General features: G+C 36.5%; 3 protein-coding genes across 3 annotated transcripts in view; 2 read left to right on the plus strand and 1 right to left on the minus strand.

The window, feature by feature from the left end:
- Positions 1–25,826: 25,826 nt before the first annotated feature.
- LOC143586116 (phosphatidylinositol 3,4,5-trisphosphate 3-phosphatase and protein-tyrosine-phosphatase PTEN2A-like) lies at positions 25,827–30,197 on the plus strand. The gene is made up of 12 exons (XM_077067730.1): positions 25,827–26,348; positions 27,091–27,192; positions 27,284–27,340; positions 27,411–27,476; positions 27,586–27,762; positions 27,832–27,918; positions 28,008–28,072; positions 28,195–28,271; positions 28,375–28,421; positions 29,296–29,426; positions 29,499–29,568; positions 29,741–30,197. Exons 1-12 carry the CDS (start codon positions 25,827–25,829, stop codon positions 30,188–30,190), a joined length of 1,851 nt encoding a protein of 616 aa, XP_076923845.1. The 3' UTR covers positions 30,191–30,197.
- A 557-nt stretch (positions 30,198–30,754) lies between these two features.
- LOC143586117 (elicitor-responsive protein 1-like) lies at positions 30,755–31,742 on the plus strand. The gene is made up of 4 exons (XM_077067731.1): positions 30,755–30,857; positions 30,944–31,175; positions 31,284–31,355; positions 31,463–31,742. Exons 1-4 carry the CDS (start codon positions 30,755–30,757, stop codon positions 31,740–31,742), a joined length of 687 nt encoding a protein of 228 aa, XP_076923846.1.
- A 40,045-nt stretch (positions 31,743–71,787) lies between these two features.
- LOC143586119 (uncharacterized) overlaps positions 71,788–72,089 on the minus strand; it is a 525-nt gene continuing 223 nt past the window's right edge. The window contains exon 1 of the mRNA XM_077067732.1: positions 71,788–72,089. This exon is cut by the window's right edge and continues 223 nt beyond it. Coding sequence (XP_076923847.1) covers positions 71,788–72,089 — 302 coding nt within the window.

A 72,089-nucleotide genomic window follows, 5' to 3' on the forward strand; every position in this document is an offset into this window, starting at 1 on the left:
ACATAAAGAAGGAATGCCCTCCACGTTTCAGTATGACATATCTACAATCCACATCTCTTCCACATATGTTTAATCTTTGAAGTTTGGAGTTCAAGATATACTTCATTCTTTTCCTTTATTTATTATTTTTTTTTTTCTTCACTGTAAAAGATTTGTATTAGAGAACTTACAATTATCATATTATTTGTATGGAAAAATGTATTCGTCGTCTAATATTGTTTGAATAAAATTTAAGGCGTTCAATTAATTATCTATTTATTGTTTTTATTTATTATTTTATCGTGTTTTGCGGGTATCTCAATATCAAATGCCATAACTGTAATAATATTTAAAACTATCAATTGGCCTAATTTGCATTGACATGATGATATTCAAATCTGAAAAATAATCTCTTATTCTTAAAATTAAATAATGATTTTCATACAAATATTCTTACCAGTACACATTAAATTTATCGGCAATCCTCTCTTAACAGATTCTAAAATTTCACGGAATAATTTTCAGAATTAACTACCTTTTCTGTTTCATCAAAATTAAGCCGTTGGTAGAATGAAACTGGTAATCATCAATTAGAAGCACTAATCAGGAATTAAATCAACGGAAAAATGAATAATCAAGTAAACAAAACCAAATAATCAGTTGAATTGAAATGAGGATCTCATATAGCAGTTGAAACAAAGAACTGAAATCAAACCACTTCAAGCAAACATGTAACGTAGATCTTCAAACATTAGCAATTAGCAAATCTAGATCCTCAATGCCCCCAATACATGATTCAATTTCCAAAAATTAAACCCTAACTCAAAATTCAGACAACAAAATGAACAGCTTTCAAACAGGATGAAATATGTGCTGTAATGGAGAAAAACTTGGGGATTATGTGCATTTGCAGACGAACGGAGAATCGAGGATTCGATTATGAATGAAGTTGAAATCAAATTGAAGATGAAATAATAGTTTAATTATTGGGATAACTACCTCACCTATAATGATTGATTGCCTCGCCTCAGTTGAAAGGTTGACGGTTTCAGTTAGCCCTCTGGTAAATCATGGATGGTGTGACGATGTCTTGAACGATTGTCAATGTAACATTCGTTAAATTTTCAAACCCGTAAATTCAGCCCGTTTAAATTTTCAGATCTTATTTTAATTTCTTAACTCGATCGTGAACCTTATTTTACGTATTTTATACTTTAATCAAAGTCAAGGGTTTAAAATTGTCAATTTTTAAAGTTTATGCGAAAACTTGTTCTTTGCGTAATCGCACGATCATATTTAATAAAGTTCTCATTCATCATCCATATTATTATTACTGAGTCATAAATTATTCATTTCAAGTTATTAACATTGTTTTCATATGTGCAAATTCTTGAATATATATTCATTTCATTATTTACATGTGTAATCGTTAACTTGGCACGTTGAACCGGGCATGTATAGATAAATATTTTAACATGTAACATAAATAATTATGGTCATCTTAAATTAATTTGTAACATAAGTATTTTACTTGGCATCTTTTATTAATAGAAAAAACATATTTCTAGCATATTCCAAACACAACTTCCTCCCTAAAACTTACCTATTTAGCCCCCCCCCCCCCCCCCCCTCCTTATAATCACAACTATAAATACCCTGTATTTTTATCTTATTTCCTTTGCTCATTCATCTATTCTTCTCTCCCAACGTTCCTCCAAGTAAGGTTTTAATTTATGTTCTTCATATTACCTTTGTTTGTTTTTTGTTTCCTCTTATTTATTTTTTTTTGTTTATCATGGTTTTAAAACCATCATATAATCATTTTAAGGATCCCACATAATCTGTACACCATGGTGTGTGTTTTGGAGGAGATAAAGAACTAAAGGTTAGAAGATAATCTTCAATTGTCACACCTTAACAAAGTTCTTACGTTCCTTGTAACTTTATGTTTTAAATTGATTTTTCTTGATAAAATAACCACAAGGGTTTGATGATACATCTTCTTTATATGATGCATTCATTACCCCATTAATGGTTTATAATTTATTTTTATCAAAAAATCATTTCAAAATATCAAGGACATTACTAATTGTAATGATTCATAATTGACAGAATTTTTAGCCAACAAAGGTTGAGCTATAACTTTGTCATAATAAATTGAAATGGTGCAAGACCAAAGCCTATGACTAACTTAATTGAGTTTTGGTTCTAATGACATTTTATTTGTATTTTAATTCATTTGTATAACTCTATAGTAGTCAAATTAAAATCAGTGCGCAGGTCTGTACCCGTGGCAGTTTTAGCCTATCTCGGGTCTGAATCTGACCAAACTTTCTAAATGAAAGTTGTTCCTAACACATTGATTTAGTTTACTAGAGATCTTTATAATTTTTGAGAATTGTTTCATATTTTGTTAATAATTTATCTATTCTGTGACCGCAAGCTGCCCAATTCTGTTTTCATCTTTTTTTTTTCCTTTTTCTTGTACAAGTTATCATATCATCATACTATTATAATTCTTAGTTAATTATTCGTCAAACATAAACTAAAACTAGGCTTATTACTTTTGTTTAGTGCTTATACGTTAGGACATTCACACGCTTAATCAAAATCTTAATATTTCAACCCACCAAATTCAATGTGAGTTTGTATACCCTTTTTATCTTTCTTATATTTTGGGGGTAACATGTATACCATATGTACTATTCGAGTTTTATTACCACATCTGTTTAAAATACAATTCAATTTATGTTCATGTGTGATTATTGCATATTCTATTACTATCCTCTATGTGCTTAAGTGTTTATTTTATGGTTTAGTGGTTTGGTCTCATCCTCATCTATTCTCATTTTGTATGATCAACATTTGCCTAAGTACGTTGATTTTGTATCAATGGGAACAGGACCACATCTATTTAATTGCTTACATATTTATAAGATTTGTAATGCTTATCGTTTCATATGAATTATGAATTTATCTATATATATATATATACTAGTCAGAAACCCACACAATGCAACGGCGACACTTATTTACAACACGATACTCGTTTTTTTTAGTTTGTCAATCCCCTCGCAATATATTGTTGAATACTTAATAATATTTGCTTTGAGCTAAAGGAACATTAAATAAGCTAAAGGAACATTTTATTTCACGATACTCAGCTTGTCTTCCTATTTCCATCTAAATGAGCAAAAGGAGCATTAAATAATGTTGATGTCTGCCACATTTCCTTTTTATGAAGTTGGCCCATTTACACGATCCGTTTCTCACATTTGCTTTGCTAGTCCTTGCATCGCGTTCCCGGTTTCTGTTGAAATAAAATAACTTTTTCCATTCGCTCGGCGGGTATCTGAAACATAAACATTTTTCAAAATCAAATTGCAAATCTTTGATAACTTATGTCTTCCATGAAATAACTAATGTAAAATTATTTAATAAGCATACATAGAGGTGGACAACAAAACCGGTTCCTGGAACCGGTTCGGTGGAACCGAACCGGAACCGAACCGGTTCCTACCCGTTTTTCGTAGGAACCGGTTCGGTTCCGTTTCAACCCGACGATCCGGGACCGGTTTGACATTTTTGGAGGTGGACCGGGTAGGAACCGGAACCGAACCGGAACCGGTTCGACCGGAACCGGTTCGGAACCGGTTCTAGCCGTTGGAGTAGTTCTAGCCGTTGGGAAACGGTTTTATGGCCGTTTTTTGACCGTTGGGGTCAAAAATGGCCGTTTTTTGGCTCCCCAAACACCCCACTACTAGTATAAATAGGTATTTGGTGTAATGGGTTCATCACAACACTCAAAACGCAAACCCGAACGCAAAAAAATACAAAAAAACGCTATTACAACGTTCTGAGTTCTCTAATATCTTGTTTTCTCTTCTTCTATATTCATATTTGTTGTTATGGCTGCCTCACAATCATCGGTTGGTCAAGGTTCCACCGCCGGACCAAGTTTCGTTCGTATTGTACCTCATAATCGTAATCAAGAGATTTGGTGCAATTGGGATTTGGTTGAATTGAGTGACCATTCATTGAAGGCTCGGTGCAAGTTTTGTGGGATTTATTTAAACCCACTTTCGAATTCAAATTTGAAGAAACACATCGAAAGACCGTATTGCAGGGCGTTGAAACAGAACGTCGAGTCGCAACAAACGCAAATGGATAGTGAAGGCGGAATATTTACATACCAAATTGATCGAGTTCAAGATCGTATGGCGAAGTTTGTGATTCAAGAAGCTTTGCCGTTTAGCCACTTCGACAACCCTCGCTTAACCGCCATGATTCGAGATACGCTTCAACCACAATACACTCACGTAAGTCGTCATACTCTTAAACGTTATTGTTTAAAATTGTGGAAGAAGGCCAAAGAGGTACTAATTGCATATTTTGAAAATATAAATACGGGAATAAACTTAACTAGTGATGTTTGGTCGGCTCCACATGGTCTACCCGAATCTTATCTTTGTGTCACCGCTCATTGGGTAGACCCGTCATCGTGGGAAATGATGAAACGCACCATTGCTTTCGAACTCTTTGAGTATCCACATACGGGAGATAATTTGTTTGAAATTTTAGATTATGTTATAAAAACTTATAAACTAGAAAATAAAATATTTTCAATTGCATTTGATAACGCGTCGAATAATACATCGGCGGTTGATAAATTAAAATTAAAATATACGCCGATTTGCAATGGTGTATTTTTTCACTCAAGGTGTGTTGCACATATCATTAATTTAATCGTGCAAGACGGACTTGCTTCGGATGAGGTTACATCGGTTATAAACGATTTTAGAGTAATGCTACATGAAGTTTTTAAGAAAAGTAAAAAAAGACAAATGGATTATAGAAAATTTTGTAAAGATACGGGAAGAAAAGCTTTGGGAGCTCATTGGGATGTACCTCATCGATGGAATTCCACTTGCATAATGTTTCAAAGTGCTTTGAAACAAAGAGAAACTTTACAAATGTTTCATTCTAGTCTTGCCGAGAATGATTTGGCAATCCCCTTTTCAAATGAGAAATGGGAAATTATCAATGACTTATCGACTTTTCTTGAAGTTTTTAAAACATCAACTACGAAACTATCGGGAACGTATTATCCGACAAGTCCCTTGGTTCTTTCGGAGTTATTTTTAATCGTTAACAATCTTAAAGAATTTGAAAATAAAAGTCCAATGTTTTCAAACATCATATTACCAATGAAGTTTAAATTAAAAAAATACTTTCTTGAATTGCCACCGATTTTTACTTGCGCCGCCGCTTTAAACCCAATGTTAAATGTTACGGGGGTTGAATGTGTGATAGACGAAATTTTTTCAGCCTTAGATATGCATGAAGTTGACCCAAACTTTTCAACAGAGGCAAAAAATGATTTTAACTTGAATTTTAAATTTATGTATGACTTTTATATAAATAAATATGGGTCAAACATACACATGCCTACGCCGGGGGGGTCTTCATCAAGTTCAAGTGCTACTAGAGTACGAGACCCCATGATTAGCCTTATGAACACCGTTCGCAACGTAACGGCTAAAAAACAAAGGGGTAACACCCCTTCAAGCGAACTAGGAAGGTATAGTGCATATGATTTCTCTACCGGTTTATCCGAAGAGGAATATGGCACTTTTGATGTTTTGGCTTGGTGGAAGGTAAAGGAAACCGAGTTTCCGATTCTTGCCACCATGGCCCGTGATTTACTAACCGCCCAAGCTTCTACGGTAGCTTCGGAATCTAATATCGGTGAGAAGAACAAGACTGAATTCGGAGTCGATGGAGATGTGCATTTGCTTGAAGGATCACTTGAACTCAATCGATCGTGTTCAACACGTAACCACTCTGGAAGACGAAACACCACTTGATGTTCGAGTGCACGACGAACAAGAAGGCGTTTCTACAAGTAATTCTGATGAATAAGTCGCCACTCAATAATTACGACGAACAAGAAGGCTTTTCTAGAAATAATATGTCACAACTTTATATTTATAAGTTTAATGTTTTGTTAGTTTGTTTTTGAATATTTTAAAACATGTAACCTTTTTTTTTTAACTTCTTAAAGTAAATAAAATGAATTTTATGTTAATTGTTTTTTTTATTTAACATGTTATACAAATACGAATCATATAACACCGCTCTTGATTATAATTCAGCATTTGACTTGCGTAAGCCAAAAGACTATAATACATAGCAAACTCAACAAATGTAACACGATACAGATTTAAGTTCACCATTACACGATACACGATACAGACTAATCAATTCAAACACGATGACACTCATAGCATTAAGTTCAATATGTTGTTTACCATTGCTCTGTGGGTGAACAACAAAAGTAGCATGAGCCTCTTCAGAAATCAAAAGAACACAAATCATCACCTACACAAGCAGCGGAAACGAAAAACGAAAAAAAAAATAATATTTTACACTGTAACCGGTTGGAACCGGTTACAGTGTAAGAACCGGTTTAGGAACCGGTCAGAACCGGTTCCACCGGTTCCGGGTCCGAGGGTTGGGGAACCGGTTCGGTTCCCTAACCGGTTCGACCATGGAACCGGTTTAAACAGTGATGTTGACTAATGGAACCGGTTCTGAACCGGTTCCGGTTCCTTTGACCAACCCGATTTGATCACCAAAAAGCATACATAATAATCGATATAAGAATATTCAAATCTTTCAGAAATTTAGTCAAATACGTTGACTCAATAATAGCTGCTAAATGCTGGTTTGACCTTCCAAAAGTCAAACAGTCCCAACACCTAAGAGACCTGAAATGAAGTTAACCAACAATACACCAATTTTCCAAAATGCGTCTGATGTGAAACCGAATCTGTTTATACCAAGATTACCATAATATGCAGATTCACTTTTCAAGTATTCACAAAATATCCTTCTATTTTGACCGCTTCAATACTATTATAGGTTCTAAGTTTTTTATTTTTTTTGTATATAGCTACGGGATTTTTTTACCATTTTACCAGATAAAGTTAGATTATTAATACTAACAGTTTGGCTTGCAGTTTGATTTAAAATCCGTCAAAAACTCAAAATCGGATCATGAACACCCATTGTATCTTAATATGTTTGGGGTTTTGCACTTGACGTTTGTTAGAATGTTTATGCTAACTTTTTAAAAAATGACAGTTTGACCATTTTAGCTAATTGCAAAAAACTATGCTAAAAAAATGAGTATACGAATGGTGCTTGACCCCAAATGTTACAAAAGTAAACCTGAGACCATCTATAATTGCTAAAACGGCAAAACTGTGTATACGCCTTTCATAGTCAACCTACACAAGATTTCAAAAGTTGGCAGGTCAAATGGGTCGAATGACAGGTCAGATCAAGTAATTCGTAATCATATGCTTAACTCAGAAATTACTTCATCACCTACATTAAATCGGGTCAAATTGCCACATTTCCAAGATGAAGCACAAACGCCATAAATCTAAACGTTACATACTTCAAAAGATCCAGACTTGCCTTCGATTTTTTCAGTATCCAACATCTAAAAAACAAGTTAGACTAATATCCAGGGGTAATATGGGAATGCATAACTTTTTATTCGTTTATCCGCTGCTACAGCTTCTTGAATCGTTTACAGACCAACCAACTCAGCTCGCTTAACAAGCTGAAATGTTGATCTAAAGCTCGCACATAAAAAAGTTCAAGTCCACTTGATTATTTTTTATAAAAACTATTTATTTTATTACACATTGATGTATATCAAGAATAATATTTTTATCATACATAATTAAAAAACTTCCATTTTATTATTTATACGTATTAATATTTGAGTTACCTTATAATTTATATATATTAAAATTGTGATTCAAAAAGTATTAATATTTTGCTTTTAGTTAAATCCATCATTAACTGCATCATAAAATAGGTCAGCCTGAACCGATTTTTCCTACATACCCGCTCTGACCCGTTACCCAGTTGGCCAACTCGACCCGAACCTATTTTGTACAGAACCCGTTTTGACACGAGCCAAATTGAATATATTTTTAATAAGCCTGTTCTGACCTGAAAGTTGAAACCGCTCTGACCCATTACCAAACCTGACCGAAGCTGCTTTAAAGCACCTTGTGACCTTAATCCATAACAGATTTTTAGGAAAAAATAACTGGTTTGCAGTTAACAGTATAATATTTAATAACACAGTAAATTAAGCATCTTAAACTATTAAATTGTAACAGTAATGACTTTTAAAAGGCACCTTGAATGGCTCATTTTGTCTATGTAATCCTTTTAGACTACTTTTATTCCCAACCCAACCCAACCCAACCCAACTTCTTAATAAAAAATTAATTTCTCTCTCTTCCACCTACACAACCTAACCAACCCAGCTTTTCATTTTTATTCACAATCCAACCCAAATCAATTATTTTAATACATATATCTTATTAGCTTTTAATTTATTCTATAAAATTTAGTAAAATTAATAAAAATATTTATTTTTTAAACAATATTATTTAAGTATAAAAATCATTAAAAAAGATAATATCAAAATTCTATTAAAAAAACCTTGAATTTTTACAACTATTAAAAAAACAAAATTTTATATATAATAATATTAAAAAATACATATTTTTAAAAGTGCTCCGTTTCTAATAAAAATGATATCGAAATATTCATAAAAATAAACTAAACAAGACTATGTTTTTAGATTTTTGAAATAAGTCAAATAATATAAATTATTAAATAAAACTCAAATTATATAAAAAACAAATTGTTGGAAAGAAAAAAACAAAAGAATATTTAATTAAAATATGGGTTGTGACCTAGGTTGGGGTTGCAACCCGGGTTGTAATGTGAACATGATTTAATCTTTTTATTTATTTCTCAAATATTGTCATGACCTCCTAAGAGGTCACCAATAAAAGTAGTCTTAAGCCTCCTATTGCATCCTGATATCATAATACATGAAAAACATAAGTTGTATAAGAATCTCTTTGAACAAAATCTGGTAGCATGAAAACACAGATTTTAAAGCAAGACGACAAAAGAACATAAAAACACACATTATAACAATTGCTGGATATATTCTGCCAAGAAAATTTAGCATTGAGTTGTATTTTAAATATATAAAATCACAAATAGTCCTATTTACCAAAATGCTTGAGCATGAGGCTAACGGCAGGGCAAATATAATGTGATATACGAAGTATTATTCCATACTAAACATTTCACCATTTGTTATAAACATGAGCAATAAATCAATTAGCACAAACAACAATTTCAACAGCACAAAATCACAAATGCTAACTCAATTCCAATTTAATAACATACGCATAAACGACAACTTCAAAATCAAACAGATAGTCAAAATAGTTAGTGTTCGGTTTAAATGTTCGGTTAAAGTTAAATGAACGACCAAGATCACGTTTCATTTCTTAACGAACAACAACTGTCTTCTAAGTGTTCGGTTAAATTAAAACGAACAAACATGAACTCATTCGTTTTCTTAACAAACGAACACGTTTATTTGCTTAACGGACGAATACAAAAACGTTTATTTTCTTAGCATGCGTACATGAACACGCTTGTACTTTTAACAAACGAACACGAGCACATTTATTTTCTTAATAAACAAACACGAACACCTTTATTTTCTTAACGAACAAACACGAACAAGAAATTTCATTCGTTAAGTGTTTGTTCGATTAACAGTTAACAAACAATCTAGTAAGAAAACAATTTGTAATTTTTATATATTTGGTACCTCCTAAAAAAGAGATTGATTTTGAACTTTCTGCCACACTAAAGGGATCATTTTGTTAATTTACTCTTTAACAAATCTTATGAAAGTTAAATCACCTGAACGAAGGCTTTACAGGAGCCCATAAGAAGTTTTCCTTAAGGTTCCAAAGGACGTATTAACCAATGCTTATATCCTCAATGAGAGTCCTTTATATTGAAAAATAAGTAAAAAATATGTCCGCATAGTGGTCAAACATTGATCAACATTAGTCAAACACCCCTTAAACTGTCAATAACTTAATAATGGTGTACACTTACTTTAGCACATGCTTTCTGGAGAACTAAACGATCGATTCGACCCGCATCGCTGGCACTCAAAACCTTAACAAAAAGTGGAACAGTTGTGGCATTTAAACGCAACAAAAGCAATGCAGGTTGAATGAACATTATCCCCCAAAATCCTCAAGCAAGAAACCCAAAAAATTAACGACATTCAGAACCTTAGTCAAAGTAAATACTCGCAAGTAAATTTGAGAGTAAATATAATTAAGAAAGCAGTTTCAAACCTTCTTGTTGATATATGTACATCAAAGCCTCCATGCATACATCACTCTCTTATTCTCTGACCGAATCCCAAAACATAAAAAGAACAAAATGTCATAAATCCTAGAACAAAACTCAAGATCATGCATAATGCATTATGTTCAGAAACAGAAATAAGCTGACAAAAACTATTTCATTAGCTTTTACCTAACACGGTACCATTCGGTGGAATCACAAACACATCTACAACACGAGCAATGTACTCATCAGTTTGCCAAGCATCAATCCTATAACTTCCATATAAACTCTAGCTAGCCCTACATATCACAACTGAAACATCATCAACCCTAATGCAACACTCAAACTTATCAGCACGCTTGTGACCAAGAATTTCAGCAACTCTATTTGAAGTAACCTGTTGACAAGATGACTAATGATCATATATAGTGTTGGTGAAAAATGATAAAGTTACCTCCATTGGAATTCATATTGCTTTGAGTGCCACTGCCAGTTTGTCATACAACCAATGGAAAGTGATCATTTAACTTCCCTTCTGCTACTTCTTGTGCAGCTTCCATTATTGCTAAGAAGATGATGATATTATGTGCAAATAAATGCTTTGAAAATGCAAAAACCTTAGCAACACACTTTTTGAGGATTCCAAAAGAACGAATGATAGGTTCTGGTATTTTTTCATGGTTGCCTCCAATTTCAATATTCTGTAAAGATCTTTGTGTTTGAGCACCCCATGACCCGAAAGTTGAGAGAACCAATAACTGAAATAAAACATATGCAAGTGATTTATTTAAAAGAATTTCATCACCCCCAAACACAAATTAGTTTAACATGTTATAGATAAACATATTGCCGAAGAGAAAAGCTTGATCTAAAGGGTAGCAACTCCTAAAACACCCATCAACACATGATTTAGAGTAAAGGTCCAACTAACAGTATAAGGAAGATAAAAAAAAAAAACACTACCTTATCAGATGGGACTTAAATCTGTCGAAGCGTGTCTCTCTCCTCTCTAACAGTGGTAGAAAGGTGTCTCCATCGCGTCGTAAATCAAAGCTAATCTGCAAAAGAGACTGTTACACCAAATATCTAACTTTAACGGTCAAAACATCCAAGAATCATGAATCTATTAAAAATCAGAGGTTAAAAACGACATATACCTGCTATGGCTGTCTTCGATCCGACCTCCGAGCAGCTTCAATCGGGTCCCTTTGAACACTAATTATACCTTCAAAACACAGGTATAGTTCAGTTTCATTCTATTATCATCATTTCGAACATAATCAAACCAGTAAGCATACCTCTTGAGTCTTGATCGGAACCCTAGGTAGACAGTTCTTCACTCTTTCTCGAATATAGCCCAAACCACATGTACCATTTGAATTTTGGATGTTCCGCGTGTTTTCAGCCTAGGGGTTTCAGCTGTTAAAAGAATGATGCTAATTCATATTGTACCTCAGTTTTTTAGTGAATTACCATATTGTCCTTTCTATGTGTATTTTAATATACTATAGATATCTATCTATAATATATATAAACGAAAACCTAAAAATCCTATGTGTTGCGATATGGTCGCTCCCCTCTTTTATGAAAGCCACCAAATTTCTTGATTTTTAAATGGTGGCATCTCATTGATTTAACCCAAATTCATGGGTATGGGTCTTACCAAAACCAGATAGCTCTTAAACGGGTTATAACATCTCATTAAATTAAAATTTAATCTTACCAATTATTTGATATGAAAATCCCACAAAATAGGAATATACTAAAATTTAATATCCAATTTAAAAAAAATATATTATTTATAATTAATAAGCAATTTTATAGTAAAAACATAAGCGGGTCATGGGTCACCAAATCCATATAGCTTTTAACAGGTTATAACATATCATTTATTTATGAAACCCTTTCATCATCAACCCTAAGTATATTATTAACTTTCTTACAACAAAAAAAATTAAAATCCAAAAAATAAATATTAAAAAACAAAAAATATAAAACAATCATTCTCTCAAGCCATCAGATTACTTTATTTGTAAATGAAGGCTTCTCACGCATTTGACTCGAACTCACAGGTAAAGGTCTCACCAAACCCAGATAACTCTTAAACGGGTTATAACATATCATTATATTAAAAAATAATCTCATCAAATATTTGATATGAAAATCCTATAAAATAAGAATATACTAAAAATTAATATCCTATTTTATTTAAAAAAAATATATTATTTATAATTAAGAAACAAGTTTATAATAAAGAAAATAAACAGATAATGGGTATCACCAAACCCAGATAGCTTTTAAACCGGATTATAACATATCATTTATTTGTGAAACCATTTCATCATTAAAACTCAAGTATATTAATTATTAACTTTCTTACAATAAATAAAATTAAAATCCAAATATACATATATAAATATTAATAACGAATAATGTAAAACAACCCCCGTAATACGGGGGATAAAATCTAGTATATATATATATATGTAAACCTAAACTTGTGTATTCTCACCAACATTCGTGTTGACAAACTTTATATTTATATATGTACAAGTTCAAGTATTGGTGTTATCAAGATCGAAGATAGTTAGCTTGGCCTTAGGATATTTAGTTAAAAATACAAATGCATGTTGTATTTGATTTGGTTATTGTAGTTGTGTACTTGTTTTAATGTTAATGAATTAAAAAATTATTGCCGCTTTAATTAGTGTATTTTGAGCTACTGTCCTATCAATACTTTACGCTACGGCGTGTTCTACCGATTTGATCGGGGTGTGATAATCAAAGGTTGGCAACAGAAGAGTGGAAAGGTTGTCTTCAATGTGCCGGATTGTGAGTCTATACTCGGATAATTGTCGAGAAACTTGTTGGAGTGTTAATGTGCATTTAATTTAACGGTGTCTGAATGAGATATAAGAGAAGATAAAATGGCGCTTATATGTTTTATAATGTAGGGTCAAGTTAAAATAAGTATGAATTTTGTAGGAATATAAGTAATCTAGTTCATTAATTTTAAATTTGGTTGAGATTAGTTTGGGATAAATTAAGTATAAAATAAGGGGAATGACATAAAAAGAATTACACATAATTGTTGACTTCAAAACGCATGTCAATTCCTCAATCATTTTAAAAAGTCTATTACTTTTTTATACGGCATATTTTTTAAATAAAAAATTCACCATATAAAGAGCGTTCTTTTATCTTTAATATGAGTACCATGTTGCTATATAAAAATATAAAAAAAAATTATGGGTTTTTTATATATTGTGTTATATGTCATGGTCATTGTGTTTTTTTTTTCCGTTGTGTTACACACTAAATTGTGTTCTCTCAAATTATGTTTTTAACATATATTTATTCTATTGTGTTTTAACATTATATTTCTTAAAAAATATACATACTTTGTATAGAAATCAATTATTATTCACATTAAAAAAAACACAATCAATTATGCATATTCGAAAAACACAATCAACTTTCTCTTTTGTTCACAAATTGTAGTCTCCTATTGTTGTGACAAGCAAACACCTCATAACAAAATTGTGATGTTTCCCATTTAACCGTAAAACACAATCTAATTCTTCAAATGCTACCATTTACATCGTAAAACACAATCAATGTCTTCCCCTTCGTCCACGTAACAAACACATCGGAACCAATCTATAAAGTCGTTCTTACCAACTTTTTACCATAGTCGCGGATCTGGAAGTTCCAGCCTTCGCCGACGGTTGCAGATTAGGTTTTGGAGGTTGCAAATCGGTTGTTTTGAGGTCAAGGAAGTGGCCTACGACAATGAAGAATGTGAATAGAACCATATCGAGAAAATTAGTGCTGAGGAACGAGAGACTTATTTGAAAGTATTCTGTGGAAGATTAGAACTTGTAACTCCGGCGAGGGCGGGAGCGATGGCATTATATGGTGACGGACGAGAGCCGACACCCGCGGTGGATAACTGTCACACCCCAACCTAAGGCGGAAATGTCGGGGCGTGATCCGATTGCTCACAGCTCGAAGATACTATCATAAGTATAAATAACAATATCTAATTAATTATTTTATTTCAATTATGCACGCACAGTACTCAAATACAACAACCAATTTAAATAAGCAAATACAACATGTTAAATTCATGTATGTCTTCATTATAACCCTAAAGTCTTTCTAAGTGTCCATACTTCAACTTCAAGCAACCTGCATATGCATAGAACAGAGTTTGTCAACAACACATGTTGAGTGAGTTTATCACCAGTTTTGTAACAAAATAAGGTTAATATAATAAATAAGCAAAACGTAATAAATGCGGTAATGAAATCAAACCATAAGCAAATAGATTGTCGATTAAACCATTGCCAAGCGAATCAAGCGCCGGTAAATCAACCATAAACAATAATGAGAATAAGACCGTTGCCAAGCGAATCGGGCGGTGGTCAATAGAATGAGAACCCTCTCCAAGAGGATATGTCAAACGATTGCATACAAAGACAAATAAGCACATAACAAGTAGATTTGATTAATCACACACAATTACACGTTTGCTATTTTGATATATATGTATAAGTATGTATATATATAGTATGATATACGCATATGTCCCCAAAACGTTTTAGAAAACTGAGTAAAATAGGGGAATGATAAAACTCACCTGATCGATTAAGTCAAACAGGAATGATCACGACAAGAAAGCGATAATCACGATCTTCAAGAATTACCGACAAGAATCCTAATTAAATGATATGATGAGTGAATTATGAATGATACAATATGTATAACGAATTTAAGATTTCGATACGATTTGAGTTATATTTATGTTTGGTATGTTATGTATTGAACGATTGCTCTCTACGAATTATTATTGTTATTATTTAATCAAGGGACAACGATGAAATAGAACTCGGTGTCAAGAACAAATACGAACAGTGGGGTTACGGCCAAACACAAAGCAATTAAGGTTAAGGGTTTTGGTCGTAGGGTTATAAAGGAGGTGCAGACATGATTAATTGCATTATGATCAAGCTTAGGTTATATAATAGATTTTAGGTTTAGTCGGTTTATTAATTCTATCAATACGAATCAAGTTGGATATTGTTTCTTAATTAAACTAGTTGTTTAGGTCGCTAATGGTTAGAGGAATCACAACCATGATTCAATTCCGAAGGTTTATTATCTTTTCTCAACAAAAAATATGAATACCCCGAAGGTTTATTATCTTTTCTTAATAGATGTGTTTTGGTTTGGAGTTTTTGGTGATTGAAATATTATGTGTTATATTTTTTTGTTAGTTTTGAGACTTTTGAATATTATTATAATCATATGATGTTTGAATTTTTTATGTTATTTATTTAGTAGCATGGTGATTATTTGTGAATAATTTTTTTATTATTTAACATTTAAACTCGAAAATTGGACAATCTGACCCCAAATAACATGAACCTAACTAACTCGAATTTATATGGTTCGGCTATTAGGTCATCGAACAAACTAGCTGAAAAACCCAAAAAAAATTAACTCAAATAACACCCTTGTAACGTAGACATCAGAGTTGGCAATTACGTGGCATATCTTAAAACTGTTTAGCATATTAAGTTTTAAGCCAATTGCTTGGAATTAATATAGATCTTTAAATAAGGAGTTAATTGCAAATATGGTCCCTGTGGTGAAACCCCAAACTCAGGTTGCAACCCCATTGTGTTATTTTTGCAGATATGGGCCTTATGGTGGCACTTTTATTTCACTTTTGGTCCAACGTTGAGTCACAACGTTAGTGCTTCTGTGAAAAGATACTAATACCCTTTCAATTTGCAACCTTGTGGTTTTAAATAAATGCAATTTGGACCCTCGTTTTGTTTAACGATTTTCCTCAACAAAATAATAACAAAACCGTCCACCATGGGTTTCGAACCCAGGTCTAGCCGCACCAAGAACACTCGCAACCAACAGGACTAAAATGACTATTGTTCAAAGTTTGATTCAATCTTCTTCTTAACCAAACATCACTACTATCTTCTTCTTAATTCAGGGCACCACCACCAACCTAATTCTAACCACCACCACCAACCAAATTCCATAGTAAAGTGTGTATGGCTAAAGGTCCAAGAGACCGGCGCGTGCAGCTCTTGGCTCACACGGCTATACAATTCTACAATGTCTAAGATCGGCTCGGCCATGACTGGACGAGCAAAGCCGTTGACTGGCTTATCAAGAAAGCTAAAGCTTCCATTAATGAACTTGCTGAGCTTCTTGTTTGGACTCCCACGCCAATTGTGAATATTGATAAAAATCCAGGGCAGGATGGTGATGAAATAATAATAATAATCAAATGGGTTCTTCTCAGAATTCGAGATTCTTACCGGAATCTTAAGATTACGTCAAGTTTTTTTTTCTGGCAATGTCGGTGTAACATCTCCAAAATTTCGGTCCAAATTTGACAAGTTAATAAAGATGAAGGACCAAAAAAATCTCAAGACAAGTAATGAGAAAAATGAGATAAGAAAAGAAAATAAGGCATTTCATGTTAAGGAAATAAAGAAAATCCATCCCACATGGAAAGAAGGAAGAAAGTGGAAGCATTTCACATGGGTATAAATAGGAAAGAGAGCTTTCCTCCCACATTGGAAAATTATAAAACTTGGAATATCTTTATAAGGAAGAGAATTTTCATAGTAATATTCTTATGTGGCTAAACACTCTCAGCAGTCCTAGCGAAGGGTGCGAAACACCCGATGCGCACGAGCACATGCATAGGTTCGGGCAAGCGCACGGGCACGGGCGATGGGCGATGGGCGTAATGTAGCATTTTGATGGCACACTTTGCACTTCGAAAGCTCGAATCTCCGCTTAAGAGCCGCCTTTAGTATTTAACGAAAAGTTATAGGACTAAAAGTAAAAATATGGAAACTTGATCCTTCGTGCTACGCGAAGGAATCAGGATATGGTCCTTTGAGCTATGCAAATGAGTTGGAATAAAATTAGGGTTTGAACAACTTCACGCTACGCGGAGAATAGTCAAGGATTACTTCGCGCTACACGAAGTAACTCTTATGCATGTGTGACACGTGTGGACATGTGGCAACAAGATGGATGATTCATCACTATTAAGTAGGTTCGCGCGACGCGAATGGCTTAATTACTTTTCCTTCGCGCTACGTGAAGTAGCACAAAATCAACTATAAATATGTGGGTTCACGAAACTTCCCATATCACACCGAAACACATTACTTTCACACGTTTAGCCTTGGGAAGCGTCCCGAGGATCGTAGTACGCGTCAAGCTCCAAATTTCTGACGGTTTAAGCTCTAGAACGCAATAGAAAGTAGAAGTGTTGCTCGATCAATCTCAGGCAACTAACTCCGAATACCCATGTGAGGTAGGGGTTCCGGTTAAGTTATTGTTTTATTATTATTATAATGGCTTAGACCATAGTCGGGGGTATAGCCCGAACCTTGATCATAGTTAAGCATAATATGATTTTTCATAAGTAAAGATTTTAGTCAAAGTGTTGTTTCTTTATGATTAAGAAACGTAAGCTTTTACACAAAAGGAATATAAATACTATTTCTTATGATTAAGAAATATAATAGTTATATGCAAAGGTTATAGTTGAATTAGTGTTTCTTATTGAAGAACAAACCCAGTATAGATGTTTCTTCCTTAATAAGAAACACAGTATATGATTGATGAATAGACAAAGAGACTAAAAGGTCCAAATGTTTTATAGAAATAAATAATTTGTCAAGGTTAAAGCTATACAAAACAGACTATAGGTCTGTAGCTAGATCATTGATTTAGATATTTATACAAAGGTTATTCTCGTACTATATGTTCGAGGTAACGATCAATCATAAATCAGTGAGACACACTGATCATAACAAAGGTGAATACGTCTTACCTTTTTAATAGTGTGAATACGTTCGACCTTTTTATAGTATGAATATGTTTAAAGTTTCTTATGACGTGAATACGTCTAATAGCATGAATATATTCTATCTTTTTAAAGATACTTACTCTTTTAGATTATGGAGGGTTATCTGTAACACCCCAGCTTAAAGCGGAAACGTCCGAGTGTGACGTTTAGATTGTTCAAAACACATGTGACACTATTAAGTGACAATATTATCATTAATTCATTTACAAGTTAAATACACAAGTTTGCAATAAGGAATACAAGGAAAATATAAATACAATAAACACTTTGTCCATTTGTTTAAGTAACCTAAGTCTAGTGTCTTCTTCGTGTGTCATCTTCTACTAAGAGTACCTTTAGCATATGTATAAAATAATGTCAACTATATGAATAGTTGGTGAGTTCACACATTTTGATATAATACATTAAAACCATACAATTCATGAACAAGTGATAAACACGCAAGTAAGGTTTCTTTACACTCGAATCAATGGTCCTGAGTGTAAAGAATAAAAGAAAGTCCTTTCCAGTTGGGGCTACCAATGTACTCGGGTAATGAGGCCCATTTCCACTCGAAACAATGGTCCTGAGTGCAAAAGGGAGCGTATGATCATACTTAATGAGGCTACCACATGCAAGGAAATTTGAGCAAATAATCAAGTAGCACACAAGTCCATATAGTGAATTATAGTTTGTAAACGAAATCGTAAATACTTTGAAGTTGTAAGGTACATATGCTACCCTCAAAAGTAATAAAAGCGTTAAAAAGGGAGTGTGAGAAACTCGCCTTGAAATTGAAGGTAAACTTGCAATAAAATGAAAGCGCGTTAAAGAAAACGAACCTCACGAACTATAATTAAAAGAAAACAAAATCTAACTATCGGGACTGATAAAGTTAAAGAATAATTTAATTAAAGGGATTTGCATTATTTTAATGTATCTTTTATTAATTTGTTATAATATTATTTTAATCCTTAACGGTAACTTTAATGATTTATTATTATTTTAATATTAATTAATTAGGAGTTTATTACTAAAATGAGAACTATATTATGTACCGGGACGTTGGTTTTAACGGTTGAATGTCATCTCGCAACCATTATGAATACATATCTTTAAAGGTAACGGGACAAAGTTAACAAAACGAAGTTTTAAAATAGTATTAACGGGTTTCACGAAACTTATAGAAAATGTACAAGTTGGGTTTTTAGATGAAAAAGATAAAAATGTAATTTATAATTGATTTGTTAATTTAAAATAATTTTATCTAATTTATAATTATTTTAATAATTGATTTGGTTTATATAATAAAGAAAACGTGGTGCGCGCATATAATGTATATATGTGTGAACCCTCGGGTGGGCAAAAGTAAAATTGCACTAATTTTGACGTTATTTTACTAATTTTGTGAAAATAACGTTAAAAGTGATGGAAGGTTAATCAGGCATCATGTGGTGGCGTTGATAGCCGAAAGACAAGGGTACATGCACCAATCAGCCGGCGTCCTGATGATTGAGTGCTATGTGCCTTATGTAATATGTCCAAGGCTTGATGCAAAACTACTATCGAGCCGGGGGTCTCACCGGAAGCAGCCTCTCTATCCCCATGGGGTAGAGGTAAGGCTGTCTACATCTTACCCTCCTCAGACCCTACCATAGCTTTGCTATTGGTGGGATATACTGAGTACGATGATGATGATGATGTTTACAAACAATAACAAAAAAATAATTGCTGCCATGACCTGGGTTCGAATATATATATATATATTCTAACACAATATTCATCATCTTCCTCTGTGAACCCTAATTTTCAATCAGCTTAATTGGATCCATGTTTGTTTGAATTAGGTCAGGGGTTTTGCTTAACGGTTAAAAATGTTCAAAATTCATATTTTTATTACCTGAAAGGATGCCGGAATGATGGCGAACGTCGAGATGGCCGGAACGAATATTTGATGGCTTAATTCGTGATTACAGAGTGGATCTCAGATCAAATGGTTGTTTGTAGCAAGTTTAGTTGGATATTAGCCTGGTTTTTATAGTGTCAAATTGAACGTTTGATGTTAATTACCAATTATTGGATTTTGAATACAAGCCGTGGTTTCCGGGATTAAATTGAGCATAATTAGTTGTTTAAACACATTATTATCAATGAATACCCGTTTGTCGTTATGGTCTACGAAAGTTATAAACATTTAATTGAGTTAAATCGAGAGTTTACATGGGTTTAAGGGGTGGCCGGAGTTTGGTCTCGTTCGCCGAAAAACCAATCGCAAAAGCGAGAAGGGGGGAAGGGGATGGGTGGGTTAAAATATTATATTAATATACTAACTTTAGAACCTGTGTGATGCATGGGAAGCTAAAAAAATACAATTAAACTATAGAAATTCAATGATTAAATTAAAAAAATCTATATTTTATCAGATTAAATAGTTTAATAAGTTCAAATTATATTTTATAATGGAATATTCATACGAATACGTGATTAATTCTCACGCAATTTCTTCATATCATGAAAAATATGAACATAGTGATTTTATAAGTTGTATATATTTTTTTAATGGAATAGCGAATTCTAACAAAAGATGATATAAAAAGAGAACATCATATATAAATTAGCATGACTAAAACGCACTTTTGTATTACAAATTTGAAAGAGATGGATGAGAACTCCATGGATCCATGAAGATTGAATGAATACGTGATAATAAAATTGTTATTCATTCATAACCTCTTCTTGTTTTTATCTTTTTATATAAAAATCGTTCATTAATTTTTACCACATTCATCTTTTATACCGAAAAGTATGTATAAATTAATTTAATAAAAAAATGTATATATGATTTCATTAAAAATATAAATATTTTTATTATACTGACATAAATATCCGCATATTTTTAATCTGTATAATTTAGGTAATTAGTTATTTGATTAAATGATTAATATGTTTTATTACACTGAAATAAATAAGTTTTCATTAAAAATAGGAAAATAGTTTGAGCGGGAAATTTTGGCTAAGAATAAATTTCCCAGTGACATGTCTCAATTATTTTACTTTATTAGAATAGATAGATTTAAATTAATTTTTCAGTTTGGCCCTTGAACTTTTCAAGTTCCTTCAAAATAGAAATTAATATATATTTACAAATTAGACCTTGGACTTTGAATGTTCTAATAATGCTATAGAAGTTTAATTACTTGGATATTTATTATATATTATACCCGTAAGTTCGCAATCATTTAAAAAGAAACTTTAAATTTCGGAGTTTGGTTAGTGAATCAAATGAATATAAAAACGAACGAACGTTTATCGTAAATCATCGTGACATTAAATTAACGATGAACGTTAAATATGAATAAAATGACGAACCGGGTCAATTTAACGAATGTTCATACAAATCCAATTACGAATACATGCAACGAAACTTGATGATACATACATACACACACACATATATATATATATGTATATATATATATAAACAAAATCCGAAAAGTCGAAATGGGTCAGGTTTTCGGGTTTGAAAAGTAACGAATGTTACATTATCCATATGTAAAGAGCTAGAAAAGTGTTTACATGAGGGTTGGTTCAAATTCTCTAAAACGTTTTAATACAAGGTAGTACTAAACACTCAGGCAAAATACACATGTGTCTGGATTCTTACATATATGATCTGTAGTGGGCACATTACAGACTTACTGACCATGAGGTAAGTAACTGTCTTTAGGGTGAGTGACCGTCCAACTAAGTGGTCTATGCGTATGTTTAGTTCCAATGAGCTGGGATTGAGACCCACTAAGTCGTTGAACACTATTGGTGTTGTGTCATAACGAATGTGATTGTGTTATAACGAATTATGAAAACTTTTTGTCAAGTCAGCGTAATTCACCAGCATATAGCTAACATATTTTTTCCCACATTTCAGGGAAACAGTAAAAGATAGATCAGACAATCAAGACAGATTAGAAGATTAGAGATATAGTCATTAGACGTTATCTGATGACTCAGATATTTTATTCAGAATATTATAAAGAATTATATTTTCAAAAGACAGGTATTTGAATAACTAAAATGGGTATTCAAAACACGAGTTTTCAATATAATAATATCTTATTCAAAGACTTCCACTAAAATAACGTAACTTTGATGTATTTATAAAATAGGTACCAACTAAAGGGTGTCACGCCTAGGCCCTAAGTCTGGGTGTGACAGTCGGCGGTAAATAATAATATTAATAATTCCAACACCACCGCCGGAGTTGCAGCAGGTGCAGAGTGAGCAAATCTGGAAGCCGTTGAGTTTTCGACGGCCGCTGTTGAAAACCTAGTTGATAAATTCGGGTTTCTTCGGGTCGAGTAATGGAACCATGGTGTCTCCGCTTGAAAAATGAAAACCCAGAAATTTTTAGTGAAATTGAAGAGATCCAGATGAAAGGAAAGTGAATTGAGAGAGTTCTTTAGGGGATTGAATTAGGGTTTGGAGGACGATGAAGAAGAAGAAAGTGGAGTGAAGAATGTAGTCTGCCTATATGGATTCTCAATCAATCTTAGCAGCCATCTATTATTATTATTATTATTATTATAGGTTTAAGCGTGAAAAGACAATTTTACCCTTCGTTTTAATGGTCAACCAAACAGTCAAACAAATGGAATCCAAAAGTGGAATAAAAGTGCCATCATAGGGCTCAAATCTGAAAAAATGGCACCACGAGGTTGCAACCTGTGTTTGAGGTTCCACCACAAGGACTATATTTGCAATTAACTCTTAAATGAGCTTACGAACTCGTCTCCTTAAATCTGATTATATGATCTTCGGGTAAAAATATTTCATTCAAAAGAAAATACAAACCCTTTATTTGGATATTAAGTTGGTATTTGATGCCAAAAGATACATATTTACACTTTTAACCCTCATAACAATAGTTTGTGGCAATTTAGTCCCAAGTTGACAACACATTTAAAATAGTCGTATGCCACGAGGTCACTTTCGAGGATTTCTTATTCGAATATGGAAATCTAAAATACAAAGTATATTACACTAAAATGTATATTGTATAATCAACTAAATTGTTTGATATGATACAAAGGAGGTTAATGGTTAAAAACTTAAAATTAAACATATGTGCCATGATAATTGTAATATTTGAACCTTGAATAGAAGAGAAGAGATGAGATGTACACTGCGTCTTAATCTTTGGTTCATGACTAGATGGGTTTCTAATTTTGACATATTAAATGACTACAAAGGTTGAGAAAACTTTTGATTTGTTTAAGATCACATATCCTAATTACAAACATGATTTGCATGATGATCTTCCCCACTAGTGATTGGCATCATGTAAGGAATATTGAAAACACATATTAACTATTTAACAATTAATTTCATATTATTATTTTACTACTTAATAATATGATTGCATGAAGCCTGTTGTATAAGTTGAAACTGAGTTTACACACGCAATTGCAATATTTGCACTAGTCACTAGTGTGTGACTCTTTCAGATCATATCTTAATGACAATATATTGCCATATTTTCCATCATGGGTATATCTATTGAACAAAATCATCTCGTGTTCATATAGAAGTCTAGAAAAATTGGTGATAGTATTTTCAAGTCATTACAAACTCCACATCTCTTCATCTCTTGACATCAATATTATCATACCATTCTTCCGACTCAATCGTCTATACAAATTATCTTTGTTTAAGGCCTCATATCATCATATGTTGTCATCAACAACATTGCAATTGTTTATTGCTAAATAATACACAAAAGATTTTTCTTAATATAAGATTTGGCACACACTTTCAATAGAAAACCTTAAGTATGTACAAGAGACTACAAACAACAATGCTCGACTCTAGCCTAACACTATACCTCTAAACTCTCCGGTAAGCTTTATACGATTATAAAATACAACATGAAAAAAATGTGATATCCTCGTTGAAGTTAAACTTCAAAAGGTCACAGACAAAATGTTAAAATTTAATAGTTGACTAATTATAATTGTTTGTCAAAGGTCTTATAACAATAAAACTATATTAATATCTTATCACAATACAAACACTAGTTACCATCACATAGCTGTTTTTAACTAATTAAATCAAATGCTTTCTGTTTGTTGGAAACAACTTTTATGGCACATTCTTAGATTATTTGTTTTAACTATACGTCATTCTTATAGTGCTATGTTATAGCTACATAGACAATAAAACTTTAACTAAAGCACACTTTTATAAGTGTATGATGGCTTTAATTAAAAATTTAATAAACAAATAAAAATAAAAATGTGTTATTTGTTGATTAGGGATGGACCCATCTTCAATACTCCTTGTAGCGTTAAAGCTTGCGTCTGTGTATGTTGTTTGATGACCTCTTAATGATCATTAAAATGCTACCTCTTAATATTTCATAATATCTTAATGGTTAAGAAGCAGACTTAAGTCTTAATGGTTAAGAGTTAACCATTAAGAAATGATATCTTAACCATTCAGACTTATTTCTCTGTTCAATTTGCTTTCCTTTCGAATCTTTCTAAAATTCTCATATTTTAATTCTTATTTTCTCTTTCATTCTCTCCTTTAAAGAAACTCATACTACAACATTAAGGGTATCACTTAACCATTAAATCAAGTATAAACCATTACAAGATAGCATGACGTGGCACGAGTTTGATGCTCACTGCACATATTGTAATAGTAAGGGGTCAGGGGTGTATAAAAATGGAAAATAAGGAGTAACATAAATTCTATCGGCTCACTGTTTTACTCATCCATTTCAATCACATATAAGAAGACGACGACTGTTACCGCCGCCGTTAACTGCTCATCTGGTAAGATAAGATATGAGCTAATCGCTTAAACTATCACTCCTTATATAACTAACTCACTCTTGTACAAATTAATTGATTTGTAGATTTTGCAAATTTAGTGTTTCTTTGGATTAACCAATTGGATGTATAATTTACTCATTTTTCGAATTCATTTGTGCTATTTAATGTATTCAATTAATTGTGCAACTTTAGGGTTTAATCTGATTAATCCATTATTACATATCCATGTTTGGATAGATGAGGCTTAATCTAGTGATTTCTAGAATTGAAGATTACTGTAGTGTGTGTTACCAGAGGTTTCCAGAACTAATGATCCTTTATACCGTCTTACTGATTTGTTATCCGTTTAGGGCTTGTTAATTATATACCTTAGACTCATGCTTAATAGGACAATTGATATGTTAAACTGATTCCTCTTACATGCACTGGCTGTTTTTATAATTTGCTCTTTGTTCAAATTCATTTGTGCTATGTGATGATTATGCAGCCAATCGTGCAGTTTTAGGGTTTTATATGTGTTTAATCTCCAAATACATCCATATGTGATTATGTTCCATCGTTTTCATATGAAGTAATGATCACTACTGATCAATCCGTTGTTGCATATTAATACTTATATATAAATCAAGCTCTGATATATAGATTATAGACATGGCTTTAGTTGAATTGACGGTATATAAAGGAAGTGACTGTGTGATCAAAGCTGTGTATCGACTTAACTAGTCTATATAGCAAGCAACAAAGTTTATTTACCCTAAACTCATGTTTAATAGGACAAATGATAACTGTGCTATCTTATTGTTTATTATAGATATGTGTTAAAGAGATCCAATCCAATACACAAAATGGATCCAGAATCTGCTAAGACAGCATCGCCACCTGTAAAAGACTTGGGCCCACAAACAGATTCAGCAGATAGTGTACCTGAAAAAGACTCAGGCCTACAAACAGTTTCTGCGGATAGTATACCTGAAAAAGACGCAGGCCCACAAACAGTTTCAGCGGCTAGTGTGCGTGATTCTGCACAAGATTCACAACCCAAGTCATCTGCATTTGGCTTAACGACATGGGCCAAGAGTCTGAAACTTCCACAACCAATAGGAGGCACACAAGATGAATCTTCATCTGAAAATACAAGTGGTGCCAGGTCACCTTTTGCTCGGTTGACTAGTGGACTAGGGTTGCGGTTGTCTCCAAAGGCTAACCAGCAAGATGATATTAATAGTCCTGATGGAGCTCCATCAACACCAACAGCTGGCATTATCGGAACACTCACTAAAGGTTTTGTAGACACGTCTAAAAACGCGGTCAAAGCTGTGCAGGTGAAGGCTCGTCATGTTGTATCACAAAATAAACGAAGATATCAGGTATGCTTTTTTGTTTATCTTTCACTGTATTGCCTTTAGAAATCTTGAATCTAGGTCTGTAAACGAGCTGAATTTTCAGTAAACCGCTCAGTGCCTCACTGGGAAATTCGTTTATGTTTGTTTTCTAGTAAACGAATGAACATGAACACATGTTTCATTCGTTTATTTAAATTCATTTATGTTCGTCTGTTTGCACTCATTCATGTCTACGTTTGTTTAAGTTTGTTAATATAATACTCAGCCCATAAAATTATAGTCTAGTTTAATAACTTTTAGGCCCATTAAATTTTAGTCTAGTTTAATAACTTTTAGGCCCTAACACACTTTTGTTCACATTTACTGTTAATTGGTTTTAACGGCCGTTCATCTATGTTCAATTATGTCAGTTTGTTCACCTTCATGAACCGTTCGCTTATACTGTGAACAAACAAACATAAACGAAGTAACGAACACAAGCACACCCATTTTCTTAATAAAAGAACACAAACAAGAAAACCCCATTCCTTTAGTTGTTCGTGTTTGATCGTTTTCTCTATATCTTTTCTAGTTCCATATCAGGCTGAGTAGTCAAACTAAGGAAAAAGAAAGAAATGCACATTGATTGGTAGCATGTGCCTGATTAATAATATTATTTTGCATGTATGAATTTTCTTCTAAATGCTTCTTTTTTATGATTATTTTGTATTTAATTTGATTTGAATTTTATGATACATCATTTATTCTTACTTTATGCTGGTTTCAGGAAGGAGGATTTGATTTGGATATGACATATATAACTGAGAATATAATTGCAATGGGATTCCCTGCTGGTGATATGAGCTCTGGTTTTTTCGGATATATTGAGGTCAAAAATAGTAATTTTATCATTCACTTAACAGAATTCTTCTACCGTATTTGATGAAAACAATTTAGTTGATAAATTTAAAAACTTGTAGGGATTTTATCGTAATCACATGGAGGAAGTTATCAGGTTCTTTGAAACATATCAAAAAGTATGCACACTTTCTTGTAAATCTTTGTTATTACGTATATTCGATTTCATTTTATATTTGTAAATATCAGGATAAGTACAAGGTGTACAATCTTTGCTCTGAGAGGCTGTATGATGCATCACTGTTTGAAGGGAAGGTTTGTAAACAACTCTAACCTTCTTTCATGACTTCATGTAACTTATATCTATTTATTAATTAGCTAGATTGATCTTTCATGTCACTAAATACCTTTTAACTATATGCAGGTTGCTAGTTTCTCATTTGATGATCATAATTGTCCTCCAATTCAGCTCATAATATCATTTTGCCAAAGTGCATACGCATGGTTGAAAGAGGACATTGAGAATGTTGTGGTTGTGCATTGTAAGGCAGGAATGGCTAGAACAGGATTAATGATTTCGAGTCTTCTTTTATATCTGAAGGTGGCATCAGGTGTTCATTTTACTTGAATATAATTCAAATGTATATTAATATCCTATTTCTGCTTGCAGTTTTTCCCGACAGCTGAGGAGTCTATATCATACTATAACCAAAAAAGATGTGTTGATGGAAAAGGACTTGTTCTCCCAAGTCAAATAGTAAGTTGACCTTTACTTGCATGATATATTCGTTTTTAAGTTGTTGACATATATATGATATGCTCGTCTGGTTTTTTCCGTTATAATAGAGGTATGTCAAATATTTTGAACGTGTTCTTACGTATTTTAACGGAGAAGATCAGCCAGGGCGCAGGTACATGTTATCCTTCATTTGTAAATCTCTCTCGATGCCATATGCTTACTTTTGAAGCTTGTAAATGCTAATCATAACTCATATGTATCTTCTTTTTGAGCGGTTCGAATTTTTTGTTGCAGGTGTATGCTTAGAGGATTGCGCTTTCATAGGTGTCCATATTGGATCAGGCCCTCTATTACCATCTCAGATCATAATGGTAAACACTCAAAACATGTAAAATTTTAAATATATATATTATTTTTCTGTTTTTAAACTTCTTCCTTATGTCTTCTTTTTATATGATCTCTATTAATCTGCAGGTGTTCTCTTTTCAACCAAGAAGCATCCTAGAACCAAGGATCTATCGGTACGTCTCTTTTACCAAGTTTCATGACACATCAGCAACTAGCCAGTTACTAATGAGCCAAGGGGTGCCATTTTTGTTGGGTTGGCGGGTTGAAATTCTTCAACCATAATCCGACCCATATACTTTTCCTTGTCGTGTCAAACCCACTTAAAATCGTGTTGTGTTCGGGTCGGGTCGTGTTTCAGGTCGACTTATTTTATGAATACTTGTGCATATGAGCAATATGCCAATATCTAGTGAGTTGGTAACAAGTTAAGCAATTAATTACTGACTCAAAATGAAGCATTTTATGTACTTGGTGTCCTATTAATTGTTTTTGTTTCTTATCTTTCATTCCCTACTAACAAATTTAAGTTTATATATTTAGCTTGAGCTTTAAAGAAGCGAATGGAAAGAATTGGAGAATACGTAGTTAGTACAAATAATTAATATAATAAAAACTGTTGGAAGTGAATAATTGATGAATAAGTTTAAAAGGAAAAGTTAATTTTACTTTAGAAGTTAATAATTGTTAAAGAGGAAAAATTAAAATCAAAATATTAATACAGTAACTTTTAGCACTTCTCATCTTTAAAATCTAAAGAGTAAATTACAGATTGCGTACTTGGTTAGCATGCTTAATAAATGGGTTGAATCTAGCCGACCTAAAACCTGTTTTTTCATGTCATGTCAGTAATCGCCGCCAATGACTAATTAGTTTTGGGTAAAAATCATCTTTTCTGGACAATCAAGATAATGTTTTAGAAGTAATAAATGCACAGGAGGTTGAAATTTATAGTCTTGTTGACTAGTATACCCTTAAATTAAGCGCCCTAACAATGACAATATGTTAAATGATAATCGGAGTTTATCAAGATTATGTTCTACTGTGCAGCCTGAAGACTTTTGGTTCTCTGCACCACGAAAGGGTATAATGGTCTTTGCGCTGCCTGGTGAGCCTGGTTTGACCGAGTTATCTGGTGATTTCAAAATCCATTTTCACGACCGTCAAGGCGACTTTTACTGGTACACATCAAATCAATATGCTAATCCTTACATGACATTTTCTTTATAGTTCTCATTTTTATATATTTATAGCTGGCTGAACACAACAATGATTGAGAACCGAAAGATTCTAACGACCAATGATCTTGATGGGTTTGACAAGGTAACTTTGCAAATTTTATAATGTGTTTTTTTGGTTAATTTTAATTTTTTATGAAATGCCCATGAAAATTACAAATTTATTATTTATTACAAATTTTTTTGGTTAATTTTAATTTATAGCTTTGCTATTGGCGGGATCCGCTGGGTATGATTGATTGATTGATTATTTGCAGAGGAAATTACCATCCCCCGGGTTTCAGGTGGAGGTGGTGGTGGTGGACTATGACAGTGTTGTTCAACCCAAACCCGAAACCGAAAGTACAACCAAATCAGCAGAAGGTACAAGTGCAGATCCTCCGCCACCTGGCGCATCTAAACCCCCCGCCACAAAACCTAAAGACTCCAAAAACAGTGAAAAAGATGAGGTGTTTTCGGACACCGAATCTGAAGCAAAAACTGACACTGCATCCGAAACCAGTTTGACCTCCGGGAAAATTGGGAATTTAACTGGCGACACGAAGAATCTCTCTCTAGGAAGTTCGGGCCCGGCCCAAATAAGTTCTGCTAGTGGGCCGAAGAATGAGTCGGCAAGCCCGGTTGGAGAGGTGAGTGATTTTAAGGTGATGGCAGCCGATGCATCTGTGTTTACATTTGGAGATGATGAAGACTACGAAAGTGATTGAGCGAGTTGCAATATATCGTCGGTTGTACATAAAACGGAACTCAAAGAACTTAAGTTAATAATTTTATAAAAACCTATTTAATTCATTCAGTGATTTCGTTCATGAATGTTACAAGGGTGGTGAGCTTGTGTTTTATCGTAAGATGTATGGAAATTGTTGATGACAGAACAGAAGATTCATGTTCTTTGGCTCCAAGTTTCTTTTGTTTTATTTATTTCTATTTTTACCAGGAAATGATCAGGAAGGTTGGTGATAAAGTGGGTAAAATTGCTTTATTGGTCAAAACCAGGAATTTGTAATTGTAAATTTTAATTTAATCACCATGGTGTAAGATCTCGGATACTAGTGGTTTTTAATATATATGACCATAATATAAATATAAATAATATATTTTATATAAAAATGCAGATGGTTAACAACTTTGATACTAGTTTGACTTTTCAACTTCGATAAGCGGCGACACGGCTAAGTTTTTTTTGCCATGAAGTTTCTAAACACGCTAAGTTTGGATGCTATAAAACTATGAAAAACAATTGTGTTCTTTCAGTTAATATTTGCAATCCAATGTATCATCATCAACCTTCCGTTTCTCCAGCAACAGCAACTAATTATCATCACCATCTTCCTTCAATGGCGACGAATCATGGCAGTGTTCTTGAAGTCACCGGTACTTGCATTGTGTTTTCAATTAATTCATGATATCTGCATATACTCAAATAAATTTTGATTTTGTTTTCATGGATATTTAATTAGTGATAGGCTGCCATAAACTCAAAGACACAGAGTGGATTTCAAGACAAGATCCTTACGCTTGTCTTGAATATGGCAATACCAGAAACCGCACTCGTGTTTGTACCGATGGAGGCAAGAATCCTACATTCCAAGAGAAATTCGTGTACAACGTGGTTGAAGGATTACGAGAGTTAAACATTAATGTTTGGAACAGCAATACTATCTCACGTGATGACTTCATTGGCAGTGGAAAGTAAGTATATTCAGTATTTCTCTTTAATCAGAATGATTAATATTATTGTACCAAATATATATTAATACTAATGATGATTTGTAATTCATGTGGTCTTAAATTATGCAGGGTGCATTTAGGTAAGGTGCTTTCTCAAGGATATGATGATAGTTCATGGCCATTGCACACTAAACATGGCAGGTAATTAATTAATTTCATCACTTGTAAATTCATCATTATTTAATTATATATGAGTGTTTTTAAATTTTAATAAGATATATAACTCGTTTTATAAACTATATATACAGGCATGGTGGCGAGGTACGATTGATAATGCACTATTCCGGTGCCAACGCAAACACTAATTATTATCATGTTACGCCCCAAGTGTCTATGTACTCTGCACCGCCGCAGCCAACTTCCTCCATGTTTTATCCACCAGCTGCCGCCACCGGAGCTTATCCTATGCCGTTGTCCATATACCCACCGCAGCTAGCCACTTATCCGCCTCAGCCATACCCTCCTTCTAATTCAGTTTATCCTCCTCAGCCATATGGCTCTCACTATACTGATGGTAAATCCTCTTAAATTCTATCACGTATTAGATGTGACATATTTAGTATATGTAAGGTTTGTTTATACAATGTAAAAACAAGTATGCACTATACCTCCATACTTTACTAATCTAAGATGTTTGTGTCGTTATTTTATTAGGTTCTCCATATAGTCTATATTGAGGCACGTACAATTCCTACTAAAGCTGATCATTAGAAGGCCGGCCAATTTGGTTATGACAAGTTATGGTGTTATGGATTGATACTATTGGCATCTAATTGCCACACTTGTATATAAGAAACAGTTTTATTTGTTGGTTGGGTGATATTCATGTATGTAACTTCCAAATATTTATTTTTTATTGTGATTATATCTAAGGAGTATAAAAGAAATTCATATTATATATATTGCATGTGTTGGGTAAAACGATATATAAGTTTATCGTACATTGAGTGATCATAATTTCAACAAAACTGAAATGCCCATGGTTAAAGTTGAGATAACTCAATTGTTGTGTAAATTGAAAATTAAAATTAAACATGAACATGGGTGTGTGTTTGTGGTAGCTAGTAGGTGAAATCAGCACCTACGATTTTGACCGAGTGATGTCCGCCAAGATATTTCTGTTACATGCCAACGAGGCTAGTTATCGAATTAGCCGTTCTGTTTGTTATATGCTAGTTGTTAGTCCCATGGCTTATACGATGCCAAAAGTAGAAGAAGAACCTAATCCTTCAGCTAACACATACCTTAAAACATGTAGACGAGCATTTTTGGGATGGTTGTGAAATTCACTCGCCGTGACTAAATTGTTAAATTGGAAAACATTGTGTAATAATGCATGCGCCCATGCCGACTTATAGAGCTATGCTACCAGGCGATGAAAAACTACCCGACTTATAAGTTTCAAAACTCAGGAACCCCCTCCGAACAATGTAGGTCTGCCCCAGTCCTCAAGGGGCACCGCTACTTAAAAACTTAAAAGTTTAACTCAATGATTTTAAAACCTGTAAGAATCGGCCAGTTGAACCAATCATATCGGATTTTGTATAGGAAACTGGTAATTTAAGCCCAGTAATTTTGGACGGTTGGCTTGAACATCAAACCACCAGATTTTATTAAAATAACAATTTAAACCAACAACCTAGTTTTAAGCCTAAGAGCATTTGAGGGGCTCAAATTTTATAAAATTAACCGTCTAGGCTACAATTAAAAGTAAATTTAACCTAGTTATTGAAAGTTGGAACAACAATTCCGGTTAACCTGCTATTAGGTGATAACTACCATCCAAGCTTCAATATCTATTCTTGCAAATCCACAAATGGTTTCTATAAATCTTGTGTAACTGACTACTTTTGTATACAGACTTCCTGTACGACTCAATCATTGTTCACGTGTGATATTTGGTTCATCTGCAAGCATGCTTTCGAAGAAGAAGAGAATAACCGTCAGTGTCATCCCGATGGAACGCCGCCATGAAAGCTTCAATAGATGGTTGCTTGTATTGTATAACCAAAATTTAGCATTTTAACCTGATACACTATGTTGTATCATTTTTAGCCAAACCCAGTACAAGTTAAAAACCGGTTTTTAAAATGTTTCATAAGCCATTTTTAAACAAATTATTTGATGAAAGATTAACGTACTCTTGTGTTAGAGCATTTCCCGTCCATTCCTTATCCATATAGTTACACTAAAAAATCACTAAATTTTCTCTCTAGTGTTCAATTAAATAATATTTATTTTATATATAATTTTATCATTATCTTTTTTCACTCCTCTACTCACAACAACTTTCTAGAAAGCATTAAAAAATTTTACGGATTAATAATGTAACCCGAAATTTAACTTTCCTATATAACATTTTCTCTCTTCTATACTCACAAACACTTATAATCATACCATATAATTTATAAAACTCTCTCATATTAGGAAGCGCTAATTTAACTATGTCCACATATCATCTCATCTCATTGGATATTTGGAACATTTTGGTAAAAGAGAAAAATTCCACGGTTATTTTGAGCAACACGGTAATAGAAAGAAGCTAATTTTCAGCACCAGTTTAGTTTTTTTTTTTTTTTTTTTTTTTTTTTTTTTAAGTTAGTGAACTTATAAAACTTATTTACCAAATAGATGCAGTTTAAAAGGTATTTACTTAAATAGGTATTTAAAAAAAAAAAAAACTTTTTCTCACTTTTAATCTCATTGGTTAATCAATATCTTAAATACATCAACACATATTTTTGATTACATATTTTTCATTAATATAAGATTTTTCATGAACATATTTTGGAATGAGACAATTACTGTTTACGTCCCTATGATTTAAAAACGAAGTCATATTGAGTCCTCGGAAAAAAATGAACTGATTGAATCCTTGTGGTTCTAAAAATGACCCAAATGAGTCCCTGCCGTTAAGCTTTCATCCAAAAAAAGTTAAAATTACCAACATGCCATTTCATAAGATTCGTATGAGTCCTTGTGGTTTGTGGTCGTGCTCAATTTTAGTCCATCATTATAAATTTCTCTCAATACTATTTTTAAAAGAAAACTAATCAAACTGAACTACTATTTTTAACAAAACTAATCGAATCGAACGACTTTTTCAACAAAAAAACTAATCGAACCGAACTATTTTTTAACAAAATTAATTGAACCGAACTACTTTTTAACAAAAACTAATCGAACCGAACTACTTTTTTAACAAAAACTAATCGAACCAAACTACTTTTTTAACCACACTAATTGAACCGAACTACTTTTTTAACAAAACTAATCAAACCAAACTATGTTTTTTAACAAAACTAATCGAAGCGAACTACTTTTTTAACTAAACTAATCGAACCGAACTACATTTTTAACAAAACCAATTGAACCAAACTACTTTTTTTAACAAAACTAATCGAACCAAACTATTTTAATTTTTTTAACAAAACTAAAAATGTAGTTTTTTTTAACAAAATTAATTGAACCAAACTACTTTTTGTTCGATTAATTTTTTTTAAAATAGTTTGGTTCGATTAGTTTTGTTAAAAAAGTAATTTTGTTCGATCAATTTTGTTAAAAAAAGTAGTTTGGTCAATTAGTTTTGTAAAAAATTTAGTTCGGTTCGATTAGTTTAGTTAAAAAGGTAGTTCGCTTCGATTAGGTTTTTTTAACTACTTTGGTTCGATTAGTTTTGTTAAAATAAGGAGTTCGGTTCGATTAGTTTTGTTAAAAAAAGTAGTTTGGTTCAATTAGTTTTGTTTAAAAAAGTAGTTCGGTTCAATTAGTATTGTTAAAAAAGTAGTTCGGTTTGATTAGTTTGGTTAAATAAAGTAGTTTGGTTCGATTATTTGTTGTTAAAAAAAGTAATTTGGTTCAATTAGTTTCTGTTAAAAAAAGAGTTCGGTTCGATTAATTTTATTAAAAAAGTAGTTTGGTTCGATTAGTTTTTGTTAAAAAAGTTGTTCGGATCGATTAGTTTTGTTTAAAAAAAAAATAGTTCGCTTCGATTAGTTTTGTTGAAAAAGTCGTTCGATTCAATTAGTTTTGTTAAAAAAGTAGCACAATTTGATTAGCTTTCTTTTAAAAAATAGCATGGAGGGAAACTTATAGTGAGGGACTAAAAGTGAGCACGGCCACAAACCACGATGACTCATACGAATCTTATGAAAGGGCATATCAGTCAACTCAGCCTTGAAATCAATCAACTTGGTGCATATTACTCAGAATAACTTAACTTGGTTTGGAATCGGTCAACTTGGAGCCGCCTACATGTATCCTTTTGGTTTACTAGTGAACTTATTTAACATGGATATAATCACCCAAAAACTGTTTTCTTTATCATTTATCATCAGGGCCGTCTTCGAGAATTGATAAAATTTTTTGACCGAATGCTAAAAAAATTCGGCCTTAAGTAAAAGAGGTTTTTTGTTTGGTTTAAACAATTAAATTTTAAAAGAGCTTACTTGATTATGATTTGGATTGTGTAAAAAACTTTTTGTATAAAAATAGCTTTAAACATGTCTCAAAAACTTTTTGTATAAAATAGCCTTAAACATGTCTCAAGTGTCACTAAACCAAGCTAGTGTTTGTGGAATTGAGTTTAAACATTAAATATACATATTTTTTTCATTAAAAAATATATATAAACTTTTTTTTTTAAAATTCAGGCCTAGCGAGGTGTTGGGCCGGGGTGCGTCGATCACACTGCCTCCTTGAGAGTTGGCCATGTTTACCATGTCTGAGTGACGCACTCCCCACCTAAACCAAGTACTCACAACTCCTCAGTCGACCGAGCTAAAATCCAACCAAATCACCCACGTTTTTTTTTGCATTTCGGGTTCTTCGGGTTTCCAAGTTTTAAAACTAGACTTCAAACTCAACTTCTCTCACGGTTTTTTTCCGGTTTAAATTATTCGGATTTGATAATCTGGTTTCGAATATCTAAGAAAAAAAAAGTTAAAAGCTACAATGTTAAAACTAAAGTAACAAATTTTTCTTCACTCTTGTCGTAAAGAACACAAACACGATAAAAGAACATAACCAAGTAAAATAATTCGAAAAAAGTACAATTTATTAATTTAACAAGGTTCAACAATAAGTAAAAAGACCAGCATAATCGCCTTCATCTTCACGTCCAATCCTTCATTTTTCTTCCATGTCATGCTTTATTAAGACAAACAATAAACATTTGATCAGTCATAACAAATGGAGTTGGGACTGATGGAATGTGCAGAGTTTTTCATTTACGGTACTCATGTGCCAAATAATAATATCAGGCTTTAAAAACAAAAGGTTTATTCAAGTTAACCGAAAAGGTGAAAAACTGAAAACCCATAAATCAAAACCAACAAACAATCCGAAACTCATAATATCATGCTTCTAAAAAACGAAAGGTTTACTTAACATCTTTTTGTTCCCACTCCCCGCTACCATTGATTTCTTTATTTTTTTTTTATTTTTTTAATTTAGTTTCATTTAGCGTTTTCTGTAACCATTTTGGTAGTTTGAATTTTCTAGTCATTTTTATTATTTTTTTGGAAGGTGAGTTTTTTTATGTGTTAGGCATCGCACACTTTAGAGAGCTCCTTACCCTATCTTGACTATACTATGTTGCCTTAACCGGCCTACGTTAACATCAAAGTTTGACTTGGGCTCCCACTGGAAACCATATTGCTAGCTGTCAGTTGACAGTCTTTGTGTCACCACTAGAGTATAACTCTAGCGTAGCACACGGTGGGACTAAAACCGAGTAGGTTCGGGATTCAAACTGACACACAAATGGACCAAGAAGCTAGCTAGAGGTATATAGTATATACTTACCATGAGAATAGGGGTAATGATGATAATTATAAGCTGAATGGGTTGGCTGAGGGAAATTATAAGTAGTTGGCTGATCAGATTCAGGTGGGCACGGTATAGGATAACCTTGGGCGGCCGCAGGCGGTGCAGAGTGGATAGGCACCTGCAGTTCATTCGCACGGGGATACCGCAAGCGCATTATCAATCGTATCTTCCCTGCTTGCCTATATATATATATATATAAAGTGAGTTTTCACAATAGGTATAATATATGTCGGCGCATGAAGTACTAAACCTATAAATTATATTTAAAGGTGAAACCTGCGTTTTATAGTCCGCAATGGCCACGAGCTGTCATCGTATCCTTCAGAAAGAACCTTGGCTAAGTTCACCACAAGATATATATTATATATATCATCAATGGAAGAACAATGACAATTAAACTCATCTGATAATTAAATTAGCTAGCCCACAAAGATCAAACACAAGTACTTACTTTCCATGGCCGATCAAGTTGTCTTTTAAGATAGAATTGCTGTTCCGAACCTTAATGTTTAACTCTCTTACTCCTTCAACCACGCTGAATTTGAATATCTCTTGGAATGTAGGGTTCCTTCCTCCATCTGTCAATACGTATCATGTATATATATTTTACACATCCCACAAATTTATAATACATTACGTCGAAACACGAAATGAAATCTGACCTGATCCATGACGATGTTTTCACGGATTTTGAGATGAACGAACCACGTCTTGATCTTCTTCTTCTGCTGCTTGAGACCTGCAGTGGTTTTTCGGGGGTATGGAGGTGACTGCTAAGAAATCCTAAGATCTCTTGTTTACAGACACAAAAAGTGGTGATGGCTCTTATTGAGTATGACCCCCTAATAAGGAGGTGGAGACCTCCTTATATAGAGAGCCTCATGGTCACCATCATGATACCCTAATGGGCCTAGCCCAGTTAGGGTTACCTCCACAAAACCCCCTCAGCCCAATAACATTGTATTAGTCCATGTAATAAAATAAGCCAAACATAATAGATTTAGGGCGTAGAACCGGGTTTTAGTACCATACCCCTACAAGCCCCCCCAGTCCAGCGTTGCTCCTGGGCGCGCAAGCGTCTAGGTGGAGCGCTGGACTTTATAAGGTGTGAGGCGGTTTTTTCCCTTTTCTTTGGCCTTGTCTTTATTGTCTTTTGAGTTTTGGGAGGTTTTCTTCATGTTGGTGACATGTTGTAATAAAAGCCTGCGCGCGAGGCGACTTACGAGCTATGAGAATAATAAAGCTTGCGCGCGAGGTGACTTACGAGCTATAGGAATAATATAGAGTTTGCGCGCGAGGCGTCTTACGAGCTATAAGAATAATTAAGCCTGCGCGCGAGGCGTCTTACGAGCTATAAGAATAATTAAGCCTGCGCGCGAGGCGTCTTACGAGCTATAAGAATAATGACAGCTTACGCGCGAGGCGTCTTATGAGCTGCATGAATAATAAAAGCTTGCGCGCGAGGCGACTTACGAGCTATAATAATAATGAAGCTTGCGCGTGAGGCGACTTACGAGCTATAATAATAACAGCTTGCGCGCATGGCGGCTTACGAGCTGTAATAATAATAAAGCTGGCGCGCGGGGCGACTTATGAGCTATAATAATAATAAAGCTGGCGCGCGAGGCGACTTATGAGCTATAATAATAATAGCAGCTTGCGCGCGAGGCGTCTTATGAGCTGTGAGAATAATAAAGCTTGCGCGCGTGGCGTCTTACGAGCTATGAGAATAATAACAGCTTGCGCGTGAGGCGTCTTACGAGCTATAAGGATAATAACAGCTTGCGCGCGAGGCGTCTTACGAGCTGTAATAATAATGAAGCTTGCGCGTGGGGCGACTTACGAGCTATAATAATAATGGAGCCTGCGCGAGTTGCGGCTTACGAGCTATAATAATAATAAAGCTGGCGCGCGAGGCGACTTATGAGCTATAATAATAAAAGCTTGCGCGCGAGGCGACTTACGAGCTATAATAATAATGAAGCTTGCGCGTGAGGCGACTTACGAGCTATAATAATAATGAAGCTTGCGCGTGAGGCGACTTACGAGCTATGATAATAACAGCTTGCGCGCGAGGCGTCTTATGAGCTGTAATAATAATAACAGCTTGCGCGCGAGGCGTCTTATGAGCTGTATGAATAATAAAAGCTTGCACGCGGGGCGACTTACGAGCTATAACAATAATGAAGCTGGCGCGCGAGGCGACTTACGAGCTATGAGAATAACAGCTTGCGCGCGAGGCGTCTTATGGGCTATATGAATAATAATAACAGCTTGCGCGCGAGGCGTCTTATGAGCTGTGAGGATAATAACAGCTTGCGCGCGAGGCGTCTTATGAGCTGCATGAATAATAAAAGCCTGCGCGCGAGGCGACTTACGAGCTATAATAATAATGAAGCTTGCGCGTGAGGCGACTTACGAGCTATAATAATAACAGCTTGCGCGCATGGCGGCTTACGAGCTGTAATAATAATAACAGCTTGCGCGCGAGGCGTCTTATGAGCTGTATGAATAATAAAAGCTTGCGTGTGAGGCGGCTTACGAGCTACTTTATGTCCCGCGCCACGCGCAGATGTTGCATGCGCGTGCGCGTAGACTTTGGTTTTGTGTTATGCGCCACGCGCAGATGTTGCATGCGCGTGCGTGTAGGCTTTATGTCCCGCGCCACGCGCAGATGTTGTATGCGCGTGCGCGTAGACTGTGATATGTGTGAGCATGTGATGCGTAGGCATGTGTAATATGCGTGAGCATATGTGATGCGTGAGCATATGTGGTGTATGAGCATGTGGTATGAGGATTCCCAACTTTTAAGTATGGCGCGTGTCCATATGGGATATTATGAGGATTCCCAACCTTGAAGTTTGGCGCGTAGCCATATGGGATATTATGAGAATTCCCAACCTTGAAGTTTGGCGCGTAGCCATAAGGGATATTATGAGGATTCCCAACCTTGAAGTTTGGCGCGTAGCCATATGGGATATTATGAGGATTCCCAACCTTGAAATTTGGCGCGTAGCCATATGGGATATTATGAGGATTCCCAACCTTGAAGTTTGGCGCGTAGCCATAAGGGATATTATGAGGATTCCCAACCTTGACGTTTGGCGCGTAGCCATATGGGATATTATGAGGATTCCCAACCTTGAAGTTTGGCGCGTGTCCATATGGGATATTATGAGGATTCCCAACCTTGACGTTTGGCGCGTGGCCATATGGGGTATTTTGAGGATCCCCAACCTTTAAGTTTGGCGCATAGCCATATGGGATATTATGATGATTCCCAACCTTTAAGTTTGGCGCGTAGCTATATGGGATATTATGAGGATTCCCAACCTTGACGTTTGGCGCGTGGCCATATGGGGTATTATGAGGATCCCCAACCTTTAAGTTTGGCGCGTAGCCATATGGGATATTATGAGGATTCCCAACCTTTAAGTTTGGCGCGAGGCCTGATGCGCGCGTGCACGGCGATGGAGTGGTGACTCGTGAATGTGCGTGCATGGCGGAGGTCTCTTGCGCAAAACCCAGATGGTGGTTTCCGCGGCGGCACATGCACGGCTGCGGAGTGAGAATCCGCGGGCGCGCGTACATGGCGGCGGAAGTCTGGTAATTTCTGGATCTGCAATTTTAGAGTCAGACCTGCAACTTTAGACCTAAAATCCAGGTCTGTAATCTAGATCTAGATCTGTAAATCAGATCTAGGTAGATCTGAAGCTCGGAGCAGATTTAAAACCATCACAGATCCGGAGACCTGATCATTCGAATCAGGCTGTTTCTTTTTACACAGATCTGGAAGCCTCTTTTAGATCTATGGATCTTTTTGAGCTTTAATAGAACAAGCCTTGAAGCCTTTTTCTGTAAACTTCCAGATCTGGGTTTTTCCTGGGAGAGATTTGACAGCCGAGATGAAGATCGAAGGGTAGTTCGTTGCCTTCCCACGGATGGCGCCAATGTCGAAACACGAAATGAAATCTGACCTGATCCATGACGATGTTTCCACGGATTTTGAGATGAACGAACCACGTCTTGATCTTCTTCTTCTGCTGCTTGAGACCTGCAGTGGTTTTTCGGGGGTGTGGAGGTGACTGCTAAGAAATCCTAAGATCTCTTGTTTACAGACACAAAAAGTGGTGGTGGCTCTTATTGAGTATGACCCCCTAATAAGGAGGTGGAGACCTCCTTATATAGAGAGCCTCATGGCCACCATCATGATACCCTAATGGGCCTAGCCCAGTTAGGGTTACCTCCACAAAACCCCCTCAGCCCAATAACATTGTATTAGTCCATGTAATAAAATAAGCCAAACATAATAGATTTAGGGCGTAGAACCGGGTTTTAGTACCATACCCCTACACATTACATGCACCAATACATATACGATGTTAGGGACATGTCAACACTTTGATATCAAAATAATTCACTAGTGGATAAAACTGATCACTACCATTGAAGAGGTATGTACCCGCCTCAACAACGAGCGAGGCGGGTCAACCCACAAGATATAGACAAGAGGCTTGAAATCAAGACATTATGAAGGCACAAAGCCAAAACCTATGCGCATGGCGCATATCACATATGCTCACGCATATCACATATGCTCATGCATCACATGCTCACGCATCACATGCTCAGGCATCACAGATGCTCAGGCATCACATATGCTCACGCATATCACATATGCGCGTGGCGCATCCGCGCGTGGCGCATATCACATGCTCGTGCATATCACATCTGCGCATGAAACATCTGCGCGTGAGAATAAAGAGAAGACCTCGCGCATCCTCAGGATTGGCGCATATCACACATGCACATAATCAACCTCGTCCTTATCCAAATCAGGATTAGGGCAACCTTGATTGTGCACGTCAGACAACCTTCCAGAAGGTATCTTTTTAAGGAATAAGAATATGCTGATGTTGACAGCTGCCAATGAAAGGTGGACAACTCAGCAAAACCCATGTGCTACCACGTGATTATAACCAATGAAAAAGCACCAGGTGTCCCAAGGACACGTGGCGCAAAGCAATTGGAGGAGGCCAACAAGGCCCTAATTGGGTCTGAGCCCAATCATTGGAAACCCTAGCACTATAAATACCACATCAACTCCATAAGGAGGGGACACCCAATTACAGAGTATTCAGCTATATTAAGCAATACACTTCATTTTCCTTACTCTCATATTATTATCTTCTCCTACAAATTCTTATTCTCACACCGGAGGGTTACCCCAAAGAGGACCCCTCTGTCCCTTTCTGAGGGGTAAGTTTACGGTGCTGTTCATTTTGTAGGTGGAAAAACCCAGATCCCAGAGAACCATCCGTGAAATAGCATAATCACACCCGAGGAAAGTAGATCGTCTACCAGTGAGTCGATCCACGTTTCTTCATTGGCGCCATCACCTGTTACAACGGCAACAAGATCTCATCAGATCTCTAAAAAAAAACAAATTTTCACCATGGTTTCTGGCGTTCGTAACGTTGATCAAGTTCTGGAGGATATTGAACGTGAGGATGTTAATGAGGGACAGCAGTTTCTGAGGGTGCCGCGTGATTCTACGCGCACCACCAGTAACCGTCCCTTCATCACAACTCCTCATGGCCAGACTGAAACTCCTCCAGACGATCTCACGTTACAAAATCTTACCGGCGCGAAACAAAAAGGACCAATGGGTCCAGAAGATGAAACCAATGACCCCAAAGAATGGCTCATAAACGAGCAACGACGTCTAATGGACAAGTACAATGAGCTGGTCAAACACAAGAAGTCAGCCGACTTAACACAAAGGCTAGCGTTTGACAAGCAAAACGTTCATGGAACAAAAAGGGCGCGCGCGCCGGAAGATGGTCATTCTGTTCACACTGCAAACTCTGAGTTTAGTGATGAAGAAGTACACAGCATGAGGAAGACGCGAGATACTCATGCAGGAGGCTCACAGCTCCGCGCGCACGTGAACATGGCGCCTGGATCCAGAGCCGATCTGGATCTGCACACACCATACAGCCCACCAGTGAGAGGGTAAGTGGACGTAACCACACCATACAGGCCAGCCATCTTAGTGAAACATTCAAAATTCACTGAGCGCATCGCGAAGGCCCCCATTCAGCACAAAACCAAGATGCCAAGTGGTTTGGGCAAATATGACGGCACAACGGATCCAGACGATTTCTTACAAGGTTTTTACAACACTGGAAACCTAGAAAGCTGGACGATGTCAACATGGTGTCACATGTTTGCTCGCTGCCTCACGGGCGCAGCGCGTGTCTGGTTCGAAAGCTTGCCCACTGGGCAAATCGATGGGTTCGAGGAACTATTGGAAAAGTTCCAAGCTCACTTCGTACAACAGCGCAGACACACGCGCGACCCTGATGACATCATGCACTGCGTGCGCAGGAATGATGAAACGATTGAAGACTACATAACTCGTTTCAATCAGGAGTCTCTGGCAATCGGAGGTATCACTGAGCAACTATTGAGCGTGGCCTTTATACAAGGCGCGCGCAGTGATCAACTCCGCCGAGCTCTCGTAAGCAGAGATGGCATGCCAACCACTTGGGCCAAGCTAATGGAAGCATCGCGAGTCTTCGCGAGAAATGAAAAGCAAATTGCCCAAGATAGAGCGAGAGAAAAAGGGCATCAAGCAGAGGCACCGCGCAGCAACGAAAGAAGGGGCAAACAGAACACTGTATGGTCCAGGTTGCACCCAACCAGTTTTTCTCCGGCAGAAAAACAGGCGCAAACAAGCTCAACTCAGCCCCAAAAGGACATTCGTAATCGCGGGGAAGGTGATAGGAGGGAAGGTGGTAGAGATCCTAGCAGACCTCTGCCAAGAATATGGACTCCCCTCACTAAAACGCCTTCACAAGTGTTAAGCACTGAGAATGTCCAGTTCAAAAGCCCCAAGCCACTACACTACAAGGGACCATCAAACAGTGGCAAGTACTGCGAGTTTCACAAGTCCACAGGACACAACACTGATGCATGCCACCACTTGAAGGATGCAATTGAAAAGGATGTGAAATCAGGCAAGCTGGCTCACCTGGTGAAAAACTCAAGGCCAGAAAATGAACAACCAGAAGGAGCCTCTGCCAGTAAAAAGTTCAAAAGAATCTGTGTAGCCGAGGGAGGAACGCAAGGGCAAAGATCAAGAAAGAGAAGCGCGCAAATCCAAGGAGATTGGCGCGAGCAACAAGTAATCTTCCCAAGAATCAGGGGAGGCCCTTCTATCAGTAGTCCTCTTGTCATCACTACACACATTGCTCATTATGAAGTGTCAAAAGTCCTGGTGGACACTGGCAGCGAATCAGACATCATGTATGAGCAATGTTTCAGAAAACTGGATCCGGCAGACCAAGCAAGGCTTGAAATTGTGAATGCACCAATCTCTGGTGTTTCAAATGAAATCATTCATCCCCTAGGTCAAATACAATTTGAACTAACCATGGGGGATGAGAAACACAAGCGAGCCGAAGTTGTCAACTTCTTGGTCTTGCCCACCACTTCATGCCACAATATGATCATGGGTAGGGGAACGATTGCCCAATTCAACGCCATACCGTCGCCAGCGCACGGCGCGTTGGGATTCCCAACACCAACAGGTGTAACTTTTGTATACCGAGATCATTTGTGTGCAGTGACAAGTACTCCGCGGGAAGGGAGAATGAAACTTCCAATGGCAGACAACGCGCCAGAGGAATGGATTCTCAACCCAAAATTCCCGGAGCAAAAAATCACAATTGGCGCTACGATATCAGACGAAACGAGGTTGAGAATGAAAAGATTGCTCACAGCATATATGTCGGTCTTTGCGTGGCAACACTCTGATATGACTGGGGTTCCGCGAGACCTGGCGCAACATTCTCTCAACACCTTCAAGTCTGTAGAGCCAATTGCTCAAAAAAAGAGAGTCATGGGGGATGAGAAGGCGAAGGCCATGAATGAGCAGGTTGAGGATCTACTGCGCGCAAACATCATCCGGCCGATACGATACCAGACATGGGTAGCCAATCCTGTGATGGTAAAGAAAAGTAACGGGTCGTGGAGGATGTGCATTGACTTCAAGGACCTCAACAAAGCATGCCCAAAAGATTGTTACCCCCTCCCAAACATCGATGCAAAGGTGGACTCCGTGGCGCCATTCAAGCTCAAATGTTTCCTGGATGCCTACAAGGGCTATCACCAGATTCAAATGGCACCACAAGACGAGGACAAGACCGCCTTCAGAACCGACAAGGGTGTTTTTTGTTACACAAAAATGCCCTTTGGTTTGAAAAATGCGGGAGCCACCTACCAAAGACTTATGGATGCCGTTTTCAGCGAGCAAATTGGAAGAAACATAGAAGTCTACGTGGATGATTTGGTGATCAAAAGCAGGGAGGAAAAACAAATGCTCAAAGACATCGAAGAAACCCTTGCGCGCCTAAAGGAAGTTAACATGAAGCTCAATCCGAGCAAATGCACTTTCGGCGTACAAGAGGGAAAATTTCTAGGTGTAGTGGTCACTAAGGATGGTTTCAAGGTGAACCCAGAAAAGGTGGAGGCCATCCTTGACATGCCCTCGCCATCCACCATGAAAGAAGTCCAGAAGCTGAATGGTAGATTGGTTTCAATCAACAGGTTCCTAGCGAACCATGCAAGCAAATCTACCCCATTTGTCAACACATTGAGGAATTGCTTAAAGAAAAGCCAATTCAAATGGACTCCTGAGGCTGAGCGAGCTTTCAGTGAGATAAAAGAATGTTTGATAAATCTGCCCGCGCTCACAGCTCCACTTCCTGGTGAAACTTTGACATTGTACCTATCAGCAGGAGAGCGCGCCATCGGTGCAGTATTGTTGGTGGATCGCAAGGGAATCCAAACGCCAATATACTATGCGAGTCGGGTGCTGACAGATCCTGAGACGCGCTACTCCATCATGGAAAAGTTAGTTTTGTCACTAACACACGCGTCGCGCAAGCTTCATAGATACTTCAATGGTCATCCTATTGAAGTTCTGACTGGTTACAACATCCAGCAAGTCTTGCGGCGTCCCGCGCTCTCAGGAAGGCTGACAAAATGGGCGCTGGAATTAGGAGAACACACGATCGCCTATAAGCCCCGTCCAGCAATAAAGGGACAAGTCATGGCTGATTTCATCGCAGAAATCCCAGAAGAAAAAATTGAAGAGGCTCAGCGCGAGGCAGACCCTCCGCGAGCCAATGATGAAGAAAATGTTTGGAGATTGTTCACTGACGGAGCTTCAAACAACGAAGGGTCCGGCACAGGCCTAAAACTAGTGGATCCAGAGAATCATGAATATACTTACGCCATCAAGTTGGACTTCAAGAGCACCAACAATGAGGCTGAGTATGAAGCCCTGCTGGCTGGCCTGCGCATCGCGCACAAATTCGGAGTTAAAAAACTAGAGGCCCATGTTGATTCATACTTGGTAGCAGCACAGGTCAATGGCCTTTATGATGCCAAGGAGAACACCATGCCTCTGTATCTAGAGCAGGCGAAAAAGCTCATTGAGCAATTTGACTGCTTCAGAATTATTCATATTCCGCGCAGTGAAAACAAATCTGCCGACGCGCTGAGTAAGATGGCATCAACCAGCTTCGATCACTTTGGCAAAGATGTCAGGGTGGAAGTAATGAGCAACCCGTCGGTGGGAGCGAAGTCTGTCCTTGTAACCCATACAACCCCTTCATCATGGATAACTCCAATAATGGAATTCTTGATGGAGGGAAAGGTACCAGACGATCGCGCACAGGCGAGGAAGATAAGACACAAGTCACAGAACTATGAACTGCTTGATGGTACATTATATCGACGCTCTTATCTTGGACCGCTCATGAAATGCCTAGATGCTGAGGAAGCAAGCTATGTGATCAGAGAGATACACGAAGGAATCTGTGGAATACATGCTGGCCCGCGCATGGTGGTTGCCAAGGCAATGAGCGCAGGCTACTATTGGCCAGGCATGTACTTGGACGCATTAAAAGAGATCCAAAAATGCAAAGCATGTCAGAGCTATGCGCCAAACACGATGCGGCCAAAGAACAACTTGATTCCGGTGACCTCTGCATGGCCTTTCCACAAATGGGCAATCGATATTGTGGGTCCCCTACCGCAAGCGCAAGGGCGAGTAAAATTTTTGGTAGTGGCAGTAGACTATTTCACAAAATGGGTCGAAGCCAAGCCACTAGCAAAAATCACAGCCGAGGCGATGAAGCAGTTTATTTGGAGCCACATCATATGCCGTTTTGGCTTGCCCATGGAAATTGTGAGCGACAATGGCAAACAATTCACTGACAAAAAGATATCCAGCTGGCTCAAGGAATTGCGCATCAACCAAATCTTCACTTCAGTATACCACCCTCAGGGGAATGGCCAGGTTGAGCGCACGAACCAAAGCTTGCTAAATGGGCTGAAGAAAAGGTTGGAGGGAGAATCCCATTCTTGGGTCGAAGAGCTACCTAATGTCCTGTGGGCGCACAGGACATTAAGCAAAACCAGCAATGGCGAATCCCCGTTCAGCCTAACCTATGGAACGGAGGCAATGATTCCAGCAGAAATTGGATGCCCATCCCATAGAGTGCTCATGATGAACAAGATTGATAACGAGCGCGAAAGGAGGTTAGATCTCAACTTGCTAGAAGGGCGCAGAGAGGCGGCTATCATCAATGAAGCCAAATACAAGAAAAAACTGGAAAAATATTACAACCAGCGCGTGAAAGAATGCCACTTCAAGAAAAATGATTTTGTCCTTCGAAACAATGAAGCTAGCCGCGCGATACCCCCGGGAAAAATGTCCCCCAATTGGGAGGGACCTTATCAAGTCTCTGAAGAATTGGGAAAAGGCGCATATGCTTTAAAAGATTTGAATGGAAAGAAGATCCCGCGCGCATGGAACGCGGCACAGCTTCGAAAATGTTTCATGTAAAAATTGTCAAGTTTGTAAACAAGGCTTTTTAAGCCATTATGAATAATGATACGCGCTATCTTCTCTTAATGTGGATTCTATTACCTTTTGCATACATGTTTCACACTTCCCTTTATTAATTTTGAGCAATATGACAACATTGTATTGACATCAAAACGAAATAAAACGAAGTAAAACATACATGCGCGAGCTTCAAGCTCAAACGCGTTAACGAGTCTTAACTCTAAAACGTCAGGGCCTTAGCCCAATAATATGAGCCTTAGCTCAGGGCCTTAGCCCAATAATGTGAGCCTTAGCTCAAATCACTCACAACATCCATCCTACATGCTGCGCAGCCTGACCATAAAAATACCTAAGCACAACTAAGGCAAAGCAAATGCCAAAACATAGTTGTTAAGGTCTCAGGTCGAGGTCGCGCATGAAATTGTAATGGATATCTGAGTAACACATATTGACACGTAAAGGCTAAAAAACTCATAATTCCAAATAATAAATGCGCAATAACGTCGCGCAAAAGAGGAATAATGAAAACTCCAAGGCACGTGTCAACATAATCAAGATATGGCAAAATCACTTACAATATGACAAGGATTAAGTATAATAATTTCCTTACAACCTTGTTCTTATTTCAACGTGCAAGCATATCTTATATTCAACAAGCAAACATGCAATATAAAGAGATGAATGGAGAATGCGCAAGATGCGAAGAAGGGAAAAACAAAATTTCATTCCAAAGCATTGAAATTTACAAGTTTACAAGATGATGAGATACAAACTACAAATAAAAATAAAAAACATGAAGGGCTTCTCAAGTCTCCACGTCGACGTCAGCCTCTTCATAGTCCTCATCACCGCCCTCAGCATCTGGCGCAGCCCGCTCCTCGTCATCTCCAAACTGACCATAGTCAAGTTGTTCGTCCTGAATGGAGTCTTCTATCACAACAGTGTCAGGAGCGGATCCTTTGGCCACGCCAGAGCCGCTAGCAGGGGCAGCATTCCCCGCGCCATCATCGCTGCCACCAGCCCCTTCGCACTCGTCAAGTAATTTCTTTAGCGCGCCGAGATCGGGCTGGTCAGCAAGCGCGGATATCTGCAAATCATAAGGAAAAAAATGAGTACAAAAAGACTTGGAAAATAAGTCAAGGTAATCTCATTAAGGTTAAAATACCTGCGCAAGGATGGGAATGGGAGTATTCAAATACTTCTCCCCCATCGCGGCCATGTCCGCGCAGGCAACGTCGCTCTGATAAGGGTAGTCGGATGGGTTCTTCTTCAACATGCCATATTCATAGCCATCCTTAAACCCTTCAGCTCGACCCACCAAGCGCGCGGCAGCGTTGCAATCCATCACAAGGGCCTGAAACTCGTCTGAGTATTTCATCGCGTAAGCGCAACGAGTCATACCCTGTGAGATTAGCCATTGGTGATCCTGCGCGAGGGAAGCAACAGACGTCTCAAGAGCAGGAATCTGGGAGTTTAACAACTCAACAGTTTCCTTAGTCTGTTTCAGCTCTTCTTTGTCGGACGCTGCTGCCGCCAAGGCTTCTTCCTTTTCCGCTCGCGCAAGCTCGAGTGCTTCCTGGCTAGACGCTGCCGTCGCCAAGGCTTCATCTTTCTCGGCCTGCGCGGCCGCCAGCTCCTTCTTCAGGCGCGCAACCTCACTCTCCAGCGATGATTTGTCAGTTATAGACTGGACAAGAGCTTGGTCACGCGCCTCCGCGTCCAGCTCCAAGTCGCGCACTCTACGCGCGTACTTGGCCGCGTCCGCCTTGCCGCCTGTAGCTTCTCCCGCGCAGCCTGTAGCTCATGCCCGCGCTTCACGAAGGCGGTGTTGGCACTTGCTCTGTTCTCGCTGAGCTCTGCTTGGAGCTTCTCAGCTCTCTCTCAAGCATCAGAAAGATGCCAAGCAGACACTTTAGCCTCTTGCTTTGCTTCCGCAAGAGCATCACGTACCTTTACGTAATCATAGCGAAGCTCTTGGGAGGCAGCAAAGAAAGCCGACCCAGCAAACAGATGATCGTTGAGCAAGTCATCGCGAGCGCGGCCCTCCTGAAACCTCCTTTCAGCTGGAGGCACAGAATGAGCCCAGAAGTCCTCACACACACCCATGGACTGAAATGAGCTGTCCTCAGTAATGTTCCATCTCGGGCGGTAAATGTGATCGGCATCCTGCAAACACAAAGTAATGATCTAAGTCATCAAAACACTAATACGGAAGTCCGCGCAGCGGAGCAAAAACGAACCTATACCTGCGGGGATGAAGCAGAAAAGTCAGCGCCAGCCCCACGAGAAGACTGCGCCGGAAAATCTCGTGGCGCTGCAGGGCTGGCGCGGCCGCCGTCGGAGTCTTCAACTTCAGGCTCCTCATCCTCCTCTGAAACAGGCCTTTTCTCCTGCGACCTAGAACCAAAATCAGTCTCGCGAGGAGGGCTGTGCGCAGGAGGAGGTGAGGGAGGTCTCGACGCCGCAGATCGGCGCGTAAAACGGCCTCCTGCTCCTTAGTAATCCCGATGAGGGGAGATTCAGCGCTTGCAGGAGCAGGAGCAGAACCAGCGGCGTTGGCACCGGCGCCAGGAGTGCCGCTAGCAGCTTACACGCCAGCAATGACTCCTGTGAAAAAATCAACAAAAAGAAATGGTTCATGACTTGATCTAAAAGAAAGTCAGAAAATAAAAGCGCAATACGTACCTTGGCGCAACTCCGTTCGCGAGTCAAACATCGCCATGAAGTCCATTCTTCCCCTTTTTGAGGGTAAAACAGGGGACTTCGAAGCCACCTCCGGCGCAGGCTCGGCACCTTGTCGCCCCTGAGGTTGGTCCACCAAGGTCGCCGGCTCTACAAACATTTGAGTGAGCAAAGATTCATTAGTAATTCTATCAGAATCGCGATCGTAGAACCATAAAGGATAAGCAAAGTATACCTGTCGAAGGTGAAACGGCAGGCGCAACGCCGCTCCCCTTTTCCGCCGCGCGAAGGGAGGAGGTAGTGGCACCATACCTCGTGTGGACAGGAGGTCTGCCCACTTTTTGAGGCAGGGAAGACAAGGAAAACCCCTGGGTTTTCTCAAGTCCCTTCGCCTGAGTAGGAGGATCCTGAACAACAGGGGCATCATCTTTCTTCTGTTTCTTACTGGCCCCTGCGCCAGTTTTCCCTTTAGCCTTACGCTTTAGTTGGGGCGCCTCCTGCTCCTCCTCCTCTTCCGCGAGCTCCAGCTCGTAGTTCTCAAACGCGTCTACAGTACGTGCAACAGAAGTGTTAGCCAAATTTGGTATTATAAAGGCAAATGCATAAGTACAAAGGCTTACCAGGCGCATCGCTGTCAAAGAGAAATCCCAGATCAACAGGGATGAACATGTCATCGAAGCGATCGGGGAAGCCAACCTCCCCAGCGCCCAGCGCGACGGAGCCACCCTCCATATGCTCATCATAGGCGGCGTGGACATACTCCTTGCTGACTGCACAAAACAAGTCAAATGATATCAGCAAAACGAATTATATTCGCGCAAAAGTAATGCAATGAGTTAACTTACACAAGCCGTCAACTTGGATAACGGGCTCAGTCGCGCTGTCGGCCCACCTCCTGCTCATACCAACCCCCACCAGCGCCTCCTCACAAATGTTCTTGGCGGGGGATGGTTCGGCAGTCAACTTTTTTACCCAGGCGCCAGTTGGGTTCTTGAAGACACCCACATCCGCAGGCGCAGAAGAGATCGCGCGCATGGTCATGCGGATGGGGATCACACCAGCCCTGATGTAGAAAAACCTCTCAGACCAGTCATGAAGGCTCTTGAATGAAACAGTGCAGCACTTGACCTTCTGACTGCGAGGAATAAATGAGAACCAAGAATCTTGGATCTTGGGCTTATAAAAAAACTGAAAGCGCCGAGGGGTGGGCTCCTCGCGCTGAGATTTGCTCATGAACTCGAAATGAGTCATGCGCACGAGTCCAAACGGATGGACTTGGGATATATAAATCCCATAAAACTTAAGCAGCGCACCCACAAACCTTGTCATTGGGAGACGAAGGTTGCAGTGGGTGAAAAAATGGCAATACAGGGATATATAGCCGGTGGGCGGGTCCGCCGCCGTTTGCCCGGCCCCCGGCAACATGCAGCCATACTCAGGGAGAAAACCCTGAGAGGCGATAAGGCTGTCAAAATCGGACTGCCTAAGTTTACAGGGGATCTCATCCCACTTCTTCACTGCCTTGGTCTTCCCTACCTCCTCCGATGAGACCTCAGCAGCCTTCTTCCCCTTGCCGGTCTTCTTCAACATAGACATTGCTAACGATTTCACACGGCGACGGATGGGAGAGATTGTGTTGTCTGAGCTATCAGACATACAACTGTAAAATCGGACAAAGGATGCTTCTGAAGAACAGAGATCTGGAAGCAGAAGATAGACAATCGGAATAGAAAGAAAAGCTCTGAATAAACAACAAGTAAGATGAAGGATAAAAAACTCAAAAGGGCTGGCTTTTATAGGCCCAGGAGAGAGAAAAATTGGTGCTGATCGGACTTCACGCGCCCCCACTCGCAGGTGTAAGCCAACGCGAGCGCGACACGTGTCCCGGACACTGTGTGAGGGGACACGAAAAGAAACGATACAGGTGCTGCCAGAGTTCACGCGCCACCACTCGCAGGTACGGACCAACGCGAGCGCGACACGTGTTACTGACACTATGTGAGGGGACATGAAGGGCAACTGTAGCACCTCGAGCACACGAAAAGTCTGACACGTCCCCATCACTGACGCATGTCAGCAACAACCAACCACGTGCAGGGACGATTCGTTTGCAACAAAAAGGATAGAATTTCGCGCAACGATGAGTAATAAGAAGAAAAAGACAAACCCCTACTAAAAGAGCAAACTATTAAGTCTAATATCTATCTTACCTCGCTCGCGCGAGACAAGACACACATTAGACTGGGGGGGCTTGAAGAGGTATGTACCCGCCTCAACACCGAGCGAGGCGGGTCAACCCACAAGATATAGACAAGAGGCTTGAAATCAAGACATTATGAAGGCACAAAGCCAAAACCTATGCGCATGGCGCATATCACATATGCTCACGCATATCACATATGCTCACGCATCACATGCTCAGGCATCACAGATGCTCAGGCATCACATATGCTCACGCATCACATATGCTCACGCATATCACATATGCGCGTGGCGCATCCGCGCGTGGCGCATATCACATGCTCGTGCATATCACATCTGCGCATGAAACATCTGCGCGTGAGAATAAAGAGAAGACCTCGCGCAGCCTCAGGATTGGCGCATATCACACATGCACATAATCAACCTCGTCCTTATCCAAATCAGGATTAGGGCAACCTTGATTGTGCACGTCAGACAACCTTCCAGAAGGTATCTTTTTAAGGAATAAGAATATGCTGATGTTGACAGCTGCCAATGAAAGGTGGACAACTCAGCAAAACCCATGTGCTACCACGTGATTATAACCAATGAAAAAGCACCAGGTGTCCCAAGGACACGTGGCGCAAAGCAATTGGAGGAGGCCAACAAGGCCCTAATTGGGTCTGAGCCCAATCATTGGAAACCCTAGCACTATAAATACCACATCAACTCCATAAGGAGGGGACACCCAATTACAGAGTATTCAGCTATATTAAGCAATACACTTCATTTTCCTTACTCTCATATTATTATCTTCTCCTACAAATTCTTATTCTCACACCGGAGGGTTACCCCAAAGAGGACCCCTCTGTCCCTTTCTGAGGGGTAAGTTTACGGTGCTGTTCATTTTGTAGGTGGAAAAACCCAGATCCCAGAGAACCATCCGTGAAATAGCATAATCACACCCGAGGAAAGTAGATCGTCTACCAGTTAGTCGATCCACGTTTCTTCAACGATACAGTGGCAAGTGCAAGTACGGTGATTTGTGTTGATTTCGTGAACCAAAGATCAATACGACTAAATAACCGGGAAAGCCTACGTGTTTGGGTTGGAAAGGCGGATTCCATCTTGGAATTTCAACTTAATTCATTAATAAATGTGCTCATTTAATTAAGTACTAATGTGACAAGTTAATTCAATTACACTAAAATATCTAATAAAGTAGAGAGATCGAGGAGGACATGTAGAAACACAGGTGGCTTTTATGGCATCTCCGTGGAAAACCAAGACATAAGGTTTTTGCCTTGTTAACGTGGTTGTGCCTTTCAGGTTTTTGCATCCAACCACTGATTAATAAATATCCATGAACAACTCCAAATTAATTTGAATATATAATTAAAGATAAGAATATATGATATATAATTATTAAGCAAGATAATGAACATGCCAGTGACTTCAAGACGATTGTTGTAATTCGCCATGGGATGGAGGAGGAGGATGAAGCTGGTTTGCTGTTGAAGGTGGAATTGGAATGAAGGGGAATGCATGCTAGGGGGGGGGGGGGGGGGTATTTATAGCATGCAACCGAGGGATCTAGAAGAGTACTATAACACAAGTAGTAAGATGAGAATTGTGGTGGAAGTTGATTCTACGTAGAATAGGTGTCTTAATTTTGATCATTATGTGGAATATGTTAATTTAATCATAATAAATTAAATTTCATTAAAATAAAAAGGTAATATATATATATATATGTGGGGTGGTTCAGTAGAGAAATCAATTTAGGCCATTGATTAGATGTAATCAATGGTATATATTAATTATGGCAATTTAATAATTAATTAGAACTAATGTACAAGACTTTTAAAAAGAAAAGGATAGCTTGGTCTTTATATATATTTATTTAAAATTAAACAGTCATTCTCAAATCAATTAATTTAATAAACATTAAAATGAATGTTAAAACTATTTATAAAAACAATTCTTTATGGAAGCAAATTCATTTCAAGAAAGAAGTTGACCAATTTTCCTTTTGTATATGCCTTTTAAATTGTACATAAATGTGTTTGGTATTATGTGATATATTTGTGTAAATATATTAAGTGATATGATATGTGTAGGGCGTGTAGGATAATTTTGTTCACTATACAGGGTGTGTCGACTTGAATTCTTTAATGTCCAAGGCGTGTAGGACATTATTGTTAATGATTTAATATGTAGGCGTGTAGGATAAATATGTTTATTGTGTAGGCCTATTGAACAAATATGTATACGTTGCTAGATAAATTACAGTTCTATCTGTGTTAGATGTGTAGGATAAATAAGTTACATGTGTAGGATAAGTATATTACAGGTTTTGGCAATATGTTGTCGGGTTCTAACGTGAAATATGCAAACCAATCCACTCTTGAGAAAATAAAAACTAAAAGTAATTGTTGTAAATTTGATTTGTTATATGTTATATCGTAATTATAATGTATTTAAAAATTTATAGGTGTGTAGGATAAATATGTTTATTGTATAGGTTATGTTGAATAAATATTTTTATTTTGATGGATAAATTTATAGGTGTGTAAGATAAGTATGTTATAAGATGGAGATAAAATTATGAAACTTAATTACAAATAAAAGAAATAGAAAAAAAAAGACTAAATCGTCATATGATAAATCATAACAAACACAAAAAAAAAAAAAAAAGAAAAAAGAAAAAAAGAAAAGAAACTTGCTGTAATGTTTTTAAAATTAAGACCTCATAATTAAATTACTAAAATAATACATGAAACTTCTAAAAATTAAATATTTACCAAAATATAATAATTTTAATCTTACTGTTATGCCCTTGGATTAAATTGATAGAAAAAAAACAGAAGGAATCTTTTGATTGGTTAAAATGATTTCTTACATTTCTCATACTAAGATGATTTCTCACATGAACTTAACATATATATATATATATATATTATATTATAATACATATAGGCATCTTTTCAACTCCTCATTCTCTCTCCTTAAGACACCGTAAAATTAAATGTATATTAACGCTCCGGCAAAGACCTAATGCATGTTACCGATCTTACTTCGGCGACCATCAATTTCACTTCGGTTACGTAATGTAATAAGACGGTCTAAGCAATCAATTCCATTCTTTAGACGTGTCAAGATGAATGCGAACCACCAGTGTCACTTTATAAGCCTGCATTCCGATTCAATCCCTACACCTTTCAGAATTGAATATGGTTATTTAATTAAATTGGGTACAAAGATTTGTGGAACCACTCACCGAACAGAATTGAATTCACAATATGGATACGATTAGACCGGTTATAACATGGTTATTTAATTATTTGATTCGCCACTAAATTATTATTAATTTCCTTACGATAAATAAAATTAAAATCCAAAAAAATATATAAATATTATAAACGAATAATGTAAAACTAACTCCGTAATACGGAGGATAAAAGCTAGAAGTATAATATATAAGAGCCAAAGAGTGACCGATCGACATAGTTAACGCTTTCAACGTAACTTGAGAACAAATATTGTACAATTATATTATAACTAGTTTTTCTACCCGGCGAGTTGCGCCGGGACAGCTGGTAAAATTCCATTATTGAAACCCAGGTGTTGGTAAACCCGAGCGTTACGACGATGAGTCGACACGAATTCGGTCAGTAGCTACTGCGTTCTTTACGATATAGACACCAGTGATAAAATTTGAGCGTTAAAACCCAAAAATTTAATTCATCAAATTAACATATAAGAAAACAAAATATTTAAGACGATATTTACTTGTTGGTAAACCTGGGTGGCGGTAAAACCCAAGCGTTGTCGGTCCTGAGCATTGAGGCGGTAACTTGACACGAATCCGGTCGGTTTTGTTTATGTACGTTACGGTACTGGAATTTAAGAACGAAAAATTATGAAAACAGAGGCGGACCAACGACCATTTGGCGGGGGGGGGGGGGGGTCGATAAACTTGCGCATTGGTAACTCGAGCGCTGTCGGTCATGGACTTTAAATAAGGCCTCGAGTTTACACAAACTCGGTTAGTTTGTTTCAGGTGAAAAAAAATGGCGTTTGGTCGGTTTCCATTACGCTTATTTTAGTAACTGAACTAAAAAAAAGAAAATTTACCAACCAATACGGTTTCGTCAAGTGGGCTAATAAACCACCTGTGACACCAAAGTTCTTCTTTATATATAGTAATAATAATATATATATATATATATATATTAATTTGTAGAATATTTACGTGAGAGAATATCACTATTTAATTTTGTTAATGGTGCACTCCGTACAACTCTGTAATGCATTAGCTTTTACGCACTATTTTTGCATTTTCCTCCTGTCTACACATTGTGGTAAGTTTCCATACATTTACTCTTTAACTAGTGATTTACCCGCGCGGTGCGCGGTAAATCGGTCAGTAAAATCCAGGTGTTCCAGTGGCGAATCATCTCGAATTCAGTTAATAGCAGCTACGTTTGTTATGGTCTAAAACAAAATGGAAACAAAAAAATAAGAATAAAAATTGAGGTAGGCCAATGGGGTGGTGTAGGTTGGTCCCGGACGACAGCAGCGAGTCAACGCGAATTTAATCGGTATTAGTTACGTTCGTTATGGTACTGGAACTAAAACAAAAGGAAAACAAAATTTAAAACTAAAAATTAAGGTGAACCAATGGGGTGACGTCGGTCGGTCCCAGACGCTGAGGTAGTGACTCTACGACACTCGTATAACATATTATATATTTTTTTGTTAGCATATTTAAAAACAATGTTTATTTGGTCGGTAAACCCGGGCGTTGGTCAAACCTCGTTGAAACGTCGACTCGACTCGTATTCGGGCGGGTGAGTCGATAAAACTGGGGCGCTGGTAAAAATCCGAGTTTTTCGGCGGTGGGTCAACGCGAGTTTTGTCGATTTTGTTCACATTTGTTACGGTATCGAAACTAAAATAAAGTTCGGCAAAACCCGAGTGTTGTAAAACCCAAGCGTTATCGGTACTGGACGTTGCGCGGTGAGTCGGTAGAACCTGAGCATTATCAGTCCCGGAGTTGTGGTGTGCTGACACAAATTCGGTAAAACAAAAAACATAACTTTTGTTAATAATCTAGAAAAAAACTAAAAGAATAACATTTAACCAATAAAAAATATCACGGTATCGATTGTTACGAGATCGAAACTAAAATAAAGTTTGGCAAAACCCGGGCGTTGTAAAACCCAAGTGTTGTTGGTACTGGACGTTGCATGGTGAGTCGGTAAAACCCGAGCATTATCAGTCCCGGAGTTGTGGTGGCGCGTTGACACAAATTCGGTAAAACAAAAAACATAACTTTTGTTACGAGTCTAGAAAAAAAACTAAAAGAAAAATATTTAACCAATAAAAAAAATCGAACCTCAAAGGTGTCACATGACCCAATACGTGTCTTGCGGCACCAAATGTCTTCCTTACTTCTATATAGATAATTTCCTTTCTTTTTATTGGACCATTTAGTATTTGTTCTGTCACTTGTACGCGTCTCATTTCACAATAGCGTAGCTTATATCTTTTCCTACATCAATCATGGTGAATAATAATAAATTATTAAATTTCATTTAAGCTATGATTCACTTTCTCTATGCATCTCTTTTGTACCGTTTCTTATAAGAATCTATTTACTAATATAATTATACTAGATTTTATCTCTCGTATTACGGGAGTTGTTTTATATTATTCGTTTTTAATATTTATATATGCATATTTGGATTTTAATTTTATTTATTATAAGAAAGTTAAAAAAAGATATTATTTATAATTAAGAAACAATTTTATAAATAAAATAGGATATTAATTTTTAGTATATTCCTATTTTATATGATTTTCATATCAAATATTTGATGAGATTATTTTTTAATACAATGAGATGTTATAACCTGTTTAAGAGCTATCTGGGTTTGGTGAGACCTTTACCCGTGAATTCAGGTCAAATGCGTGAGAAGCCTTCATTTACAAATAAAGTAATCTGATGGCTTGAGATAATGGTTGTTTTACATTTTTTGTTTTTTAATATTTATTTTTTGGATTTTAATTTTCTTTATTGTAAGAAAGTTAATAATATACTTAGGGTTTGATGATGAAAGGGTTTCATAAATAAATGATATGTTATAACCCATTTAAAAGCTATCTGGATTTGGTGACCTATGACCCGCTTATGTTTTTTACTCTAAAATTGTTTATTAATTATAAATAATATCTTTTTCTTTTTAAACTGGATATTAAATTTTAGTATATTCCTATTTTTTAGGATTTTCATATCAAATAATTGGTAAGATTAAATTTTAATTTAATGAGATGTTATAACCCGTTTAAGAGCTATCTGGTTTTGGTAAGACCCATACCTATTAATTTGGGTTAAATCAATGAGAGGCCTCCATTTAAAAATCAAGAAATCTGGTGGCTTCCATAAAATGGGGGAGCGACCACATCGCGACACGTAGGATTTTAGGGTTTTCGTTTATATATATTACTAGATTTTATCCCTCGTATTACGGGGGTTGTTTTACATTATTCATTTTTAATATTTATATATGTATATTTGGATTTTAATTTTATTTATTGTAAAAAAAGTTAATAATTAATATACTTGAGGTTTGATGATAAAATGGTTTCACAAATAAATGATATGTTATAATCCGGTTTAAAAACTATCAGGGTTTGGTGATACCCATTACCCGTTTATTTTCTTTATTATAAAATTGTTTCTTAATTATAAATAATATCTTTTTTAAATATATTAATTTTTAGTATATCCCTATTTTATAGGATTTTCATATCAAATATTTGATGAGATTAATTTTTAATATAATGAGATGTTATAACCCATTTAAAAGATATCTGGGTTTAGTGAGACCTTTACCCCAATTCGGGTCAAATGCGTGAGAAATCTTCATTTACAAATAAAGCAATCTGATCGCTTGAGAGAATGATTGTTTTACACTTTTTGTTTTTTAATATTTATTTTTTGGATTTTAATTTTCTTTATTGTAAGAAAGTTAATAATATACTAAAGGTTTGATGATAAAAGGGTTTCATAAATAAATGATATGCTTTAACCCATTTAAAAGCTATCTGGAGTTTGTGATCCATGACCCGCTTATGTTTTTTTATTATAAAATTGTTTATTAATTATAAATAATATCTTTTTCTTTTTAAATTGGATATTAAATTTTAGTATATCCCAATTTTATAGGATTTTCATATCAAATAATTGGTAAGGTTAATTTTTAATTTAATGAGATGTTATAACTCATTTAAGAGCTATTTGGTTTGGTAAGACCAATACCCATGAATTTGGGTTAAATCAATAAGAGACCTTCATTTAAAAATCAAGCAATCTTGTGGCTTTCATAAAAGGGGGGAGCGACCACATCGCGACACGTAGGATTTTAGAGTCTTCGTTTATATATATTATAGATAGATTGTAACATGTAACACCCCGGCTTAAGCAGAAACGCCCGAGTGTGACGTACAGATTGCCCAAACACACGTGGCACTATTAAGTGACCATAATAACATTAATACATTAAAGCATCATGTAACACAAGTTCAAATAAGAATACAAATTGAAATCATAACAAAAACAAATGTCTCGTTCATTAAATAATTCCTAGATATTCTAAGCGTCTTCTAGTCCTTCATTCTCTAATCACGGTACCTGTAACATATGTATTAGTCAGCTATAAATATAGTTGGTGAGATTTCCACAGTTTAAATACTACGTAAAATCCATAAAATTCCATGAAAACTTGTGAAAAGCACATAAGAGTTCTTTACACTCGATTCTATGGACCTGAGTGTAAAGAACAAACGAAGGTCCTTTCCAGTTTGGGCTACCAACGTACTTGGATAATGAGGTCCCTTTTCCGCTCGATACAAATGGACCTGAGTGCAAAGGGGGGCGTATGATCATACTTAATGAGACAACCACTTGAATTCCACGTATATAACAATTAAACAAATAAGCACACAAGTCCATGATTGAATTGTAGTTTGTAAGTAATCGAAGTAATAATACTTGAATTTTATAATGGATACATATGCCACCCCAAAATATTAAAACATTTAAAAAGGGGTTGTGAAAACTCACCTTAGTGATTGAAGTGAAAAAGAAATAAAAATAACTCGAAGGCGTCAAAGGAAAACCGAAGCGGTCAATCCGTACGAACTATAAACAAGAATAAACACGACTTTTAACGATTATTATAGCGGGATTTTAAAGTTGGTTAAATGAATAGATTTAGAAGTTAGTTATTGTTTTATTACAAACTTTACGGCTCTTTGATTATTATATTAATATTTATGTTTTAACGGAAATCGGTTATTAATATGGTTTAAGTATTTTAACGGCGAGTGTATGAAGTTTAAACATTCGAAATACTTGAACTATTGTTTGTAAGTAATAATTATAATTATTACGTTGACGAAACGATTTATAGAGATTTAAAGTTTACTATACGTTTATTAAATGATTTTTAATAACGACTTACGAAAACGAGAAACTTGATTTTTAAATGTAAAATGGTGAGATATATTTTATAGTTAATTTACATATTTTTATTTAATTTAAAAATGATTTTTATGATTTATTATGATTTTTAATTGATTAAAATGATTTAATAATTATTAAATAATTGCTATATAAAAAAAATATAAAAGAGAGTGACTGACCCGGGTTTCGAACCCGGGTCTCAATGTTGTAAGGTCAGTGTGCAGCCAGCTGCTCTAAGCTTCATATTCATCTGGAACACAGTTTATATATATATATATATATATATATATATATATATATATATAAACAGATTTTAATGGTTTTAATTAATAATAATCATAATATATATAAACAGTTTAAAAAGAAAGATAAGAGGACGCGTGACCCGGGTCTGACCAATATTATTCAGACATGTTAACCAGTTGAGCTATGAGTTATATTCGTTTTAAATCTAAAAAACATTATATCTATATAATAATGAAACTTCATCTTCTTCATCTATAAGGACATAAACCCTAATTTTCCAATTGGGGTTTCTGTTCCATGTTTGTTACAATTAGATTAGAGTTATTAATCACTGATGTAACGACATTAAAATGCATGTATCGATTACCTTTTAATGTTTTGATTTGGCCGCGATTAAGGTCGTCGGAAAAGTTAACAAGAAACTCCCAATTACAGAAACTCGGTGTATTAGAGGGGGATCAAGAGGAATGAGCAAGTTGTTTAGGAGCTTAGGCATCTATTTATACTAGGTGGAGGAGTGTATACGGGGTTTTTCCATTAATTCGATTTTCCGGAATTCCCGATGAGTATCATGGGTGTAATCGGGGTGTTAAAACGCAATTAATTAGGTTGTTACAATATTATGTCGATGATATAGCGTGTTAAACAAAATTTTCGGGTCAAAGATTAAGGTTTTAGGGGTGTTTGGGACATCCGGCGCCGCCACCGGCGACGGAGGCCGAAAAAACGGGTTTACAGGGGACGGGGGGCTGGGTAATAATTTATTATATTATATTTTGAATAAATTTTCATTTAGGTCCCTGCATTATCAAATGTTTTTAAAACTTATTTAAACTAAAGGTTTAATATTTATAATTTCGTTTTTAGCCCTGAACTTTATAATTTAAATTATGTAGTTTTCGGTTTTGGAATGTTTACGCGTTCAACCCGTACGGCTCGATTAGCGTTAAGGCTCGGGATTTTTATAAACAACTGAATAACAACTCCACAACGAATATTGAACAATAAATATCGGGAACACTTTATTAAAAATAAATAATACATCGAAACGACCCAACGGGTCGGATTTACAAATACGAATATGAATCGAAAAATTGACGAGTGTCACATTACAACATATATATAAACAAATAGGTAATAGATAATTTGGCACTAATATTGCATTTTAAGACATCGTAAATCGTCGCAAATACAAATAACCAACAACCAAAATATCACCATACCCGCGCAGCGCGTGGGCTCAAAAATTCTAGTATTAATTAATTATATCTTGATATAAAAAAATTAATTAATATATATTGGTATATTGACCATACAGAACATATTTTAATTTACAGCATATAAAATTATGTATATATATAGCCTTCATCTATACAAGACAAACTATCGACTCCTTTAAATGGAAACATATGAGTGTGATTCGTTTAATTTTAATTAGGTAACACTCGTTTCATTTTAAAACAAAATAACAACAAAATTACATATCAATCTTTAATTTTTGTCTCAACTAGCAGATTTCATTCTTAATGTTCTAACATCACTATATCATTCATCCACATTATCTACTCAAGTCTCGAGTGTGTTCTTAAGATTCTATTATCATTATAACCGTTATCTTAATTTAATGGTAAATATGTATGACTTACAACTAAGTAACTGCGGTTTCTACTTTTTAATCTCACTTGAGAAATTAGATCAATAGATAAAAGAGTACATTAGTTGTTAGAAAAAAAAAGATTCAAACAGTCAATGATTTGCTTTAATCACATAAAGATCTCTTTAATAAATTTTAGAGTGACTTTGTTTATTACGTACTATTTTGTTTTCGAGTTAATTTATGAAAAGAAAAGAAATAAAAGTTTTATTTTTTTATCTTTTCTTTTGGTATCTACTCATTTTTTTTAATTTACTTTTCTTTCAAATCTTTCTAAATTAGAAAGATATAAATTCTATTATTTTACTCATTATTTTCTCTTCCCTTCTTTCCTTTTCTTTCTTTTAATGAAACTCGGGAACACCCTTTTTATATTTTCCTTCATTTTCCTTTCTTAAATGAAACTCGAGAATACAACATATTTTTTTCATCCCTCATTTTCCTTCCCTTTCCTTCTTTAAATGAAACTCGGGAACACATTAGGTTCCCAAATAGTTATAATCCATCTGTTAATAGATTTTATATGTTTTTCTTAGACAGTTACTTTATGCAAAATTACCAATAAAAAGGTAAAAAAAAAGAAAAAAAAACTCAACATTTACGTTTGTATCAAATTGGTTTTAAAGTAAAAAAGATTTCGTGTGATTAACATGATCGCCTATAATAATTATTTATCTATTTAAGACCGAGCGTACTCAAGTGTTATGGGGCAATGTTTTGGCCCAAAACGCCGGAGAACACCGCCCCCTCTGCGTTTTGGCCTTCAAAAACCCTCCCAGCGTTTTGTACACACCGCTGGTTGAAAATGATGGTGGGGCCAAGAAGAGGAAGCAACCAGTGGAGAAGGAATGTGATGGCGTTTGGCTTTTTCCACTACTGATGATCTAACATGCATTTTCTAACTCGTTTTGATATGGATTAATTCACAGGTGATTAACCTTTATTTTCTTTGAAGGATGTAGCTTCGTAGTTAACGCGTTTACATACAACTCCTGCAAATGCAATGAAGTCAAAATTGTTCTTTCTTTTTCCAAACGCCTTTACCACCTACATAGTGTTCCCTTTATTACTGACGTACATTTGTTGAAATCGAACTAGGACCCATAAGATCCCCGCAAAATTCTTTCACATACATGATTCAAACCTTGATGCATCCCATTACCTAGTCTACCTTTAAGGAATAATCTATAAATCCTTCTCTTTTACTTTGTACTCTTTTTTTTCTTCTTTTCTCTTTTCATAACTTCAAAGTAATATTAACCAATAATCATGTTGAAAATATACTATTACACCTACCCCCCTTTTTAAAGGCATTCATGTCTCATTATTTATCTATATTTATATAATTTAGTTAATCTTTTTAAAATCTTGTTTATATTTTAAAAATATATCATATTTCACTCTTTATTTCTGTCTGTCTTACTTACAAGTATATATTTTATATTTTTATCTCTTTCCTAAATAGTCATATAATTATATAAAATGATTAACAGCAATCCTCTATAAACAGAATGTTACTATTATTATTTACTATGCATTTTAGAGTATTAAGAAGAGGACATGGAAGCTAAATAAGTAAAAAATTACTATAGTTTTCTTTATAATTTTAGAGATGAATTATGCTTTAACCCAAATAAATCAAGCTTGGATTTTACAATATCTGTACCCAAACCCAAGTTATTCTAAAACTTTATATGAGTTTCATCTAACTTAGTGGATGAACTTCACTAGTACCATACCTTCAATTGGTGGATTATGTCAAGGGTGTATGTAAACGAGCCTAAAAAAGTTGGTTGCATGTTGATTTGTGTGATTTTATGGTTTTTATTTATTGTATAAATATATTCAAGTGATTTTTCTGAAAGTTATGAGATTATAACTTAGATAACTGAAGTTGTTTCGTTCAAAAGAATAATATTAAGTTGTTAACAATTTATGGCTTCATATATATAGGGGAGATTTCAAATGAGAACCTCTTTGAGTTTTAATAACTCGAAAGAACTCAACGTAACAATTTTTTTTTTGAATTTTTTTTACACATACGTAATATATATAGGTTACATATAAGTAAAAAAATTACATAATTTTTTACGCACCGAGTCGACTTATTAAATATGTGTAATGGATGTGTAAAGTTGTGTAATCAATGTAAATCTTTATCCCCTCTCATACTTTAAATTTTTAATCACATTTAATCTCAACCACATAATAAAATTTATTTAATTAAATGTGTGATCAAGAATCAAGTTATATTTATATTTACATTGTTTATTCACTTTAATTGTGGATCACAAGATTTAAACATTAATTAAAAACATGTGGTTGAGAATGAGTTTATAGAGTTTTTCACAGCTCAAGTGGGTTTTCATTTTATACTTAGGCTAAACCTACCCACCTCTTCTACTTGTCATACCTTATTCTCTACACTTTTCATTGCTTTAACAATTTTATTTCGCATATTACTTTGCTCTAATATTTTTTTTACATTTTATAGTTTTCTTTTAAAATATCAAACCAAAAACTATAAAGTTTTATTTTTATATTTATTTTTTTGTTTGTCACTCCTTTTGTGCTTATTTTTCTTGATCATAATAATATTTTTTAAAAAATCGTTTCTAAAATATTAAAAGAAAAATTAAAAAAATCTTTAAATGATGCATTTTAAAACAATAATAACAAAAGATAACAAAACAAGAACAAAGAATCAAAAAAGGTTTGAATTGTATTAATGTTAAACTTTGAAGAGGTATGTTTAGTAAAAATAAGGAGGTATGTTTAATAACACCCTTCATATATTTGTGACAAAAATGAAAGCTTTAATTATTGTCGAATTTTGTCACTTAATTAATTCTAAATAAAAAAATAATAACTTGAAAGAGTTAAAGATGCGAACAACTTATCGGTATCCTATTAAATATCACATGTATTTTATTTTGAACTTTGAAAACGTGATGATAATATCGTGCAGGATGAGCCCCATAATGTGCATCGTGAAGAGGGCGAAGGTTCTCAAGCTAACGAGTTTTCTGTCAGGGAACATGCTGTTAATGGGTTGGATGGTTGTGTGAACGATAATTCTAACGTGATGGTCGGTGAATTTTCGAACTCCTATGATCTTTCTAATGAGGAGGCGGTTGAGAATGGTAACGTTGATAGCACTAACGTTTCTGTGTTGAAAGGCAAGGGACATAAGAAGTTCAGACGGAAGTCTTTATTTTCTAATCGAAGTGGGGGTAGTGGTTCTAGGGAGCGTCCTAAGAAGAGACCAAGGGAGGATAAAGATATGTTTGATCTTGATAGGTTTATCGGTATTATGCACGTGCCTTCGGATGTTACTAGGGGTATCGAGACAGGTGTTGAAGGAGAGTTCTTAACACCGGATCTTAACAAAGGGATGTCTACTAATACGGAGGTGGTTCGAGACATCGAGGGAGAGTCTGAGGAGGCCTCGATGATTGGTAGAGGTATAGATCCGGTGCAACATCAAGGTCCGATTGAGGTGGAGTTGGAGAAGACCATTGAGCTGAGTAAGGCGTTAGGCGTTGAGAATTTGCAAGATTTTGTTTCTAATGTTAGAGAGGTTCTTGTTTCCGAAGGCTATCAAGATGGTGTTCAATGAATGTTTTTTCTCTGAACATCCGTGGGTTAGGGAGTTCTAGCAAAGCCGATTGGATTCGAGGTCTTCGAGTCCATCACGAGATTAGTTTTATTGTCTTACAAGAGTCGCAATTTGTTTCCTTGGATTCTGTGGATGTGGGTCGGTTTTGGGGTTATGGTGAGTATTCTTTTGATTGGGTTCCCTCATCTGGAAGGTCGGGTGGGTTATTATCGATCTGGGATTCTCAAGTCTTTCGTATGGAAAGGGTGGTCAAGAATAATAATTGGCTTCTTGTTTCGGGCACTGTGAAAGGATAGAGTAGCTCATATCATATTCTCAATGTTTATTCTCCTCAAAATCTAGTTACTAAAAGAGCTCTTTGGGGGGAAATTCGTGATTTGATCGAGGAGGGTAATGGGAGGTGGATTGTGGCAGGAGATTTTAACTCGGTTCGGTGTGCTGAGGATAGGCGGAATTCTTTGTTTAATGTGGGTGAGGCCAATGAGTTTAACGACTTCATTGATGTTTCGAATCTTCACGAGTACTCCTTGAAAGGGAGGCGTTTTACTTTTGTCGCAGGAAATAAATTAAGCCGTATTGACAGAATCTTCGTTAATTGGGATTTTTTTATGGAATGGCCGTGTGCGGAGTATATTGCTCTCGAGAGGAATAAGCCGGATCATAGTCCGTTGGTTTTGAAAATTGGTTCTTCCAAGAATTATGGTCCCAAACCGTTTAGGTTTTTCAATTCATGGCTTGGTAGAGAGGATTTTGGGACGTTGGTTAAGAAGACGCTTGTTGATGGCTCGTTTCATGGTTCTCCGGACGTGAGATTGCTGTATAAATTTAAAGCTTTGCGTGCTGCTATTACTAGATGGGCGATCGATTGTAAAGCCAAAGAAAAGGAGGAAAGGGTTTTATTGGAGCAAGAGTTGCGGGACTTGGACCAAACCTTGGAGGTCCGGGATTTGTTGGAAGAAGAGACATGGTCTTTAAGTGAAATTAAAAGACGGCTAGGCGAGTTGGATAATCATTACTACCGGGATTTGAAGCAAAAGGCTCGTTGTAATTGGGCGATTCATGGAGACGAAAATTCTCGATTTTTTCACGGTTTTATTAATAAACGTAAAGTTTCAAATTATTTTCCGGGTTTGGAAGTGAATGGGGCGTGGGAAACAAACCCGGTTCTCATTAAAAAGGAAGTTTTGCGATTCTTTGCTGGTAAGTTTAAAGAATCTATTACACTCCGGCCTCGGTTGATTGGATATGGGTTTTCGGTCTTGTCTTCGGTGGAGGCGGATTTTTTGATCAGTGATTTTTCCGTGCATGAGATCAAGAAGGCGGTTTTTGATTGCAGTGGTGACAAAGCTCCTGGGCCGGATGGTTTTAATTTTAGGTTCATTCGGTTTTTTTGGGAGTTGTTCGAGAAGGATTTTGTGGATATTCTTGATCATTTTCATAAGGTTAAAAGTTTTTTGCTCGGGGGTTGGTTCGTCTTTTATCACCTTAATTCCTAAGGTAAACAATCCGTCTTCTTTGGGGGATTTTAGACCGATAAGTCTCATTGGTTGTATCTTAAAGACTGTGTCGAAGGTGTTAGTGAATCGACTCAAAACGGTTATGAATAAGATTGTCTCAGAGCATCAGTCGGCTTCCTTATCCGGGAGATATATTCTTGATGGCCCTTTGGTGGCTAGTGAGGTTATTGCTTGGGCTAAAAAGAGGGAAAGAAGAATTTTTATGTTCAAGATTGACTTCGATAAAGCCTTTGATAATGTGAATTGGGAGTTCTTGTTGTCGGTTCTTTCTCAGATGGGTTTTCCTTCGGTCTGGTGCGATTGGATTAGTGGTATCTTGTTGGCGAGCAGATCGTCTGTTCTTGTTAATGGATCTCCTACTTTCGAATTTGGATGTCATAAAGGCATTCGTCAAGGTGACCCGCTATCGCCTTTTCTTTTTATTATTATGATGGAGGCTTTTTCAGGTATGTTGAAACAAGCCTGTGATATAGGTGCGTTTCATGGTATTACTCTTCCTAACGAAGGTCCTACCTTATCCCATCTCTTTTATGCGGATGATGCTATGATTATGGGAGAGTGGTCTTCTTATAATTTTGATAACTTGAAACGTATTCTTCGCATATTTTACTTGTGTTCGGGGCTAAAGATTAATCTCCATAAATCAGTGTTATTTGGAGTAGGTGTAGAAGATGGTGAGATCGATATCCAAGCCGGTTTCATGGGTTGTAAGCCGGGTAGAATCCCGTTTACTTATCTTGGGATTATGGTTGGAGCTAACATGAATAGGGTGGTTAATTGGGATCCGGTTGTGTCCAAGTTCAAGAAGAGGCTTTCTAAATGGAAAGTTAATTCGTTATCTATTGCTGGTCGGTTAACCCTTATTAAATCGGTGCTGGATAGTCTTCCCAATTATTATTTTTCGCTTTTTAAGGCACCCAAGAAGGTTACCAATGATTTAGAAGCTTTGATGAGAAGGTTCTTATGGGGAGGTTCGGATGAAGTAAGGAAGATGTCTTGGGTGGCTTGGGAGGTAGTCACCAAACCTATAAAAGAAGGGGGTTTAGGTATCGCTCGTTTAGAGGTTAATAATCAAGCGCTGATTACTAAATGGCTTGGGAGATTTCTAAATGACCAGCACGCGATGTGGAGAAGAGTAGTGTTGTCTATTCACGGGACCTCGCGCTGTTGGGGGCTTGCTCCGGTTAATAATGGGGTTCCCGGGGTTTGGAAGAATTGTGTTATGTTCTGGAACAAATTTAAGGTTGATGGTGTGGGTTTTAATAGAGTGATCCGGGCCACAGTCGGGAATGGTCGCCAAGTTAGGTTTTGGACGGATTTGTGGTTGGGTTCGGCGCCGGTTATGGACAAGTATCCGTCCTTATATGCGGTAGAAAAACATAAAAATGTCTTGTTAGCTGATCGGTTGGTGGTCACTGGATCTTCTCGTCGCATTGTGTGGGATTGGCTTAGAGCTCCTTGCTCCCATCAGGAGGTGAGCGAGAAGCAGGAGTTGGAAGATCTCCTTCAAGGGGTGGTGATGGTTGACCGTGAAGATTCATGGTCTTGGGCGGTTGGTAGCTGCAAAGAGTTTGAGGTTTCGGCGATTAAAAGATGGATGGTGCGGTCCGTTGTGGACGCTGGGAGTTCCAGTTTCCAATGGAGCGATTGGGTCCCGAAAAAATGTAATATTTTTATGTGGAGGGCCGTTCTGGATAGCCTTCCAACCAAGCAGGCTTTAGCTAGACGTCATTTGTATTGTGATGATCATAGTTGCGCTTTATGTGAGAGTAATGAGGAATCGCTCGAGCACTTGTTAACCGGGTGTTCCATTTCTATGGCCGTTTGGAATGCGATTGGTTCATGGTGCAACATCCCTAGACTATTTGTTTTTCATGTCAATGATTTGGTGGAAGTGCATAAGGTTTGTGGTGCGACGGGGAATAAAAGGTTGATTATTCATGGAATTGTCATCATTACTTGTTGGAGGATTTGGCGGGCTAGGAATGAAAAGATTTTTTCGGGCAAGAGCACTAACGTGGCAGAAATGGTTGCGGATATAAAATCTTTGGGTTTTCTTTGGTACAAAAATAGATCTAAGATAGGGGTGGTGGATTGGAAAAGTTGGTGTTTATTTGATGTAACGTGATTGTTGGTTTTTGGTTTTTGGATTTCAGCGTCTTTCTCCGTCTTGGTGATAGTCGTTGGTTGTGTCTTTTTTTAATGAAAGTCAATTTTCAAAAAAAAACCTAAATGGGACCTACATGGGCAGATATTTTATTTTGAAACGGTGTCACCTAAATGGGACCTACATGGCAGATGAATCAGATCGATTTACTTGAAGAAATTTGTGCCGGCACTAACGGAGGAAAAAATTGATAATGTTTAATAATGAATTGAAGAAATTTCTCCGATAATATTTTCTCTCTCTTCTATTTATAACCACTCATAATTATATCATATAATTTACAAATCCTTCTCACGTATTTTCAAAAAACGGGCTGAGAATGCTCTGAAACAGTGGATGGGCAGAATCAAATCCATCAGGAAGCGAATTTGGACACACAAAATTTTGACCTCCCCCAATTTCCTGTTGGACCTTCCAGGTAGGTCATTCTCATCTGAGATCCGGTCCACTTGTTGATAGGCCATTCTCATCTGAGACCCGGTCCACAAACTGATACCCACTTGCCAAACTTTGACCCCAATTTAACCGGATTCCTTTATTTGATTTTGACAAAATTACATAATTTATCCTTTATGTTTATCTCTACTTTCATATTATAGTCTTCATGTTTAAAAATCACACTAGATATCTTTCTATTTCACTTTTCATCATTTATCATTAACCCTGTTAGTTTATTAGGTTAATTCACGACATGTGCAAAGAATAACATGAATGAATGCCTAGTGTGATTTTTACACATTAAGGACGTAACATGAAGTCGAGACAAATGTAAAGGATAAATTATGTAATTTTGTCTTTGATCATTATCGCACAATTCTATAGCATTAAGATGCACCAAATCAAACCTTTTGAAGAAGTCGATAGGATCCGTCCTAATCACTTTGGGAAGATTAGAGATAAGATTTGGACGCCTTTTCATTTAAAACCAACCATTTGTTTCATTTATGTAACATCCCAATATTCACGAGATTTAAAATATATTTATTAGTATAGAAATATTGGCTCGCACCAGTGACGGACCTAGGAATTTTTTCCAATTGGCTCACCTTATTTCAGTTTTCAGATTTTTCAAAACCGACCGTTAAAACTTCCGGCCCCGTCGGGTCAGATCGGATCGGATATGATACATAATACAATACGATATCATAACAAAAGATAACAAGAAAACACACAATCAAATTAGAATGTGACTAGAAATGAAAACAAGAAACATTACAAATTTTAAAGTTGTTGGCAACGAGTTCTCATCTTTTGAAAGTGATCCATTACATCTTCGACCGAAGCATTGGCAAGAAGGTCTCTTTCGATATAACAAATGCAAGAATCGTTCATATAATCATCACTCATCCGATTACGCAAATCTGTCTTCACATGCTTAATTGATGAAAAACATTTTTCAACACTTGATGTTGCAAGTGGTAGAACTAATGCTAACTTCAATAAACGGTATGTCAACGGATATCCAAAATGTTTGTTTGTTTCAACCATCTTTTTTGCAAGACTCGATATACCACTCATGTTGG

The sequence above is a fragment of the Bidens hawaiensis genome, unplaced genomic scaffold, assembly GCF_021521415.1.
Source record: "Bidens hawaiensis isolate Kalapana, Puna unplaced genomic scaffold, B.hawaiensis_p1.1 tig00034324_1, whole genome shotgun sequence".
Taxonomy (NCBI): Eukaryota; Viridiplantae; Streptophyta; class Magnoliopsida; order Asterales; family Asteraceae; genus Bidens; species Bidens hawaiensis.

Coding starts and splice junctions, on each gene's coding strand:
- LOC143586117 (XM_077067731.1), top strand. CDS start 30,755: ATGTATCATCATCAACCTTCCGTTTCTCCAGCAACAGCAACTAATTAT. Junction 30,858..30,943: donor CAGTGTTCTTGAAGTCACCG/GTACTTGCATTG, acceptor ATATTTAATTAG/TGATAGGCTGCCATAAACTC. Junction 31,356..31,462: donor TTGCACACTAAACATGGCAG/GTAATTAATTAA, acceptor CTATATATACAG/GCATGGTGGCGAGGTACGAT.
- LOC143586116 (XM_077067730.1), top strand. CDS start 25,827: ATGGATCCAGAATCTGCTAAGACAGCATCGCCACCTGTAAAAGACTTG. Junction 27,193..27,283: donor GTTTTTTCGGATATATTGAG/GTCAAAAATAGT, acceptor AAAAACTTGTAG/GGATTTTATCGTAATCACAT. Junction 27,341..27,410: donor TCTTTGAAACATATCAAAAA/GTATGCACACTT, acceptor TGTAAATATCAG/GATAAGTACAAGGTGTACAA.